Consider the following 70784-nt stretch of genomic DNA (forward strand, 5'->3'; position numbering starts at 1 on the left):
TGTGTGTATGAGAGTGTGTGTGTGAGCTTGTGTGTATGTGCATGAGTGTGTGTGTGGGTGTGAATGTGTGTGAGCATGTGTGTATGTGAGTGTGTGTATAGCTTGTGTGTGTGTATGTGAGTGTGAGTGTGTGAGCGTGTGTGTATGAGAGTGTGTATGTGAGCTTGTGTATATGAGTGTGTGTGTGAGTGTGTGTGTGTGTGAGCATGTGTGTGTATGTGAGTGTGAGCATGTGTGAGTGTGTGTATGTATGTGAGTGTGAATGTGTGTGTGAGCATGTGTGTGTGTGTCTTTGTGCTTTATTTTTTTTATTGGGTTTTACAGAGAGGAAGGGAGAGGGATAGAGAGTTAGAAACATCGATGAGAGAGAAACATCAATCAGCTGCCTCCTGCACACCTCCTGCTGGGGATGTGCCCGCAACCAAGGTACATGCCCTTGACCGGAATCGAACCTGGGACCCTTCAGTCCACGGGACGACGCTCTATCCACTGAGCCACACCGGCTAGGGCATCTTTGTGCTTTTTGTGTGTGGAATTTTTCATCAAATTTCATAGCTTCTGCCCTTTGACCTTGTGAAAGGTGCCATCATTCACATCCCTGTGTCGTAAGTTGACGGAGGCTTAGAGGAGAAGGGGACTTGGCCGAGAGCCCCCGACGGCTAGAGTGGAAGAGCAGGATTTGAATCCAGGTCTGCCCCTCCCAGGCCCGAGAAACAGATGCTCTGCAGCCTGGATTGGAACAAGTCCCCGTTGCCATGGCAATGGAGGGCTTTGAGGACTTTGGAGAAGCCAGGCATCCACTGGGCCCAACTGGGTGTGTCCCTGTCACTAGAGCTCGGCCGGGTCTCCCTGAGCCAGCACCAGCTTCCTGAGGGCACCCCGCTCCCCGGCCCGTGCCCCCTTGCCCAGGCAGGAGCTGCTGGGTGGACCATCCCTCTGGAGTCAAGGTTACACGGAAACAAGCCTCTGCCGGGCCTGCCCACCAGCCGATGGCTGAGCCTGTCCTCCTTCAGGCTGCCCGGCAGGTCTCCTGGGCTCCCGGCCCCCAGCGCGCTGTGCCCGCCCAGAGCCGCCCGGGGAGGCCAAGGCACTTCCCCCTTCGGTTTCCCTGACGGCCCGTTTGCAGGAAAGACAGAGGCAGATGCTGGGCGCTGTTCAGTTCCTCCCTCTGAGGTGGGAAGAGGACTTTCTCAGAGGACAGTACCTCCCTGGGGCGTTGCGAAGAAGAGGTCAGAGGTCAAGCAGAGGGCGGCACTGAATGGCCCGCAGTCTGAGCAATGCATCGATCTCCCCCTCCCCGCCAGGCGTGCGGCCTGTTGGTGCCTCGACGGCGCTGATTCGCTGGGCCGCGGGCTTCCGCCAGGCCTGCTGCTGATGACCGTGACAAGTGCGCTCGCCTACCCTTCCTAGAATGGGGGTGCCCGGCCACTCCTGGACGCAGGCACACCTCCTCCACGCCCCCTCGCGGGAGGTCAACACGGAGGGGGTGTGCGGTCACTGCCTGGCGAAGGGAGGCCAGGTCATTCGCGCATTCCATAGCCCCTCCGAAGCCCCCAGACCGTGCTCTGCACCCCACTCGCTGTGTCTGGTTTGGTGGCCGATAAATAAGTGAACTAAACATTGAGGAACCCTAGAGTCGAAGTCAAAGTCGAAGATGCGGGTTCAGGCACAGCCAGCTTGCTTCCGGGGGTCGGCTTCCCCCTACGAGGAGGGGGACCCTGGAGGGCTGCCTCCTCCCTGCCGCCAGCTTGTGAGGAGTCCATACCTTTAGGCGGGGACGACCCTTCATGGGAACAGATGTGTGGCTGCTGAGCACGGATGTTAGAGAGCGCACGCTGTCTCGGGGACGAGAACTGTCTGTCTGTGCTGTTCCCAGACGGAAGAACAGATGCAATGAGCATGGACGGGGCCAATGGCGGGCAAGTGAGGGGCCGAGGCCACGGCAGGGCAGCCAGGAGGGGGCTCTGCCCTGGACTTGGGGGCCCTGAGGTCCTGGTCAGCAGCTTCCTGGCTGTGGGCTCTCTTGGGGGCCGTCAGCCTCGCCACAGCCCAGGGTTAACACCGGCGTCCTGGGCAGGGTCAGATCGGTTGTAACTCGCCCAGGCAGGGGACCTCAGACACATCCCTCATCGTCAGTTTCCTCATTTAGCAACAAAAACTTGTTTTAAAATTATAATACACTAGAGGCCCGGTGCATGAAAATTCATGCACTGGAGAAGGGGTCCCTCAGCCCGGCCTGCCCCCTCTCACAGTCCGGGAGCCCTCAGGGATGGGAGGCGACCCAGGTGATCAGGGGAAGGCAATGCCCCCATCACACCTCTGCTACTGCCACTGCTGGCAGCGCAAGCCTCAGCCGGCCCTGGTTACCTGAGCCTCGGGCAGCCCTGGGCGGCTGGGCAGCTGCCATCCGAGGTGTGCCTGCGCCTCAGCCAGCCCTGGTTACCTGAGCCTCAGGCAGCCCTGGGCGGCTGGGGGGCTGAGGGGACTGGGGGATTCCGGAGGCAGGCACGCGGAGCGGCTGGACCCACCTGGGGGCGGGCCTGGCCATGCCGCACGCCTGCCGCCTTGGCGGGGCTGAGGGGACTGGGTGCCGCCATCTTTGTGAGGGCGTGGTGGTCAATTAGCATATTCCCTCCTTATTAGATAGGATGCTGAGTAAGTGGTAGTTACTAACATGCAGCTGCCTGGCTCACAGTCAGTGTGAACTGTAGCTTCTGAGAGTTCGCCTGAATAACTACCCTTCTCCCTCCATTAGCGGGATTCACCCTCCGTCCCCTTCCCTGCACGTCATACCCACGCCCATCACAGGTTCCGCAGAACTACAAGCCCCTGCACCCTAGCACTCACTCTGGGTCCGTGTGTGCATGTGTGTGTGTGTGTGTGTGCATGTGTGTACGTGTGGGGGGGTAGGGGGGGCCAGCGTGCCTGCCTGGAACCCGGGTGCCTGATGTCAGCCCCCTCCCATGACTCTCATCCCTGATGGGGAGGGGCCCTGTCCCCGTGTATTCATGCCACATGGGCTGCACAGCTTGGCATTGCCCTGGGCACAGCGGGCAGCTGCTCTGGGCACCGGAAGGCCACGTGCCGGCGGGAGCCCCTCTGTGGCAGGGCCCTGCGGGGTGGGGAGCTGGCTCCTGGAGCTGCAGCCACACCAACCAGGAGAGAGAGGGGACGGGAGGAGCGGGGCCCCTTCTCCCCGGTGAGGCTGGAATGTGTGTGTCCCAGTCACCGTGGCGCCTGAGCACCGAGCCCGGGCAATCCAGGAAGCCGATCTGCTTCCCGCCCACCCCTCCAGGCTGCACAGGGGTAAGATGCGGCACCACGTGTGGAAGCATGTCAGGAACCACACGGCCTCGTGCGAGCAGCCCAGAGCCTCATGTTCAGACTGTGCGGCTTGGTAGGGCTGCCCATGTCCCCGCGGGGCAGGCGTGTGGCCTTCGCCCGGCCCGTTGAAGTCCTGGTGGTTGGATCAGCTCAGGCACCTGGCCCAAGCCGGGCCAGCAAGCACCATCCTGGGATTGTTTTTTCTGGAACTTTTGGGAAAAGAGTTTTCTTTTCCTGAAAGCATTGCCTACAATCAAGTCATGCCTGAAGGGGGTGCTGCCTGCGAAGGCCAGTCCCCGCTGGGCCGCTGATACATGAAACTGCATGATTCCTGCCCAACACCAGATGCGGGAGTCCTTCATATCCCACACGGCCTGGGGCTCACCAGGGGGGCTTCCGGGAGGAAGGGCATTGAGTGGACCCCAAAGAATGAGTGGGGAGTTCTCAGACAGGCCTCCAGGCCACGGGAACAATGCACACGAGATTGCCTTGGGATCAGGCAGGTGGGTGCTGCCAGAGCAGGTGGAATGGGGAGACTCAGAAAGGAGAGCTGAGTCCCTCCCGAAGGGCTTTGAATGCCGAGCCAAAGAGCTCACCTGCGCTCTGCAGGTGGAGAGTTCTCGTTCGGGAACTTTCAACAGGGGGCGCTGGCTCTCCAATCCGCGAGCTGCTCCGAAGCCCTCCTGGGGCCCGCCCCTGGTGTCCTCCCTGGGAGTCCTGACACCTCCTGTGCGCGGGTGCATCAGCTGCCCGCAGCCCCACGCAGCCTCACTGAGTGGCGTTGGTGTAATTAAGTCGTGCCTGGCGAACTTCCAGAAGAGTCTCAGCCGAGGCCAGGAAACCGCTGATTCTATTAGAGTCTCGGGTTCCTTTCAGCTGCGGGGACCCTCCTGCTTCTCGATTCCACGGCAGAGACAGAACTGGGGCAGCCTGCAGCTGCGCTCTGGGCGCTGTGGGGACGGGTCCTCAGGGGCCTCCAAGCATCTCTCTGGCAGCACCTGCCCATGGGGCTTCCTGTGAGGTGTGACCCAAATGCCCAGAAGACGGGTACCCACCCCAGCCGCCTCCCTCTGGACGGAGGAAGGCACAGGCAGTGGGACTGACACAGGACGGGGATGAAGTTCCCAGTCGCCCTCAAAGCAAACTGCCTCCTTATCATCTTAATTGTGCAGAGGCCTGGTCTGGCCGTGGCTTTGGGGGAGATGGAGGGAGGATACCAGCTGTGGGAGGCGGCCGGACCGCTGAGGGTGTCAGGATCACCCCACAGCCCTGGAGGGTAATGTCTGCACACAGATGCCGTGTAATCCCTGGGAGAGGTGATGGCAAAGCCCGAGGCAGAGCAACAGCCCGCCCCCTTAACCCCCCTTCTCCCTGCCCCCTGCTCCCCGCCCCCCTGCTCCCCAGCCTCCCTGCACCCCGCCCCCTGCCCCCCAGCCCCCCTGCTCCCCGCCCCCTGCCCCCCAGCCCCCCTGCTCCCCGTCCCCCTGCCCCCCAGCCCCCCTGCTCCCCGCCCCCTGCCCCCCAGCCCCCCTGCTCCCCGCCCCCTGCCCCCCAGCCCCCCTGCTCCTCGCCCCCTGCCCCCCAGCCCCCCTGCTCCCCGCCCCCTGCCCCCCAGCCCCCCTGCTCCCCACCCCCTGCCCCCCAGCCCCCCTGCTCCCCGTCCCCCTGCCCCCCAGCCCCCCTGCTCCCCGCCCCCTGCCCCCCAGCCCCCCTGCTCCCCGCCCCCTGCCCCCCAGCCCCCCTGCTCCCCGCCCCCTGCCCCCCAGCCCCCCTGCTCCCCGTCCCCCTGCCCCCCAGCCCCCCTGCTCCCCGCCCCCTGCCCCCCAGCCCCCCTGCTCCCCGCCCCCTGCCCCCCAGCCCCCCTGCTCCTCGCCCCCTGCCCCCCAGCCCCCCTGCTCCCCGCCCCCTGCCCCCCAGCCCCCCTGCTCCCCGCCCCCTGCCCCCCAGCCCCCCTGCTCCCCGCCCCCTGCCCCCCAGCCCCCCTGTTCCCCGCCCCCTGCCCCCCAGCCTCCCTGCTCCCCGCCCCCTGCCCCCCAACCCCCCTGCTCCTCGCCCCCTGCTCCCCAGCCCCCCTGCTCCCCGCCCCCTGCTCCCCAGCCCCCCTGCTCCCCGTCCCTCTGCCCCCCAGCCCCCCTGCTCCCCGCCCCCTGCCCCCCAGCCTGCCTGCTCCCTGCCCCCTGCCCCCCAGCCCCCCTGCTCCCCGCCCTCGCCCACCAGCTCCCAGCATTGCTGCGCCTGTGCTGAACCTGCCTGCAGTCCGCACACCAGCTGGACCTGGGGCCAGGCAGCCTGTGTGTGGAAGGAAATGACCCACAATAGCGGAGGCCTGACAGCCCTGGGGCTGAGAGGGAGCATCCCAACTTCACCTGGCAAACCCGTGACCCACTGTTTGCCTAGCTTGCTGCTCCCTCTGCCCCAGCCTAAATCCTCCTCCCTTCCCCCTCCTCCTCCCTTCCCCTCCTCCTCTTCGGGGTTTGATACTTGAGGCTCCTGCTAAGCCTCTGTCACTGTGGGGGCTCTGCCTTAACCGTTTAGGACCCCACCGCCTTGCCCTCTCCCCTGTGGCCCCCATCCGCCCTGGAGACTGACGATCCTTGTGTGCCCGACCTACAGCTACAGTTCACCTGCCTGCGTCCCCCGGTGCGCCCCCCGAGCCTCCACATCTGCATCTGTGCAATGGGCACAGGACGCAGGCCTCCCTCTGTGAGTTGGTGCAAAGGGCTGATGAATGACCCATTGGGAAGGGCTTTGCCATCTGTGAAGAAGCATGGGCGGTGAAGGGGTGATGGGAGGTCGTAGGGATGTTGGCATCAGGCAAGCCCCTGGCAAAGGCCCTGCTGGGCACTGGGCGCTGGGCCGCTGGGTGTGGGTGCAGCTGCTGCAGGCTGCGGAGAGAATTCCCCCCGCCCCGCCCCATCTCCTAGGTATTTTGGGTTTGGATGTGACCCAGAGGAAAGGGAACAGAGGCCTGGGCCTCCCGGACAATAGCTCGGGCATCGCAGCACCTCCTTTGCCTCGGACTGACCAGAAGCAGCAAGTCCACGCACCCACCCAGTCTCCGCAGCCAGCCCTGCTCCCTGAGCAACGGGGAGTAGATCTACAGCCTTCCCGGCTACACGTCTCCGGTTCCTGCTGGTGCCCGGTTGCCGTGGCAACCAGAAGCTCTCCTGTGCCACCTTCCGGAATGTCATTAGACTGCGAGGGGGAGGCGGCAAACAAAGGAAGCCGGGTAAGGCTGTGCCAGCCGCTAACAGGGCATCGCTGAGGGGGCAGGACCCCTTCTGGTAGCCGGTTCCCCCCTTTCCTCTTAAATAAAATACATGAACCATTTCATTACATCACACTGACCATCTTCCTTTTTAAGGGGAAATCAGAACTAATAAATGTGCCTCAGCCCCCAGTCGGGGAACTGGGAAATCTATACTGAGGTTTTAACGAGAACAACGACGTGTCACAATAAGGACTTTACGGGCACCATTGTGGAACCCTCCCAACCGCCCACTTTACAGATGAGCAAACCGAGTGTAAGAGGTGAACAGCCCGTCACAGGTCAGAGAACCAAGGAGGGGCGGCTGGGAATGTGAGCCCATCTCAGAGCGACGCCCACTCAGCTCTCCGGGGAGACGGATCGGGCCGTCAGCAGCTGATTCAGGAGCAGGTGCCTTCCTGGCCCCCGCCCCCGCCCCTTCCCACAGCTGTGCCGATGCAAAGCTGGAAGCAGCCCGGGCCTCAGGTGGCTCTGGGACCCACTTGCACGCCGTCTTCCAGCAGAATGCCTCGAGCCTCCTCCTCCTCGGTCTCCCTAACGTCCAACTCTCCACCCAGCCCCCTCACTGGGCTGCGCCTCTGCCCAGACCGCACAGGATGGCGTCCAAATGCCGTAGCATCCCTCTGGCCCCCTCTGGTGTCTTCACCACTGACCCTCCAGTACCACCCCGACCCCCCACCCTGGGTGAGCGCTTCGCTCCAGCCACTGAGCTCCGCCTGGTGACCCAGATGGTCCCGCTCTTTCTTATCTCTTCCTTTACTTCCCTTCCCTCGAGCCCCATAAACCCCCGACTGAACGCCATCCAACCTCAGCCCGGCCATCTCCCCGGCGAGACCTTCCCTAATGTCTAGTCCCTTCACCTCCATGCAGGCTAAGCCCATCCCTCCTCTCAGACCATAAAATACTCAGACTCGGAGCACTTATTTCTTTTACTGAAATTGCCTATTTATATATCTACCTCCCCCTCCCCCGCCACACACACACACCAGACTGTGAACATTTGAAGACAGACACTGCGTCTGCTTCACTACCACAATCTGAGCACAGCAGATGCTCAGAATTTAAATGATTGACACACAAGCGCACACAGGTGAACAGAGCATGTTTCAAGCTAAACCAACAAGGGAGTGCTGGGATGAGCCACTTTCCTCCTTAAAAACCTCCTCGGGTTGTGGAAACTTGATTTGTGTGACAGAAACAAGTCTGATCTGATGTTGCACCAGTGCCGGCGCAGAGCGTGGGTACCCAGGCGTGCTTGGGGACGGGCACCGTCCTGTCCCATCTGATGGAGCATCCATCCTTAGCATCTCCAGCCAGCCCACGCACTCAGAGAAAAACCTACGGTCCCAATGCATCTATTAGAAAACCACAAAGGTTGGCAAGGAAAGGACTTAGCATGAATCCAAACAAGGCAGAAAGGACAAAACAAGTCACTCTCTGAACGGAAAGGAGCAATCAAATAAGATGACAGCAGAAACTAATAAAATAGAATGCACACAAAACAAATCAAGTACGTTTGATCAATGCCACCAAAGATGGTGCTTTGAAAAAACCAATAAAGTAGATAATTTTCTGGCAGCTCTTACCAAGAAAATCAGAGAGAAGACATTTAAAAATAACTTTGGAGGTGAAAGAAGGCAAGGAACTATAAATAAGATTGACACCGAAAATGTAGGAATGCTAGGTACAGCTTAATATCAATGAAGTCAGCATCGAGATGAAATTAATGACTTCGTAGGAAAATATAAATTATTAAAATTGATTTAAGAAGAGGTAGACAGCCTAAATAGAGAAATAAACATAGAAGAAATATAGGAGAACTTGAAAAGGTAAGCAAAGACCTGTCCCTTAAAAAGGACATAAACTCTAGTAGTTTATGGCAAGTGCCACCAAATTTTTTTTTTAAATTACATTGGCTATGATCTATAAACTATTCCAGAACATAGAACAAGATGGAAATCAATTCTCCTTAGTCTGTGAGCATAACCCTGACATCAAAACTAAAATTAAAATAAAATAGTGGGCCATATTCACTCATAAACATAGCTATAAACATGCTGAACAGAATGTTAGCAAATTAAATCTAATAGTATATCAAAATTTTAGTGCCAAAGATATTTTACTATTCCATGTCAGAAAAACATATTAATAAATTTCACCAGTTTAACAAATAAGAGAAGAAAATAAAATGTGATTGTTTCAATAGGGATTTCAAAAGCACCATAAAATTAAACACCTGTTTCTGCTGAAATGAAGTCATAACCTAATAGTTGATGTTTAACAAACATGAGGCCTATTGGTGAAATACAAAACCATTCCCTCGTAGGACTTGAACAGGTAAGGATGCTCTCTGTATCACCCTGCCACACAACATTTTACTCAATGTCCCTGCCAATGCAATAAGGCAAGAAAAAAAATAAAGGATTAAAATTTCAAACAAGGAAAAGTGTCATTATTTGTAGGCAATCTTACTGTATTATTTCCCTAGAAAATCAGCTAACAAAATAACAAAACTAATATGAGACATCAGTAAAGGGGAAGTGGACAGACACCTGCACAACACTTACATAATAATCCACTCTAACATATAATTAAAACTCCCATTCATAACAAGGAAACATACATGCCCCATCTAGGAACAAATCTAATAAGAACTGTGCAAGACCTACAATTATCTATACTAATAAAAGGGTAATATGCTAATTAGACCGGGAGACCAGACATCTTCCGACCATCTTCCTTCTGGACAAAGCCACGGTGGTGGGGGACAAGGCAGAGGCGGTTAGGGGCCATGAGGCTGGCAGGGGAGGGCAGTTGGGGGCCATGAGGCCGGCAGGGGAGGGCAGTTGGGGGTGATCAGATCGGCAGGGGAGGGCAGTTGGGGGCCATGAGGCCAGCAGGAGAGGGCATTTGGGGGCCATGAGGCCGGCAGGGGAGCGGTTAGGCGGCGATCAAGCCAGTAGGCGGGCAAGTGGTTAGAAGCCAGCAGTCCCAGACTGTGAGAGGGATCCTGGATTGGAGAGGGTGCAGGCTGGGCTGAGGGACACCCCTACCCCGTGCACAAATTTTGTGCACCGGGCCTCTAGTTAAACTTTGTGAAATGGATGTTAGCAACAATGAAAAATCCTGGAAAATGAAGAGTCATGCCCCAATCCTGGACGGGAAGATACACTGTAATGATATCAATCATCTCCCCATAATCTCGATATTCAGTGTAACTCTGATCCCAATTTTGAATGGCCTTCACCTTGAGTCTGATACTCCTTGGCCTTATTTCCCACGCCACCGCTGGTCCTGGTTCATCCAGCCCAGCGGGGGAATTCAGACCCTCCCACCTGAGGTGTGTGCAAAGCGTACGTCCACACACCTGTGCTCCAATATCCACTCCCCCGATGAGAATCAAGAAGCCTTGTGGCACCTCTGAGCATCCATCTTTCTCCAGCACTCCCTGGCCTTTATGCCATAATTATTTCACTCATAATTATTCTCATTCAGTTTCTCCCGAGAATGAGGGCGATCAGGGGCTTGAATTTGTTCCCAGTTTGCCCTGTCCCCACCACCTGGAAGCTGCCCCCCGCCCCCCATACATTCTATAGTCATTGCATGAGTTCGGGAAGCCAGGCAGCCTGCCTTTAAGTCCCCAAGCGGGTCAGTTCCACACGCTCCTGGTGATGTGGACCCTAGCACACCGTCCTGAGCAGCGGCGTCGCCGCAGGCCAGGGACCTCTGTGTTAAGATCCCGGTTGTGGATGGACCCCTCTGATTTGTGGCCTCCCAGGGTCCCGCACGGATCGCCCTTCTCCTTCCTGGTCCGCAAGTCTCATTTCTTCCCCCTGGGAGGGTCCACCAAGCCTTGAACCTTCTACCTTGTGGGCCTCGGCTGTTTTTCTCCTCTGGGCCTTCGTCTCCGTTTTCCGAACAACGTAATCCCCAAATCCCCACGTCAAGGACAAGTCAGGGCGGCCGTCGGCGTGGCTAGCGGCTTCTGGGACAGTGGTCCTGGAATTTGCATTTCCCCGCGAGTTTGATCTTACAAATTCCCCTGCACACCTGGGCCGAGGATCCAGCACACTAAAGATTTCCTATATCTCCTTCCCACACCCACACGCAAGGAGAATTTCTAATGTCCTGTCAGCCGGTGCTCAGCAGGTTCTTTCCCAGGGTTTCGAAACTTCACCAAAAATACCGATTTCTTGAGGGAAGAGCACCGTCGATGCAGCTTCCCAAAGGCGTCCCCGAGAAGAGTGTCTGCCCGCCTGAGCCACCTGCTCTGTGTCCTGCGGGGATTTAGGACTTTATCACAGGACACGGCCACGCCAGCCCCCCGGCAGGACTCGGGGGTAGCTGGTTAAGGGGCTCACCTGGCACTGGGGCCGGACCTCTGGGCGAGGCGGCCTGCGGCGTGGGAAGCAGAAGAGCAGAAAAGCAGGCCCCGTGCAACCTGCGAGACCGTGGGAACGGGAGCTGATGCCCCCGGGCCTCGGTCTCCTCATCTGTGAGATGGCCGTAAGGGCGCTCCTGTCTCCGGCAGTTCTGGGCTGTTACCTGAGACCGGTGCCCGCCAACTGCTCCCTCTCCCTGTATAGCCTGTATCTCACCCCTCCGCCAGGAGAACAAGCCCGGCTCGCGGTGTTTTTGGAAACCCTGTGACAGTGTCTGCACAGGGGCTCGTTTTGAGCAAAGCTTTGCGCCGAGTCCTGGGTGGAAGCAGCCTGGAGACCACGCAGAAGCTGCGTTGGGAGTGTCGGTCATTTGCGTGAGGCCTTCAAAGGAAGGTCTGCCCTCGATGGATGCCCAGCCAAGGCAGCATCTCCTCCAGGCCCTGGGGACGGAGTCTAGTGCTGGCCGCTGCCAGCTGTGGCCCAAGGACCACGGCTTAGCCTCGTGGAACTCGCTTCTATAGCAGGAGAATTTGCTTTTTAACAGCCACCGTCTGCGGTGGTTGTGGGATTTTTTTTCAAAGCATAAATAAAATGTTGTGGGTAAAACATTTAATGCCATGCCAGGCATACTTTCTGAATTTCACGCCAATCAGGGAATGAGAAGCAGCCGGCAGACGGTGGAAGGAATGGAACACGCTCTGATTCTCAGCAGCGTTTACTCCCACCTCCATCCCTTCCCAGAGGGAGGCAGGGTGCCCGGGCGGGCAGCTGGGTGTGTACTGGGAGCGGGACCCATTAGGATTCCAAGTCCAGTTTCATGAGCTGCCTGCCCCGTGACCAAAGCTGGGCGGTTGGCCTCCTAGGGCAGTGGTCGGCAAACTGCGCCTCGCGAGCCACATGCGGCTCTTTGGCTCCTTGAGTGTAGCTCTTCCACAAAATACCATGGCCTGGGCGAGTCTATTTTGAAGAAGTGGCGTTAGAAGAAGTTTAAGTTTAAAAAATTTGGCTCTCAAAAGAAATTTCAATCGTTGTACTGTTGGTATTTGGCTCTGTTGACTAATGAGTTTGCCGACCACTGTCCTAGGGCGTGTGAGGATGAAATAATGGAGGGCGTACGGGGCTGGGTCAGGGCGAGGGGCAGCAGAGGCTCCGGTCCTGCCACTCTTTAGGGCTGAGGTCTTTGGGGGTTGGTGAGGGATAGGCTAGAGAGTTGGGGGCAGGAGGAAGGAGAGGGATGGAGGACATGCCACATCCAAGGTCTGGGAGGGCTGTTGCTGTCACACCAGGATGAGGGAGAAGAGAAATGAGGTCCCATGAGCCCCAGACACGCCTCAGTCCCAGGTAAGCTGAGGTTGGTCACCCTAAAGGCTGGATTGAAACAGCAGCACAGGGAATAGCTGGGCCCAATAAAGAGGCTGGGGCTGGAGAAACAAGGGGGCCGGAGGCTCCTGGCAAGGAGAGTTCAGCACCACGGACAGCGCCATGCAGGGTCAATAGTAGGCGATTGTTCATGTGGACATCTTGTCGACCACATCCCCGATGGCTGGGAGGCACAGACCTTGTTTTTCATCGGTGAGTGCCCTGCCGCAGGACTGTCGCCGAGAGAGAAGATGCGGACAGAGCCATTGGCCCTCTGGCCCAGGAGAAAATAGATGCTCAGAAGCCGGTCAGGCATGGACTCGAGGACAGAACAAGGAAACGGAGGCATGTGCCCAGCCCCTGGGCAAGGAGGTGCCGATGGTGAAATCCTCAGAGACACCTGTAATAATGGTCCTGTGTTTACCTTCACGGTTTAAAGAACGTGACTATGATTTCATAAACCAGGACAAGCAACGATAATTGTGACGATAGCTAACATTTCTAAGCACCTACTGTGTGCCAGGAACCCCCGGGCTTATATTTTTCACCCTCACGGCCATTCTATTTGTTGTGCAAGGCGGGAGCTCCGTGCCCATTGCACAGGTTGGGAACCTGAGGCTTTCAGACCTCGGATCACTTGCCCAGATCAGCCGGAGGCACAGAAGAGCTCAAAAGGTGGGCCAGCTAGGTCCCAGCTTCCACGCTTCACACTCTGGGTGGAGCTCTGTGCCCCAGAGAAGAGGAGGAAATGCATGCCGGGGAGGCAACACCCAAGCCCGCAGCCCAGTGCTGAGCAGGGCGAGCTACCTGCAAACGCTCACCTTGAGCACCAGCCGCAGTCAGTGCAATCCCACCTGAAATTCAGCCTGCCTGAGCCTTTTGGTGTGTCAGTTATAGAGTCAGTTAAAGCAAAAAGCCCTTTAGGTGCAAAGCCACTGGCCATACACTTCACGTGCTCCAGCCCCCAAAGACATGGCTTTGCATTTAGTGTTTTTCATTTCTGACAACTGATAATGAACTCTCCTCAATGTGAGAACTTTTTTTTTTTAACCTCTATGAAAACAGGGTGTGCAATTGACAGCTCTTTCAAAAGAATCGGGCTGCGCTGGCTGTGTGTGGTGTTGGTCTAAGCACTGAAAACTCTGCTTGCACAATATTATAATCATCGTAATCCATCATCCTTCCCGAGAAGCACGAAGTGGGGACCTCTTTTTCTGGAAGGAAAACAAAGCAAACCTTTTCTCAATGACAAGTAAGTAACACGAGGAGAAGCAGTTTGCTTAGTGGTCTGAGCCGCCCTGATGGGATTCCAATCCCAGTCCTGCCCTGACCTGCTCTGTGACCTGGGACAAGCCCCTTCACCACTCAGAGTCTCAGTTTCCTCATCTGTAGAATGGGGATGAAATGTGAGGTCAGCAAAATCGTGCCTGTCAAAGCAAGTCCCAGAGTGCCTGGGACAAAACCAATACTCACTAGCATTCCTACTTGGCACCTTGATACCATGTCATAGAATTACGATGACGGACTGTGCGTGCTCTTAGTGAATTGCCAGCCTCTTGCTCAGTGTCCAGATGACGAGTTCACCGCTTACACCTGAGGAAGTTACCCCTTCTCCCCTTCTCCTCTGGAAGAAGGCCAGACGGTGACACCCCAGGAGACATAAAAAGACCCTCGGGCTACATTCCCAGGCCTCAGTTTCCCATCCGGTCATGTCCACCTCGGTGGCTGGTTGAGGACATAGATGAAAGTGTAGGGAACATCCTCCTCAGGGACCAGCTCATGGTTGCTGCTCCATAAACAACCTTTCTTCCTTCTGGTGCCCACTCGGTCCTTCTTTGCTCTCTGCAGTCCTAAGAGGGAAGCAAGACAAGGGTCCGTGTTCTCGCTGGAGCAGAGAGGTAACCGATCCCTTGGAGCCTCTCGCGTGAAGAGCTGGATTGTAAGTTCCATCCTTGGCTTCCACTCCTGCTTTCTTGTTGAAGCTCCACGTCGAGCCATCTCACTTATTCAACAAAACCTACTGAGTGCTTCCCAGGTCCAGGCCGTGGGCCGGGCTACTGCGCCAGTCCAAGCTCGGTTTAACAAGGGCCTGACCACCAGCAGAGGCAGCTCAGCGGGGTGAGGGGGCAGCTCCGTGTCTCCTCTCTCTGTGCCTCCTCCTGGCTCTGCCCTGCATAGTCTCCCTCTCATTTCCTCTCTCCAGAGCTTCACCACCCACACAGCCAGCCACATGCTGATGAAGTTAATAACTAGGGTGACAGCTTTAAATACCAGTTAGCTCAAGGGAGAGAATCTACTTGTCAAAAAAAAAATCTAGCTAGAGGAAAATTCCAGTGGAGCTAACCCATTACCACAGCCCCTGGTGCTCAGCCTGTAGGATGCTGTAATATTGCATCCATCCATTCATCCATCCATTCATCCATCCATCCATCCATCCATCCATCCATCCATTCCTTCATTCATTCTCCAAAGAAGTATTTATTTATTTATGAGCATCTATCAGTTAGACATTATTCTAGGCCAGGGGTCAGCAAACTTTTCCTACAAAAGAGAGCGGCTATTTAAGTCCTCGTGGGTCATGTGGGTTCTGTCCCTAGTCCTCAGCACCGTGGCTGGAGCACAGTCAGCACAGAAACAAAGGAGGTGCCTGCTCCGGACAAGTTTACTGACAGAAACGGGCCGGCTGGCGCTTGCCCACCCTGCGCTGGGCACCCCCTCGTGGAGGTCAGAGCCTGGCGTGAGGACAGCCGTGGGGACGCACTGTGGTGAGAGACAGGACGAGGGCACAGTGACAGTGAGAGTCAGTAGTTAATTACACACGGAGTGCTGCCATATGCCAGACACCTCACCTAAGTTATTTCATTTGTTTTCCAACAACCCTGTTGGAGGTATTTTTTTTTGTTTTTGTTTTTGTTTTTGTCATTTACAGAAAATGAGGCTCAGATGGATGAGATGACTTGTCTGGGCCACATGGTGGTGATAGGTGTAGCCAAGACTGTGTGTCTGTCTACCTGTCTATTATCTATCTATCTATCTATCTACCTATCTATCTATCATCTATCTATCCATCTATCTATCTATTATCTATCTATCTCTCTATCTATCTATCAATCATCTATCCATCTATCAGTCTATCTTAAAATTAGAATTCAGAAGTGCTATATTTGTCTCAAGATCAAATTTATGTGAACTGAGTAATAAAGTCAGATATTTTCTAACAGTTTGATTTGGCTGATGGTTTAAATAAATGGCCTCGCCATGTAGGCGAGGGGCAGATATTTTTAAAAGTGAATGACCTTCAGTACTTAAGCAAATACTTAACGTGGCCCTTTAACTTGTGATTTAAGAGGCTCTCCGTACCCACCTGACACAAGCAAGGGACACCAAAGCTTTCTACCTCCCGCTGTGTCAGGGGACTTAGAGCAGAATTGTTGCAGGCCCTGCCATTGGCTGTCGCCCTTTATCCAAACTCAGCTTCTGGCGGCATTTCTTCCAAACGAGTTCACAGCCCTTCTCAGCAGGAAGCCTAGCCAACGGCAGTCTCTCCCTCTCGTTGCATTAAGGTCCAAAAATAATCAAGCTGGCCCTTTGCCTCTGAGGAAGGGAATCTTTTTGCCCAGGATTCGTCCGGCCACCGTGAAGCTGCCTGAGGGGCCTGGATGAGAGAAGAGTCGGAGAGGACTAGATCCCCGATGCCTTTTCGGCCATAGTTCCCAGGCCTAGGCGGTGTGGGGGGCCCGGGCGGGCTTTGGGGCTGGGCCCAGCCCGGCTCCACCAGGCTTCCTCTGTGTTACTGAGCGAAGGGCTACAGAACAACGCGTGAAAGCCCCACTTCTCGTGCTGGAGAAGCCGGTACTGACTTGGGAAGATTCACCTGTTTTCTTTCCAAATGCAATTAGATGCCAACGCCCTTTGCGGACCATAAGCCAAAATGTCTGAAGCCCCTTTCTCTAACTCGTGAGGCCCGAGGCACCGGCGAGCCAGCAGCGAAGCTGTCGGGAGAGTTTGTTTCCCAGCTCACGTGGCCCAAACAAGGCTTCTCTCCTATTTTTTTCTGCCAGCCAGCTCATGGGGAGGGCCGGGGGGGGGGGGGGCGTGCTATGATGGTCCCCGTGGACTGTCCTCCCTGCTGCCACACTGTGAGCCCCTGGCCCCAGAGGCTGTTGGGCACTTCCCCCCAACTGTCCCCCCGAGCTGTGTGTAACCCTACGTCTGTCTCCCGGGTCAATCTTAGTCCCTGGGTGAGACCAGGTCCTCCGGCCTGTGCGTCCCCAGCAGCCGAACCAGGCGGCGTGGGTTTTGGTGGGATCTGCCTTAAGCACAGCTTGGCCCTTCCCACACACCCAGGCCCAGCAGAGGCGGCCACAAACTGATCACTTTGTAGCTACAAACAGGTAGCCCAGGGCCAGTCCCAGGCAGCAACTGACATCACCTGCACCGAAGTCCCTCCCAAGAGGCCCCAGAGCCACCACACTCAGGGCCCAGCCTCAACAACATCAGAGCAGCACCCATTAGCTCCGCAGGAGCGCATCCAGGCGGGCAGCAGCCCTGCTGGGCGAATCCTGCTCCGTGGGGGCAGTACCTGCCCAGCCTGCACCCTGGGGCTGGGTGGACCTCACAGGCAGCAGCCTGAGGGACTATACATGCATGGGCCAACGGCAATCTAGACTCAACTACAGCAGCAGGGCCACATACCCCCCACGGGGGACATTCCTGGAGCACCTGCTCAGGTGGTCAAGGAGACGGCGCCACGGGGTCCCACAGGACACCCATCACATAATGCCACCTACCACGCCTGGGAGACAGACCTGAGGATAATGGGGCGGGCGTGGCTGATGCCGTGAGCATCCTAAGTCCAGGGAGAGGTATGGGCACATCACAGCCACTGCCTCATTTTAAGCCATAGCAACCCTATGAGGGGGCAGTGTGATCCTATCTAATAAAAAAGTAATATGCAAATTGACCGTACCTCCACTACACCCACAAGCCACACCTGCCAGCCAATCAGGAGCGAGTATGCAAATTAACCCAACCAAGATGGCTGCGGCCACGGAGAGAGCAGGAGGCTTGGGTTTCCCCGGCAATGGAGGAAGCCAAGCTTTCTGCCTGCCCTGGCCTGCCTTGGCCTCTGCTTAAGGCTACAAAGTTTCAATTATAGAAGATAAATAAATCCCAACAAAAATGGCGGCAGCCACGGAGCTGGAGAGAGCAGGAGGCTAGGGTTGCCCCTGGCAATGGAGGAAGCCAAGCTTCCCACACACCCTGGCCTGTCTTGGCCTCCACTTAAGGCTACAAAGTTTCAATTATAAAAGATAAATAAATCCCAGATACCAGGGCCTCCCAGGGCCTCTGCTTGGGTTGCCGGGGGGCATGGCCGGCCTGCAAACCACCACAGGCCCCTCGCCCAGACTGCCCCACGCCCCCAGGGAACCCCCACCCTGATCCAGAACACCCTTCAGGGCAAACCAGCCGGCCCCCACCCGTGCACCAGGCCTCTATCCTATCTAATCAAAGGATAATATGCAAATTGACCGTCACTCCAACACACAAGATGGCTGCCCCCATGTGGTCAAAGATGACTGCCCCCATGTGGACACAAGATGGCCACCACAAGATGGCCAGCAGGGGAGGGCAGTTGGGAGGGACCAAGCCTGCAAGGGAGGACAGCTGTGGGTGATCAGGCCAGCAGGGGAGGGCAGTTAGGGGTGACCAGGCTGGCAGAGGAGGAAAGTTGGGGGTGACCGGGCCTGCAGGGAAGGGCAGTTGCGGGGGACCCAGGCCTGCAGGGGAGAGCAGTTGGGGGGGACCAGGCCTGCAGGGGAGGGCAGTTAGGGGTGACCAGGCCTGCAGGGGAGAGTAGTTAGGGGCAAACAGGCTGGCAGGGGAGCAGTTAGGCATCAATCAGGCTGTCAGGAGAGTGGTTAGGGGGTGATCAGGCTGGCAGGCAGAAGCGGTTAGGGGCAATCAGGAAGGCAGGCAGGTGAGCAGTTGGGAGCCAGCAGTCCTGGATTGTGAGAGGGATGTCTGACTGCCCATTTAGGCCCAATCCCTAAACAGGCAGTCGGACATCCCTTGAGGGGTCCCAGATTGGAGAGGGTGCAGGCTGGGCTGAGGGACACCTCCCCCCAATGCATGAATTTCGTGCACTGGGCCTCTAGTTTATAAATAATTCCAATTTACAAATAAAAACACCGAGGCTGAGTAAGATGCTTATTCAAGATACAGTAGCTACAGTTTGTTGAGTACCTGCTACAGGTAAATCTTTAAAAATGTGTCATTGAATTCTTGCAAAAAGAGTAGTCGGTACAATGATCATCCCCATTTTAAAGATGGAGACACAAGCTCAGGGAGGGGCCGGAGTTGGTGGAGGCTGAAGATCCAGGAGGCACTGAGACTGGAGGCCGGGCTCCTCCCAGGGGCTCTGGGCTCCCCTCTGCCACAGGCCCCACCCCGCACCCAGCAAGGTGCTCGCCAGGGACCCCGGAGAGGCAGACACAGACAAGGACCAATCAGGAGAGGCGAGATGGAGAGGCAGAGAGGAGACAGGGCTCAGAGCAGGGAGGCCATCTGTGGGGGCAGCTTCAGGGGTGACTTTGAGTCTAGGTTCTCAGACACAGATCATTCCTGAGAGGAGGGCAGGCAGATCAACACCCGCTGTGCCAGACTGCGCCGGGTCCACGGAACGGCACGGTGTTGCTATGGAAACCAGCCCTTTTCTAGCAACGGCTCAGGAGGCTGTTTTTTCTATTCTCTGAGATGGTGTCGTGTGCATCTTGGAAAAATTATTGGTATTTCCTTCTCCTCCTTTTCCCACATAACTCCCCAATTAGATGAGACCACATCACAGGCGGGGAGGGGGGTGAACTCATCGGCAGCAGCTCCCACAGGTGGTCTTTCCATTTGCCAGGAAAATGTCTGTCTCCCTAACGATCTCCTGACCTGGTCACTGACGGGCTCACCAGGCGCCATCCCGGCCCCTCCAGCCCCAACTGTGAGCCAGGGCGTCCACAGCCTCCTGGCCTGCCGGATCTCAGTGCCCAGCCCGGCCCAGGGGACACCCAGGATCAGCCCTTCCCACCCCACGGGCTGTCCCGGGCAGGGAGGAGGCTCTGCAGTCTCCTCTCCACCCCCCAGAACTCCTCCCCCAGCCCTGAGGCCTGTTCCCCCACGGGCCCCTGGTGATGCCACAGTGACACCACAGGGACACCTGCCCTGAGATCGGCCGCACCAGGTCCCCCGCACGGTGAGCTTCCCCTGGGTGCACGGCCCGTGTTGGCGAGAAGATTTAAAGTGTGCAAAAGCACACACACAGCTTGTATGTGAACAAAGGTGCTGTTTGCTGGTTTAATCATTTCCTGGACCCCCGCCCCGCTCTCTGCCAGGCAGCTGTGCCCCGCGGAACCCCATCCTCCAAAGCCAGAAACCGCACCCTCCAGAACCCCAGCGGCTTCTCCCTGACCAGCCCCTTTGTTACCCTCTCCTAGAACTGACTCCCGACCTCGGGGTTCCTGGGGGCAGACAGGGGCCCTCCTTCCTTCCGATGAGAAATCCTGACCCCGCCAGGAGTAGCATGTGGGCCGGGGTCCCTCCTTGAGGGCCCGCTCTGGCCCTCACTCCCGTTGCCATCACATACCTGCAGCCTCGGTTTGTTTTTTCGGGCAACGGAGCAGCACGTCATTTGTGACAGAGCGTTTGAACCTGTGTCCGTTAGTCGCTAGCTGACTGTGTAATTGGAAATCCAGTGCGTGTTTACACGTGGCCACACGGACCCACCTGCGCTGCCGGGGGAGGGCGGCCCAGGCCCCGGCCTGGCGTGGCCAGCTCCCATGCCCCCAGGGGCTGGAGGCCCGGGCTGTGTGCGGGAGGGGCGGGGGGGCTGCCTCACGCCCCAGCCCCCAGCTCGGCAGCCACAAAGGGCAGGAGCCACGCTTGCCCCCTTCCTCCCACCAGCCACGCCTGCTCGGTCACAGCCTGGCGCAGCCGTGAGCTTGGAGTCAGCCTCGTGCTCCGCCCAGTCAGGTCCCCCCGCCCCCCAGGTGCCTGCCATCGGTGGGAGAGGAGGGGTGAGCACAGCTCCCGGCTCCCACAGCTCCCAGGCCCCCGGCAGAGAGGAGCGGTCGGTGCTGACGGGCACCGAGGTGACCATGACGGTACCTGAACCTGCAGGTGGGAACCACAGCTCAGCTGCCTCCTGACCGCTGGGGGGGAGCCGGGGCTGCCCTGCCCGGGCCCCTTCCTCCATCGCCCAACGGGGTGCTGAGGACACGACAGCAATGAGGACGCGGGTCCCCACCTCACGGAAGGTGTTTGAACTGGGACACAGCACGTAACCGAGGCACATGGTGCAGGCACTGGGCGTCGCTGTCCTCACGCAGCCCTGGACACCGAGGCTGGGGACGAGCCGGTGAGCCTCGGGGACTCCGCGACTGGATGTCTGAGGATGAGCCGCATCCTCGACGGACGGACGGACAGACGGACGGACGGACAGACGGACGGATGACTCAGGGTTTCACAGAAGCAGCGGGGGATGAGTGGCAAAGGAGCACCTACCTGAGTCTGCATCCCAGCTCAGCTGCCACAGCCCTCGGCACCTCTTCCTCCCTCTGGGCCTCAGTTTCTTCATCTGTCAAATGGGGTCCGTAACCGCTACCTCCCCAGGTGATGAGGAGATTTAAATGAGCTAACCACGCGTGGGCCCACTCATCGCCCGCCCTCCTCCTCAGGCTGGGGCTCGCGGCCAGTCGCATTCGGTGGGGGCACCGGCTCTCCTCGCCCTTCCTTGCTGCTTCCGTGCTGGCTCCGCCCCCAGGCCGCAGGCAGGGAAAGGCTGGGTGCCTGGCCCCGCACAGCCTGCCCCGCAGGTGCTCACAGGGCAGGGCCTGGGCTGCGGGCAGGTGGCCAGGTGCCTCTCTTGGTTCTTGCTTCTGACCTCAGCATCGTTTCAGGTCCCCGAGGCCTAAGGATGGAGGCCCCCCCACCGCCCAATTCCAGGCCCAGCCTCGAGGACCCTGCCCCCAGCATCCCCCTGGCCCTGGGCACCCTGCCCCAGCCTCTCCCCGCCGGGCCCTGGGCAGAAGAGAAAGGCCACGACTCTCAGACACATCTATCTTTATTTGTTTCCCGTCAGAAAAGTTCAAGAATTACACCAAAAATACTTCAGCCTCTGCTACCTACTGACAAAAATACACCACAAAATAGGAAGCGCTCAGCGGCTTGGCTAGGGACAGCTTGTTATGGGCTTTGGATGACGGATGGATGTGGGTGACGCGGGCGGAGGCGGGGAGGAGGGTGGGACGGTGGCCTGGCGGGGCGCCGGGAGTCGCTGCTGTCGGACCAGCTGCTGTCACGATGCCGGCGACACCGCAGCCACACGCGCCCTGGATGGCCTCAGAGCCGTGGGGAAACCTCATCTCAATTACACCTCCCAGCCTGGAGCCCACGCCCGCAGAGGGGGCCTCCCCAGAATGCTTGTGGGGCACACTGTGGTGTGCCGAGGGGTTCAGGGTTGGGGGCGGGGGTGGCGGGCTGAGGCCAGTGCCGCCTCCTTGTCAGGAGCGTCTAAACCAGCTCAGGGGGTTGGACGGATGTCCCTGCCGACACCCCGGCGTGGGCAGGGGACCCGCGTTTGTGCTTCCTTAGAACGAGCTCGCCTGGCTGCGGCCCCACCTCGGGTCTCCCGCCCCCCCAGCTTCCTGGTTGCGACCTTCATTGTTCTTCTCATTGTTATTAGCACTTTGGGAAACGAACAACCGAACAAAAGTTTAAAATCGGGTGCCTGTGCTGACAGCATGGCCAAGGTCACAGGCCGTCCCACCCTGCGCTCTTTCTGCACCCCTCCCTCCCGCCCCCCCCCTCCCGCCCCCCGCCGCCTCCCGGCCCAACCTGCCAGGAACGTGGGCAGCGCCCAGGGGAGGGTCTAGAAACACCAGGAAAAGACGCAGGGAGTCGCCCACTCCTGTTTGCGGACCCACCCGCCCAGGGGGCTCGGGAACCCGGAAACCCTCACACATCCGCGCCGACCTGCAGGGCACCCCTGCTGGGAGCTGTGACCGTGAGCTGTGGCTCCCTCAGAGCCCCGCCTGTGTCGCCCCGGGTCCCGCACCCCCAGATCCCGCACGGAAGCTGCGGCCCCTCATCTGAGCAGCCGAGGGTCCTCGCTGCCCTCCACGCCTCCACACGCAGCCCCTTCACCCTTTCCTGTTGGTGTTCTGTCTCCTTTCCTGTTTTTCATGTTTCCTAACAAACACTAAGCAGTGGCCTTGAACATGTCTTACATGGGGACGGTCAACACGCAACATGCCTTTGTACACGAGCCTGACTCGGGGAGAAGCGACAATACCAGGGACGAAAAGAAAGCGATTTGGACAACGCCAGCGCATGGAAGTTCAGGGGAGCCCCCCGCCCCCCACCCCAGGAGGACAGCCTTGTCTGGTAACTGGAGCTTGGCTTAGCCAGCGGGGGCCCCCCTCCCGCCCCGGGCTGCGGTGGCCCCTAGTGGCCCTGGGTCTTGGGCGGTTTGGGCTCGTGGATGACGGCGGCGGCCGAGAGCCAGGGCCCGATGGCGCGCGCGGTGCTCTGCTTGGCCACGCTGTAGTGGCTGATGACCGTGTAGAAGCGGCTCCGGGAGCCGGGGTCCTGCGACGAGTAGTAGGCGTCCAGGGAGGCCGGGATACAGCGCTTGTGCTGGGGACGAGAGAGCCGGTCAGCACCGCGCACACCCTGCTCCCACCGCCCTGCGATCCCCCCCCCCCCCGCCATCCCCGCCTGGGGCCCAGCCACAGAGCAGGGGACAGCACCCGCGGGCCTCCCCAGCGACGGACGTCACCATCGCCATCAAAGCTGACACTTCCCTGGGGCGGGAGAAGGAAGCCTGCGGTGCCAGCTCAGCTGCCACCTATGTTACTGGCTGGGTCACCACCGTGGTGCCACCAGGTCACCTGCGGTTCCGACACCCCACCCCCGGGCACTGCCCGCAGCCCGTGGCCCTCCATCTCCTTGAGTTTGCTCTTGTGTCTCCTCTCCATCAAGGCCTTGGTTCCCACCCTAGCCGGTTTGGCTCATCGGCCTGTGGACTGAAGGGTCCCAGGTTCGATTCCAGTCAAGGGCACGTGCCTGGGTTGTGGGTTCAATCCCCAGTAGGGGGCATGCAGGAGGCAGCTGATCAATGATTTTCTTATCATTGATGTTTCTATCTCTCTCCCTCTCCCTTCCTCTCTGAGGTCAATAAAAGTACATATTTTTAAAAAGCCTTGGTTCCTGACCACATTGATGTAATTACATATTTGCATTGTCCTGCCATACATTACACAGCAAATGGCCACAAAACAACGCCAGTATATGGCCACGGACTTCAATGCTTTCTCTGCAGCTCTGTGTCCTTAGAATGTACATCCCACCGGGGGAACAGAGTGTCATTTGAAATATTTAAAGTCTTAGTGAGTTCATGTCCCCAACTTGATATAGTTAAGTTCTTTGTTTAGCTTGTTTTAATGTTCAGGAATTTCTTCTTATTTCTTTATTTGTTAAATACGACAAGGGCAGATATTCAGCAAGACGTGCTGGGGAGCCTGGCTCCGGGTCCCTGTGTCCTGGGCCCTAACCATCCCCCCAGGACCCATTTTTCTTCATTTTCCAGTGTATTCTTAGGGAGCTCTTTCTGCCAATAGAAACACACTTGCCCCGCCCCTTCCCTCACACACGGCAGCACCTCTTCCTCCGTCTTATCCTGGAGGGGATTCCATGTCCAGGTCTGGACACCCCCTGCCTATTGTCACCACAGCACCGCGTCCCCTGTGTGGCTACGTCTCAGCGTGTGCACCTGTCCCCGATCACAGGTGTCCCCATCACCCAGAGCCTGGCCTCCTGCTCAGAACGTGTCTTCGGGAGTCACGTGGCGCTTGTTTCCTGGGGAACCTGTTCTGAAGGGGACGTTCCACACGCGACTCCCTCGCTTTGCAACGTTGGGTGACGTCTCAGAAACCGCTGCTCCCCAAACGCCCTTCACTCCCTTCCCTTGGATGGACATGGGGCGACCCCCCTGTATCTCTCAATGGGGTGCAGCTCCATGGAGGGATCGTGTGTGAAACGTCCCACGTGGGCGCCCAGGAAAGGGTGGTTTATGGAGGCGAACGCCCTGCTCTAGATCCAGATCAGACCGTCTCTACTCTGACGAACGTTTGTGGAGAGCGGTTGTCTAGATCAGCGGTCGCCAACCGATGGTCCCTGGGCCGCTGGTGGTCCGTGCGGTGCGGACGGTTGGCGACCGCTGATCTAGAAGGCCCTTCGCTGCCTGCCTTCACTGAGTTCTCTCCTTCAGGCCTCGCAAAAGACCGTGGGCGGATGATCCACGCCCATTGGGCAGGTAAGAAAGCTGAGGTTCAGAGGGGCGAGGGGACGCTCACCTGCAGAGGCCCTTACCTTGTAGACAAACCCCTCCGGACAGCTGTGGTCGTAGGTGAAGGCTTTGTACACCACCAGGAACACGATGCAGGCGAGGAACGCGAGGGCCAGGCTGACCAGGATGGTGACCTGGGGGGACAGAACGGGGTCACCAGCCAGCTTCCTGCCTCAGGCCTGCAGCTTTGGAAGCCTGGAGGCGCGGGGGGGGGGGGGGCAAGGAGGGAAGGGTGGGGAGGGATGGGCTGTCGCTCACTTGCAGTGTGACCCTGAGCAAACCACCTGTGCTCTTTGGCCCTCGGTCACCTCCACCCTGGCCCACGCCATCGTCGCTTCTCACCTGCGGCGACCCCACGCGGATTCACACAACCGCCACCACACAGGCCCGTTCAGAATCGAAGTCCAGGCCCGGCCCTGCTCTGCTCTGCTGGTCCCCACCCCACTCTGCCAGAGCCAAAGCCCAGCCCCTAACACGAAGGACAAGCAGGCTCTCAACACAGCACCGCACCGAACAAACCGGGGCGGTGAGGATCGATGGGAGAGGGGTGCCTGGCGGACCCGGGACCGGGGCTGGCCCGGCCCGGCCCGGCCCCTGTGCACAGCTGGCGGGGCCCAGCCCGGGACCTCACGCGTTGGGTGTTACAGAACCAGCTGTGTGTGTGTCTCATGCTCTTTTTCTTTCTTTTATTTTTGCATTTCTTTTCTTTTTTTGTTGTTTATATATTTTTTTCTCAGGTTCTTTTCCAAAGCTGGTGGCCCACTGAGTCAGTTGGCCTAGAAACATGGAATTCTCCTCTCATGGAGAGGAGGGTGTTTTGATTCAGAAGAAAAAGATAATAATATCGACGTTGGGGGTCCCCATGCCCTCTCCTTGCCACCCAGGCAGGGGGCGTGCAGACAGGAGGAAGCGGCGGGCGCTGCTCCACACAAATGGGGCTGTTTCCGGGCAGCTGGGCGCCCTGGACGGGGGGACTTGGCAAAGGAAACGGTGGACATGGCGCCTCCTGAACCCTACGGTCAGACCATGTCCGTGTGCACGCGGCTGGAGGGCGGTGTGCTGCTGCGGGGTCGTAAGAAATGTATGTGTTTGGCCTCGTTCCCAAGCGTGGGCCTTCAGCCCGCCCTCCGGCCTCAGGGAGGAGGGAGAAGGAGCTCAGCCGCAGTGGCCAGTGTTCGCTGGGTCCGGCCCTGTAAGGAGCCTCCTGGAAACCCGAGCTGGAAGGGAGCTTCCCAGCACCTGGGCCCACAGCCCCACAAGCCGCCCTCCCTGTGAGCGGGGCACACCCGGGGCCCGGGAGCAGCCGGCCCGTCGCATCAGGAGCTGGCGCTCTGTGGGAGGTGGAACAGCTGCCCGCAGACATCTGTCTTTGGTACGTGACAGCTGGAACACAGAGACAGACTCAGCCACCCTGCACCTTGGAAGCAGCTGCAGAGGTCCCGCCCCGGGGACACCGGGTCCCCGGCCGCCTCCCCGCGGCCGCAGAAGGAGCAGCGCCTTCAGGGTCAGGCTCCCGTGGCAAAGCCCAGCTCCGCCCTCGCTGTGACCCTGGGAGTGACGTGACCCTGGGAGTGACGTGACCCTGGGAGTGACTCGGCCCTGGGAGTCCTCCGTTTACTTCTCTCTGGACGGGGCGACACGGATGACTTTCTCATGTTGTGAGGCAAAACGGGGCAGGGCACGGAGCCGCGGGGCTGGCCTGCCCGAGGTCACACCCTCAGCTAGCACGCACTGAGTGCAGACGTGCGCCAGCCACCCCCCCCCCCCCCCGTGTCCTCGCGGCCTGTGCGGTGGGTACCGTCACTGTGCCCATTCCACAGACTGTCTTGCAGAGGCTGAGGGAGTGGACGGCTTTACGTGCGTGGGGGCAGTGAGGCTAGGCACTCGGGTGGAAGTCCCGATCCACCACATGTCCTACTGCCAGTATATCTCTAACTACAGTAGCGTTATTTTTATTAAGAATTCATTGCCCCGTGATTAAAAAGACAAAGTTGGAAGTCCAAGAGGAAAACAGCCTTCATGACCGGCCATCATCGCAGGCATGGTCCTGCGCGCTTGCCGCCGGCCACATGCACACGCGTCCCCCAGGACCCGTGTTCTCCCGCAGCTGCGCTTTCTGCCCCCTGAGGCCCAGGACCTCCTGCACGCCTGCCGGGACCAGCAGGACCGAGGAGGCCTCGTTTCTCCCATCTGGAAAACGGCTCACCACCGCACCAGTGTACACACACGGCCACGAGGGACAACTGTGGCGATACCGTGCGAAGGTGAAAATGACTGGCGAACGCTTCCCGCTGCCGCCGCTGTCATCCCTGCAAGTGGCATCACAGGGCTGAGTCTGGGTCGGGGGTTTCCTCGGCACAAGGACCCTCAGGAGTTACACCGTGCTGCCATCAGCCGTGACCTGTGCCCCCCAACTACCTACAGCCCCCATGGGCTCCCAGGGGCCCGTGGGTCCTGCTAAAGGGTCTGCTGGTGGTTTGTGCTGACGTGGCTGAAGCACCTGAGGTGGGCGTGTCCTCCCTGGTCCCTCCCATCTCCCCTCCCATCCATGGTCCCTGCCGCACGGAAGGGATCTCCCGAAAGTACTCCTCTGAACAGTTGGTGATGGGGTTGAAAGTGCACAACATCCCCCGGGGGCTGACTTCCTGGCCTGACACCATGGGCCTGCGACTCCCTGAGCCTCAGAGCCATGGAAGGAGGGAGATCAGATACAAAGTCCTGGGCCCTGCACCCCGAGATCCCGGACCCCTGTCAGTACAGAGCCCAGGAGCCAGCATTTCCACGCGAGCCCAGGAGGCCATCCGTGCACCCGGCCCCGTCAGAGGCACAGCTGTCTCAGTGCATCTCAGCCCACGTCTGCATGCAGCCTGCATCCCGTCGCCATGGAGACACCAGCCCTGCAGCACACAGCGCATTCCATTAAGCTACTTCCATTCCTCAATCCCCTTTCTTGGCACAGGAGTTGATAAAGAAAAGAAAATCAGGTCAGCAAAATTGGTTTGGAAAACGAGAAATGGTCTTCTTCCAGCTCCAGTGTGTGGCTCTGCTACGCGTGCCAGGGGGGCTCTGGGCCAGCGAAGCTGCTCCACACCCATGGCTCCCGCACAGGTGAAACCACGCCAGCCGCACGGCGACAGCAAGCGCAGGGTCCCGCACAGCCTGCACGCTGGGGGCGCAGCATGTCGGCCCCGCTCTCCGTGTGCGTCTTCCCAGGAAGAGGAAGGGTCTCTCCCCAGTCTCTCCTCTCACCCCTCCTGCCCTGTACACAGAAAAACACACACTGACATACCAACACACACACACACACACACACACCCTAGCATACAGACACACACACACACACACACTGACATACCAACACACACACACACACACCCTAGCATACCAGCACACAGACACAGACACACAGGCATACAGACACACACACACAGACACACTGACACACTGACACACAAAGACACACACACACACAAAGACACACACACTGACATACCAACACACACACACCAGCACACAGGCATACACACACACACACAAAGACACACACACATACATACTGACATACCAACACACACCAGCACACAGGCATACAGACACACACACACACATCAGCACACAGGCATACAGACACACACACACACATCAGCACACAGGCATACAGACACACACACACTGACACACTGACACACACAGACACACACACACACTGACATACCAACACACACACACTGACACACTGACACACAAAGACACACACACACACACACAAAGACACACACACTGACATACCAACACACACACACCAGCACACAGGCATACAGACACACACACACACCAGCACACAGGCATACAGACACACACACACACCAGCACACAGGCATACAGACACACACACACACCAGCACACAGGCATACAGACACACACACACACATCAGCACACAGGCATACAGACACACACACACACACACACCAGCACACAGGCATACAGACACACACACACTGACACACTGACACACACAGACACACACACACACCGACATACCAACACACACACACCAGCACACAGGCATACAGACACACACACACACACCAGCACACAGGCATACAGACACACACACACACACCAGCACACAGGCATACAGACACACACACACACCAGCACACAGGCATACAGACACACACACACACACCAGCACACAGGCATACAGACACACACACACACACCAGCACACAGGCATACAGACACACACACACACCAGCACACAGGCATACAGACACACACAGACACACCAGCACACAGGCATACAGACACACACACACACACCAGCACACAGGCATACAGACACACACACACACCAGCACACAGGCATACAGACACACACACACACACCAGCACACAGGCATACAGACACACACACACACACCAGCACACAGGCATACAGACACACACACACACACCAGCACACAGGCATACAGACACACACACACACACCAGCACACAGGCATACAGACACACACACACACCAGCACACAGGCATACAGACACACACACACACACACCAGCACACAGGCATACAGACACACACACACACCAGCACACAGGCATACAGACACACACACACACACACACCAGCACACAGGCATACAGACACACACACACACACACACCAGCACACAGGCATACAGACACACACACTGACCCCCCTGGGGGGGGGAGGAGTCCTGGAGGAGCTGACAGAGAAGGGGTAAGAGCGCGGGCCTGAGCTGCCCGCCCTGGAAAGGTCTGCTTACAAGGCTGGCCCTCTGGCGCCTGGGGTCTGGGCTCGGAGGAGGGCTCCCCTCTCCCAGAGCTGGTGCCCCCCTCTCCCACACGGTGCCACCAACACCACAGGGTGCCTCCGTCAGCCGATGGATCAGAGCGATTCTGCCGCGATGCCAGCCTTGGGGGGACATGCCGGGCCTAGCACGGAGGACCGGCGGGGAGTGGGCGTCTGCTCTGTTGACCCCCCGCTGGGCTCAGCCTCTGGACAGGGAGGCGGCTCGTCGTACGGGCCAGGCCCCCGCACCCAAGATGACTTCATTGGAGAAGACTAAGATGCCATTGGGAATTACCAACCTCAGTGCGGCTGTTTGAGCTTTATCCCTTACCATAATGTTCAGAGCAGCCCTGCCAAGTAGGTCTTCTCATCTTCCCATTTTACAGACGGAGAGCATGAGACCCGAAGCCAGGTGCCCAGGAAACGCAGCCACGGCGCCGGGAGCAGCAGGGTTTGGGCCCCGCTGGCCCCGAGGCTGTCCCTGCGCACTCCCCAGGGTGGCTGCCTCCAGAGCTGTGGGGAGTGAACATTGCCCACCCACCCCAGAGGGCTTGCACCATCACACGGCGGGTCAGCTCCCCGGGGAAGCCCCCACCCATTAAGGCGCCCATGCTCGGGGGCCCGATGAGTCAGTCCCCTGGGTGAGCGGCCCTTTGAAAGGAAAGGAAGCCAGCCCCCGGAGTGCATGCCTGGCGCATGGAGCCCGGGCAGGGACTGTCCCACTGCGGCCTCAGACTCCATGAGCAATAACTTGTCTCTTTCAGAGCCCTCGGGGCACCTGAAGGAAGGAGGTGGGGAGGCGAGACGGCGGGGCCAGCAGCGCACTAATACTTGTGGAACCCTTGAAAGAAAAAGGCTCGGTTCGCACTGGAACATGCCGGAGCTGTGACTCCGTTCCCAGTCTCACTCGCTCTGGAATGAGCATTAAAAGGAAGGAATGCGGGGCCGGGCCTGGCTGGTGAAAGAGCTCAGTCTCAGGTCCCCGGGTTTCTCATTTGAGAGCTCACACCACCCGTCACCCTGAAGCGGAGGACGGAAGCCGTGGCTGCGCGTCTCCTGCAGGACAGGCAGCGGCCGTGCCTCAGGAGGTGGTGGCTCTATGAGCCGTAAACCGAGGACCAGGACAAAGGACACCTGAACACGTCACCCGGACCCAAACCGCCTGTCCGGCGGAAGGAGCCACACTGTGCTGGTCACCAACTGCGTGCTCAGAGCGGACAGGCGGCCTGAGCCAGAGAGGAAGTCCGGTGTGAGGAAGGGGCGTGGAGGCGCTGGAGGGGACTGGAGGGGACGCGCCCCATCTCCCCTGGCGACGGTTGGCAAGGACGGGAGGAGGCCCAGATAACGGCTGACTGGGCTTTTCAAGAAGAGACAGAGACCCTACTGTACGTTCAACTTCTCAGTTCTTAAACTGGGGGCAGTGCATGCAAATCTGTGCTTTCATTTTTAAACCTATTTTACAGGAAACAAGGTTTCAAAAGTGTGGCTTCAGGATCAGGTAGCAGTAAAGGCTGACACCAGACTGCCCGCCCCCCCCCCCCCGCCCCGTCTGTTCTAGAAGCGGGTCGATGGGCCCGAGGTGAGTCAGGGACAGTGGTCGGCAAACTCATTAGTCAACAGAGCCAAATAGCAACAGTACAACGATTGAAATTTCTTTGGAGAGCCACATTTTTTAAACTTAAACTTCTTCTAACGCCACTTCTTCAAAATAGACTCACCCAGGCCGTGGTATTTTGTGGAAGAGCCATACTCAAGGGGCCAAAGAGCCGCATGTGGCTCGCGAGCCGCAGTTTGCCGACCACGGGTCAGGGAGAAGCACCAGCAGCACCTGCGACCTGCTACGGTGCCGGTGGGTGGGTTAAAGGGCCAGGAAATCGCTCCAGCGCCCGCTCCTGCAGAGGCGGAGTGGGTGCGGAGAACAAGGACCTGACATTGACGGAGCATCTACTGCCACCCAGGCCCCGGCGTGCAGCCTGGCGCAGGGAGCCGGAGCAGGAACTGTCTTACCGCGGGACTCCTGGGGTGACAGCCAGGCCAGGCTGCGCCCCTTCTTCCTACATTTCCCCACACGCCTGGGCCTCCTCCTGCCCGGGCTGCTGGGCCAGGGGAGGCGCTGGAGCGTCCGCTGCGACCTTGTCCATCGCCTGCGTTTTGTCAACAGTGGTCCAGAGACAAGAAGGCCCTCATCCACCTTAGCAGGGCTGTTGTGACGAAGGGAGACTCGGCAGGCTGAGAGGCCACCCGGCCTTGCTGTCGCCACGGGAGCGACTATGGCTACAGGTCCGTCCCCACGTGCAGGCTGACGGCTTCGAGCAGACGGGTCCGCAGCTCCTTCCCTGCTCCCTTGGTTATACGTGAGTTTATTAAGAACACCAAAGGCTTCCCAGGGTTCGGGCACGCGCAGTGTGCAGTTCACCGCAGGCTGCTCAGAGCCTGGGGCGCAGGGTTTAGGAGGGAGTCGGTGGGAGGTGGCAGGAGCAGGCTCTAGGAACAGACTGGCTGTGTGACTTAAGCAAGTGGCACCCCGCTCTGGGCCGCAGACGCGGGATTCATCGGAGAGCCCGCGGCCCCAGGCACACGGGCCAGGCACACAGGCGACTCGCACAGACCCGACGTGAGGCTCCCGCGGGGCTGGGCATCGGTGGCGCTGGCACCCCTGTTGACATGCCTGCCTGTGGAGCCCCTCGCGGACTTCCTGTCCCTGAAACAGCAGGCTGCCCAGCGGCACCTCCTAATTGCATCAGAATAGCCTGCTGAGGCACAGCCTTAATTAACTTTGCCCTGGTTTTACTGGGGAAGGAACCAGGCCCCGCCTCTCGCCCACTCTCCCCTGCTCCTCATGACGGAGTGCCTGTCCCCTGTAAACTGCCTGACTCTACCAAGTCGGGCTCCCGGCCAGCAGACCCGCGCGGCTGCGCACAGCCCGCCCACAGGCGGAGACCTCTACGCTCAGCACTAGGGCAGGGGCTGGCCCTGGTGGCCTGCCCTCCCCTCAGCCGGTGCCGTGGCTGTGCCCCGGGCCCAGGTCTGGGTCGGGCTTTGTGCTTATTCACCTGTGACCTCGGCCCTTCCCTCCCAGCGGCCCAGCAGGCGGGATGCAAGGGGTGTCACGACCCAGAGCGGAGGGTCAGCATCCCTCCCTGCAAGGGGAGCTGCTCTTTGCAGGTTTTGGAAAACCACGGGTGGGGGGGGAGGTTCGGGTCAGGGCCTCCTCCTGCTTCGGAAAATAAAGCAGAGAGTGTGGGAGGTTCGAACTCCGGGCTCGGAGGGAAGCACGCAGCGGCTGAGGAAGGGGTTTGACACCTGCCTGGGCGAGACCTGAGTTTGAACCCAGCTGTTTGCTTCTTGAGGGCCCCACCGGAGGATCCCAGGGCTTGTCTGATCAATCAATGAATCAATCAATCAATCAATCGGTGGGAAGTCAGTCAGTGCCACCTGACCAGCTTCATTCATCCTGTTTGTACTCCACCCTCTCTGGTTGCAGAAATGACTGCAGGCACTGTGAGGCCCCAGGATTGATAGCCCCGACCCCCCAGGGAGATGGTCGTGTGCCAGTGCTGCCGCCGGCATGCTAGCGTCTCTCCGCGTGTCTGCACACAATCCGAGAGGCAGGTGTTGTTATTATGTCCCCACTCACAGATGAGGAAACTAGCAGCCAATGAAGGGAAGGATGAGGATGATGCTCAGCTGGAGGCAGGTCTCAGAACAGCGCCCGTACCGGCAGCAGGGCAATAAGGTGGCGCTGGGTTTTCTAGAATCTGACTGAAGCCAGGACCTGGGTCATGAAAACAGCCACAGACTCCAGCGATGATACAAGCGACTGCGCAGAAGATGCACAAACGGCCCCTGACTCGTGTGGCTCAGGCAGGTCGCTGCGTCCCGGGCGCTGACTTTCCTCTGCACAGAGAGAGGGGTGACAGTGGTGTCCCCCGGGGCCGCTCTGGAGGTCCGAGGAGAATGCAGGGCACGGGGCTGGGCCTGGGAGACACCGTCAACACCCACCCTCCTGTCCATGTCTGGCCTTTCCCCTGCACTGCGGAGGGAGGCATCGAGGCCCCGGGGGTTGCACTGTGAACCGTGGGCAAGGCTGCGCAGCCAGCTCACTGTCACTTAAAAGGAAGAAAGAGGCCGTGTGAGGCGCGGGGGTTTCGCAACCGTGTGCCCCTGAATTCCACAGGCGGCTGAACGGGTTGGGGACTCCCAGCCTGGGCCCCGCTTGAAATCCACATTAGAATGAAAGGTGCCTCCCCCCACCCCCCTACATTGCGGTGCCCTGGGAGGCTCGGGAAAGTCACGCCTGCCTTCATCTCCTGCAGCGAGGAGCGCAATTGATTTTCCTGGCTTCATTTTCGTGTTTTAAAGAACCGTTTCCCGAGGGCTCCTTTGAGAACTGAAATGGAGAAAATCTCATTCATATTTTACCATGTAACCCACAGACTAATTGTGTCCCTGACAACAAATGCTGGCGGACACCTCGTCCACGGGCCCTGGGCCGGGCACACGGGAGGCGGACAGGCCATACACAGCCTCTGCCCCAGGAGACCCCTTAGAGGGCCAGGTGAGAAGCACTGACATAAAGCCAGCACCGGGGGCGGGGGGAGGGGAGGAGGGATGGGGGAGAGGTGGGGGAGGGGAGGAGGGGCGGGGGGGAGGGGGAGGGGTGGGGGGTAGGGGGGCAGGGGGGCAGGGGGGATGGGGGAAGGGGTGGGGGTATGGAGGGGTGGAGGGGTGAAGAGTGGAGGGGGAGGGGGGAGGGATAGGGGTGGGGGTGATGGGCAGAGACAACAGTCTGTGCAAAGGAAGGCCTGGCACTGAGGGCGGTGCCTGATGGTGAAGGGGAAGCTTGGAGGGGAAACGGAGGCAAGCTCGGGAGCGTGGAGATCAGAGGGGAACGTGGCGGGAGGACCAGGGGGCTAACAGGTGTTTACTGATGCTGCTCACGGACGGGGCACACTTGAGATTTAGGAATTACCTTGGCGGTCTGGTTGGCAGTTGACTGGGGGGGTGAAGTGGGGAGATAGGGAGACCAGTCAAGGCTTGGGCCCAAAAAATAGTCCATGACGGTCCTCATCCTAGTCCGGAGCTGGGCGAGGTATCGGGGAGATACCAAAGCGGGGAGGCGGACTCAGGTTGACCAGGTGCCCGCTGCGCCCTGCTGCTTTCCATCGGATAGCTCATCTCGTCTACAAAACAGCCGTAGTGCCCTCATCTCGTAGGTTAAAACCTGACGCTCAGGAGGTAAAGAGAAGCGAGTCACACGGGGAGCTGGTGAGGGAGGCAGGTCAACCGGCTCCCCTCCCGGAGACGAAGGCGGCCCAGCATTGAGCGCCGGGGCTCCTGCCCAGGAAGGCGAGGACCCGCTGCCTTGGCTCTGCTGCTGCGGGGAAGGGCTGTGCTGAGGTCCAGTGGTGACGAACGCAGAGAGCGCAGAAACTGTGAGCACAGAGCCCTGAGCTCTGTCCATATTCCATGGTCCGGAGGCAGCTTACAAATCAAATTCACGAGAATGCGGCTTCAGCAGCAGCCAGCCCTCCGGGACAGCACATGTGGGCCGTGTCCGGGACCCCACGAATCGCCCACACCACCTGCCCCACGCTGGTGGCTACTCCGTAAGAGCTTAGTGACTGAATGGGGCCACGTGGAGCCACATCTCTGACGGGAGTTACAATTAGGAGGTGACAAGGGTTCATTTCAAAATGTCACAGTTCAAGAGGGGCACCGAGGTACAAAACGGAATTTGTCTATTAACTCTTCACATGTTTACTGAAAACCACCGCACCCTTCCCAATTTCACTGAGCCAGACGATTTAATGGGTTGATTCTTTTGTGGTTTAAAAAACAAACTTGAAGAAACAGATTCTTTTTCTATTCTTTCAAATTTTCCAGAGCTTGGTGAAAGAAAAAGGTATGGTCTCTTCACAAAGGCAGCATAACACTAAACCATACCTGACTAAGACAGCACACACACACACACACACACACACACACACAGCACAACCTCACAATATTAATAAAGAAAAAAATTAAATAATATATTAGCAAACAGAATTCAGTGCTGCCCCACGACCGAAGGAGACATGTAAGAATGGCTTAATATTTAAAACTCTATCAGCACAATTCACCATAATTCGAGGTCAAAGAAGCCAAACCATATGACCCTCTCCTTAAACAGAAAAGAATCCCTCAGAATGTACATGGTCAAACACGAGAAACACTGGACAGAGAGTACTGACCAATGCGATTGGATAAGAAAGTGACATCAGAGTGTAAAAATGGAAAAGAAGAAATAACATAAGAAGACTAAATACCAGCAAAGGAAGCAATAGTAGCATTGTGGACAGATGATACAATTATATATGTAGAAAATCCAAAGGATCACATTTTTAAACAAATTATTAGAAACAATAAGAAAAGTTGGTTACTTGTACACTAATACCAATCTTATACCTACCAAAATGTACAAGATTCAGAAGCATTTTTATTAAGTATAAATAACAACCAGTTTAAATATATAATAGAAAAAGGTACCCTTTATAATATAAAAAAATGAAGTGAAATGCTTTGAAATAAGACTGTAAAGATGATTTCAAAGCTCATGAGAACCCTGAACAAAGACTTCAACGGATGTGAAGTTTAATCTTGTTTCTAGATAGACTCAAGTTTTTAAAGATGTAACTTCTCCTCAAATTAATCTATAAATGTATGGAACCCAAATTAAAAAGTAGCATGATTCTTGGAACCTAAATAATCCTAATAAAGAGGGAATATGCTAAGTGACCCTCAAGCCATCACAAAGATGGTGGCGCCCACAGCCACAAGATGGCGACGCCCAGTCCCCTCAGCCCCGCCGGGGCAGCAGGCGCATGACAAGGCCGGGCCTGCCCCCAGGCGGGCCTGGCCACTCTGCATGCCTGCCTCTGGAGTCCCCCAGTCCCCTCAGCCCCAGAGCCGCCCAGGGCCGCCCGAGGCTCAGGTAACCAGGACCAGCCGAGGCTTGCTCTGCCGGCAGTGGCAGCAGCAGAGGTGTGATGGGGTGTTGCCTTCCCCTGATCGCTGGGTCACCTCCTGCCCCTGAGGGTTCCCGGACTGTGAGAGGGGGCAGGCCGGGCTGAGGGACCTCCCCCCCACCTCCAATGCATGAGTTTTCATGCACCGGGCCTCTAGTATATTAATATTTACACGGAGAAGCAAGCATGTAAGAATGGGTAAGGAGTTTCTGAAACGTAAAAGGAATGGGGGAAGAACAGTTCACATAGATTTTAAGATGTATTATAAAACGATGTAACTGAGGAAAGTTGGTATTGTCTCGATTTTCAATACCAAATAATTGTCAGACCCATGGAAGAAAAGAGAGCACAGAAGTAAACTCAAATACATATTGGAATCCGTGTCTAAAAAGGTGGCATGTCAAGTCCGAGAGAGGATTAGCTGATGACCACAGACAACTGGCCACTGGCCGTTCACAAAGAAATAACATTGGATTCCCAGCTTACTCTTTACAAATTCCAGATGAATCCAAATTTTAACATAAGAAATAAAATAAAAGAAGCACCAGAAGAAAACAAGAGTTTAGGGTGGGTGAAGGCCTTGATTTTTATAGAGTATCAATATTTTCCTTTATGCCTTCTGGAGTTTGTGATTAAAGCAAAAGCAAGAAATCCCACAGGCTTGGGAAATAAGTTACACCATGAACAAAACCGAAAGGCAGAGGACCACTGAGAAAGGAACAAACAAGTGAGAATGACCAAGTCCCTGGCTGTGGGAAGAGGCCATGCACGTCAGTAGGAAGAATTAACAAGTGCTCCAACCAAATAGAATGTTTTCCAGGCAAGAAGCCAAGGTCAAGAGTCAATGAGTACACGGACAGAGGCTCAATCTCACCGATAATGAAAGAAAGACACGTTTAGACAAAGCTGAGGTGCCATTTTCAATCCATCAGATTGGTAAAACTAACACGGTGGGAAGAACACATTTGTAGGTATGGTGGAGGAAGGATTGGTGGGACAATTTTGCAAGATAATGTGGCAAAATCCATTAAAATTGGAGATTAACATAGTCTCTGGCAAGACTTTTAAGATGAAGATTCTCATACCCTCCAAATATACTTGCAAAATCTATGGAAGGTGTGTGTGTGTGTGTGTGTGTGTGTGTGTGTGTGTGACACACAGTAGGAAGCTGGGAAGTTCACTGCAGAGGACTGAACAATAGGGAACTGATTGAGGAAATTGGGACCATCCTCGGAGTATAGTCACTAACAAGAACAGAAAGGACCTCCATGTGCTGATGCGGAAGGATCACTGAGATTCATCATTAAGAGGATAAAGCAAGGTGCAGAAGAATGTGTATAAAACGGTCCCACTGAGAAAATGAAAAGGATATCAGATGTACACATGCATGCTGATGTGTAGAAAATGCCTTGCGTGAGAACATCAGAAGCTATTTCTGAACTGTCCGATAGAGCGTTCTGCAGTGATGGAAATGGCCATAGACATGAGCTGTCCACCTGGGAGCCACTAGGCTCACATGGCCACTAAGCACTTGAAATGGAACTTGTGCGACTGAGGAATTAAAGATTGAGTTTTGGTTCATTTTCACGGATTTAAGCGCACGTAGCCACATGTAGACAGCACAGGCATAGACAATGGATATCTGGGGTGAGGGTTATTAAGAGAGATAAAGGAGACTCACTTCCAGTTTATGCCTTTCCATACTGTTGGGGTTTTGCATGTGTAATTGTGTTCCTTTTGTTTTAAAAGGAAAATGACTGGCCTCCCAGGGTCGGTAGTCATAGGGGATGCAGAACTGTCCTCAGAGCCATGTCCGTAGGCCATGGAAAATGCAGGTGAGGAAGGAACTGCACGAAGGAGGTCAAGTTGACAAACTCCCCAGTGATAAGGTCCCAGAGGAGGGAACGGTCAGCTATTAGGACAGGTGCATGCAGGAGGTGATGTTTGGGGCAGGGGGGGGTGCCTATGAGATGAACAGGGGTGCACTAGACAATGAAGGGGTGAGGTGGGGGGAGAAGCATTCAGGGTGGTGGGAACAGCTAAGCTGAGGAGTGGGAGTGACCTAGGGTGGTGTGTCCAGGATTCCAAGAGCAATTTCGGTTGGCAGGAAGGACGCAAAGGTGGGAAGGAGAGGAGGTGGAAGAGGATCAAGAGACAGGTTCAGAGGACCCGGTCCAATGGACCAAGAAGCCCAGATTCCACCCGGAAGCCAGGGGAGGCCCCAGGATGGTTTCAAGCAGGAGAAAGAAGTGGTCACTTTGAGAAGAGACACACATTGGCTGCGACTTGGAATATGAAACTCAAAGACTGAAACTGGAAATGAGGGTGCAGTTGAATCGACACAAGACTCATCTTTATCCTCCATAGAAAAATCACAGCAAAGCTATTGATGGACCTAAAATTGCACTCTGTATGTTTTATTTTGTTTGCCCATGAAAACAATCACGCTTGGTCTTTGAGAGTTATGCGGCATCGAGAGAAAAGAAAAGTCAAAGGAATGTGTCATCCCACCTCCCATAGCCATCTCGTTTTTATGAAGCCCCCAGGCCCTTGGGAAGTCTTTCGTCTTTATCTTCACCGGTTTTCCCAGGACCTCAATTATCCGGCAGATGGCTGGAACGTAACCTGAATACCCGCCAAACCTGATGTGCCTTGGTGGGTTGACAGCGGTGTGATTTCTGTTTTTAGACCAATAACCATGGCGGCAAATCCTGGCCCGGGTTTCTCAGCCTTGACACTATTGGCATGTGGGGGCAGGATAATTCTTTGGTATGGGGACCCTCCTGTCCCTGAGGAGGCTTAACAGCATTGCTGGCCTCTACCCATTAAATGCCACCCACACGCACCAGTCCTGACAACCATAATGTCTCCGGCACTGCCAAATGTCCCCAGGGAGCCAAGTCCTCCCTGGCTGAGAACCACTGTTGTCAAACATCAAAGACAGAAGAGCCCTTGGGACCAGACCAGCCGACTCCTCATTTTACAAATGGGAAAATGAGGCCGAGACTGGGACAAGAAGCATCTCTGTTTAGAGATGCTTTCAGAGATTAGAGATTCTTTTCTTCGCCTCAGAGGAACGCGATAACAGAAAAGTACTGGAAGGATGGGAGTCAGTTTCATCTCGCCGAATATTCTCTCTCTCCCTCTCCCTCCCTGCCTCTCTCCCTCTTCCTAATATGCGTGATTCATGCTAGAATTTCTATTTACTAACTTGGTTACCTAGCTACAAATACTATCAAGATTAATACTCATTATAATAAAGATTATGGAAACAGCCCCCTAATTCAGCAATTTTTCTTTTTCTTTGTTCACAGTGAAGAGGTTAATGGAAGGTGTCTGATACATACACATTGAAGATGGTTGTGCTCAGGCCATCTGCAAGGCACATACAAACACAGTCAACACAACTACCCTCCGAAGGGGGCATGGGCACCCCATGTTACAAAAGAGGGAGCAGGCTCGTGGAGGTGAGGCGACTGGCCCAAGGTCACATAGTCAGTGCGCTCTAGAGCCAGCGTATGCACCAGCCTACCAGCTTGCACGGTGCCACAAGGTTCAGAATGTAGAGAGTTAGAATGAGCTCATGATTATCTCCTGAGAGAGCTGAACCCCCTCAGGGAACCCAATTCTCTCCGAGCGGCTTGGATTCCAGCGCTGGGAGCTTGTCAGCATCTCCAGAAGGAGGCTCGGTCTGTGTGGCAGTTGCTATGACAACTAGTTTTCCTATAATTATAGAACATGGTGGTGACACCACAAACTGCACATACAGTCACTCTGTTAGGACCTGTCTCCCCCTGACAGTTCCAGGAGCTTAAACACCACAATTTTAAAAAAATCACATTTAAAGTAATTACGCATTACAGCCATGGAGGCCCAGAGGAGGAGAAAGGCGGGAGGTTGACCCTCCCACCGCGTGATGGGACTGCGAGGCAGGCCACATGGCGAGTCATGGGGACAACGGCACTTCTCCCTTGGGAAGTCTTTGCTTTTGTATTTTCTTTGGGCTCAATGCATTTCAGGGTTCGGCCAAACGTGTATTTAAAGGGAAGAGAGAAGCAGAAAAAGCCAAATGAAAATTAGCCTAATGCTTTTCAAATAGCAGGGAGAGGCAGCCAAACGTTAGCATTCTAGCAACCCCTTTCCAGTTTAGTTTGGTTTATATTCTCTCTCTCTCAGTCCTCACAGCAGGCCTTTGGCGTAGGCATCATTATCCATCTTACAGACAGGGGAACACAGAGGCAATGTGGCTTGCTTTAGTCACACGGACCCACAGTGTCCACCCCAATCCACGTTTCCCTGCTCCCACACTGCCTCTCTCACGGTAGAGTGTGGGGAACAGCTCTTGAGGGTGGGGGGAGTGGAGGGAGCATGGTCTGTAGGGTTTGCCTGTTTCCGTGGTGTAAACACTCCTACCAGAGTTGGTCAACAACTGGCTTGCAAACTTATAATAATTGGCCCTGGGGAGCCCTTCCCTGCAGGAGCGCCTGGGGCAAGGGTACTCACTACACTAAATGTGTTCGCAAGTGGCGCTCTCTGTCACGGCACCAATTCAGCCAGGTCTGAACCCAGGAGAAGGAGACACTGGCACTGGAAGCAGCCTCCCTGGCCCCGCGTGGTCACCCATCACCCAATCCCTCCTGCAAACCCCAGCATGTTCCTCCTGACGCAGCGCCATACATGGTTTGTTAAGGAGAAAATAAATCAGGCCACACTTGCTTTTCAATGATCAATGACAATATAGATTTTTGAAGGTCACTCTAACAGCACAATTGCATCGGCCGGAGAAAGCACCAGCCACAAACAAGACCAGCATCTTCCTCCTGACGTTTAACAAAACCCTAGCCAGAAGGGCTCCCCCCGCCACATGCAAATGCTTCCCCCCCAGGTAACGACTCTGCTCCTCACCCAGCAGGCATTGTTTTCAATAACTTACCTAAATGCTCCTCAAAATAAATTTTAAAAAAATAGGAGAGCAATAAAAACCAAGACAGCAGATAATAAAGTAAAATAGCTTATCTCCATTTGCTGCTGTCAGCAAATATTAGAACACTAAGCCGCGGAAGGCAGCCCCTGGCGCTTGGATGAAAAATTAGGAGAAGTGAACAGTAAAGCTAAAAATGGGGTCTCACCTCCCTAGGAGCGGCATGAGGCGGAGACGTTGATGAAAATGCCTCTTGGGCAGGAAGCAAAGCTAGGCCCCGATCCTATCTAATAAAAGAGTAATATGCAAATTGACTGTACCTCCGCTATACCCACAAACCATGCCCAACAGCCAATCAGGAACAAGTATGCAAATTAACCCGACCAAGATGGCTGTGGCCACGGAGAGAGCAGGAGGCTTGGGTTGCCCCCGGCAGTGGAGGAAGCCAAGCTTTCTGCCTGCCCTGCCGGGCCCAAGCCTCCACTCAAGGCTACAAAGTTTCAATTATAGAAGATAAATAAATCCCAGATACCAGGGCCTCTGCTTGGGTCACTTGGGGGCGTGGCCAGGCTGCAAACTACCACAGGCCCCTCACCCATGCCACCCCATGCCCCAAGGGAATGCCCACCCTGATCCGGGACACCCTTCAGGGCAAACCAGCTGGCCCCCACCTGTGCACCAGGCCTTTATCCTATCTAATCAAAGGATAATATGCAAATTGACCATCACTTTAACACACAAGATGGCTGCCCTCATGTGGTCAAAGATGACTGCCCCCATATGGACACAAGATGGCCACCACAAGATGGCCAGCAGGGGAGGGCAGTTGGGAGGGACCAGGCCTGCAAGGGAGGGCAATTGTGGGCAATCAGGCCAGCAGGGGAGGGCAGTTGGGAGGGACCAGGCCTGCAAGGGAGGGCAGTTGGGGGCGATCAAGCCTGCAGGGGAGGGCAGTTAGGGGTGACCAGGCCTGAAGAGGAGGGCAGTTAGGGGTGACCAGACCTGCAGGGGAGGGAAGTTAGGGGCAATCAGGCTGGCAAGGGAGTGGTTAGGGGGTGATCAGGCTGGCAGGCAGAAGCAGTTAGGGGCAATCAGGAAGGCAGGCAGGTGAGCAGTTGGGAGCCAGCAGTCCTGGATTGTGAGAGGGATGTCCGACTGCCCGTTTAGGCCCAATCCTACCTGGATCGGGCCTAAACAGGCAGTTGGACATCCCTCGAGGGGTCCCAGATTGGAGAGGGTGCAGGCTGGGCTGAGAGACAACCCCCCCGTGCTCGAATTTCATGCACCTGGCCTCTAGTTTTAAATAAGATCCTGAGTCCAGGTGGCCCTCTCTGTGCCTGTCAGGGTTCAGGGACTTTCTGTTTGCTCGTCCCCTGTGTGCCCAGTTATTAAACACGGCTTTCGGTGCTGGGCGGCCAAGGACTGGCGAGTCTCTCGGGGTGCAAAGATGAAGAAGACGCCGTCCCAGCCTCAAGTCAGTGGGACACATGGCAGGTCACCCCATGGGGCTACCACTGTAACTGGTGCTAGAATGGAGGTCATAGAGCAGGTGCCGGGACCCCCAGGAGGAAGGACAGACTGCACATGGGCAGCGGGCAAGACTGCACAAGCCGGAGCCCCTGACTTGGGTGCTGAGGGATGAGTAGGGGTTTGCCTGGCGGTGAAGGCGACAAAGGCATTCCTGTAACATCAGCCTCTCCCGCAGCACCAGTCCCTCCCATGGCACCGGCCCCTCCCACAGCACAGGCCCCTCCCACAGCAAGGCCCTCCCACAACATAGGCCCCTCCCACAGCAAGGCCCCTCCCACAGCAAGGCCCCTCCCATGGCACCGCCCTCTCCCACGGCACAGGCCCTCCCACAGCACAGGCCCTCCCACAGTACTGGCCCCTCCCACAGCAAGGCCCCTCCCACAGCAAGGCCCCTCCCATGGCACCGCCCTCTCCCACGGCACAGGCCCTCCCACAGCACAGGCCCCTCCCACAGCACAGGCCCCTCCCATTGCAAAATCAGCTTTAGAAGCACCCAGCTCCCAAGAGTAAGAAAGAAGGAGGGGTTCTTCTGCGGGCCCCCATCTCCTCAAACAAGCCTTCGCAATGACTACAAGAGCCTTCTAGGTTTTAGAAAAGACAACAATTCCAGGCGACTCTTTCAGCCAGTCTTCCTCAGCCCGTGTCTCCCTGCCTTGCTCTCTCCTCTCATTCTCTCCCGGCATAATTGCTGGAGCTGCTCTCTCAGGGCAATTTTGAAGTGCAGTCATAGGTGTTCCACCTGTGCGCAGGTACTGAGATGAGGGACAGATGCGTCTTTGCCGCCCCCATGGTTACCTCTGCCTGAGCAATATGCTGGAGGGTGGCCCACCGGTGTACCAGTGTCCTGTTCACTGAGACAAGGACTGCCTGACTTCCAGCCCAGGGTCTCCAGCCCAGTCTGCATCTGAGCTCCAGACCAGTTACATGCAAGGGCGGTTCGACTACCACCCCCTTTTCTATCCCCCCAGGCACCTCACACTCAGTGTGTCTCCCCCAGCCTCCCACTTCAGTGGCCGGCATCCCCCAGTCAGGCAAGCCAAACACCGAGGAGGCCCCGTCTCTCCGCCTCCCACCAGGACAAACCTGTCAGGTCCACCTCCATCACAGCCCACCAGGCCCCGAGGCCCGCTGCAGCCGACAGCTCAGACCTCACCCTCTGGTCGTCGCCACCCAGCGTCCTCCTTAATCCCCCGCACCTACCCTCCCAGCAGAGGCCCCTCCGCAGCCCCAGGGCACCCTCCTTGGGAAAGCAAACTGCTTCATGAGGGCTCACAGCTTCCCGTAAGCAAGGGGCACTTTGTTCCAAGTGGCAGGGCCCTCCGCCCACACGACAGGGCTGTCCCCAAACCCCCGCTCTTCCTTCCTGCCCCCCACGACTGACTGAGTCAGGCTACGTGGATGGCTTCGGTGGCCCCGACAAACCCAGCCACTCCTTTTCTCTCCGTTGATAAAATGGCCACATCATCAAAAGCGGCCAAAAGAGAAAACCAAACCAGGGTCTCTCCCCGCACCCCCACTACTACACAGCCGCAGGGGCAACCTGACTCCTTTCTCTCTGTCCTCTCCTCCACCCGCTGCTGTTTTTCAGAGCTCCCTCCAGGGAATACACACTGTGACCTCTGCTTTCTCCACACGATCTTCTCTGTGAAGTATTCGTGTGAATTGTTACGTCTTCATAACCACCATTTCAAATGACTGCTAAATGAGAAATCGTTTTAGGTAATAGAGTGGTGAGGGCCTGGGGGGGGACGGGGAGGGGGAGTGGACGTTAATGGGGGGGAATGGAGGATCTGTGTGATACTTTCAACAATAAAGATTTTTTTAAAAAGAGCTTGTAACGCTACTTGGTAAAAAGAGCAAATTTTAAAAAGCACTCTAATTTTTATTATTATTGAAATAGCATGTGCTCATATGAAATGTGGAAAGCACAGGGAAATAATAAGATAAGGAAAATGCCTCATAAGCCTATAATTCATCGTAAACTACTCTAAAAAAGTGATTCTTAGGAAATGGTTAAAATAGTCCATTCTGTGAGTGTGGTCCTATATACAGAATCAAGAGAGAGCTCTTGGTGATCTGGCTGTTCCAGCACAGTCTTCCATGTGACTCGGGGCATGTCTCTGAAGCCCTCTGCCGCCAGGGGACAGGTCGGCTTTCCTTCCAGGCCTGGTGCCTGTGTAGGACACGCCAGTGCCCCCTCCCCACACAGCTGCCTGCTGGTTCTAGCCCGCACCTGCAGGTGGATCAGGCCAAGTCCGCATCTCCTGGGCCCACGCTGTGTGCCAGGCACTGAAGCTACAGCCGAAAATAACAGCCACCCCTGCTCTCCAGAGGGGTCAGCATCGGGCAGTGCCCCTTTGGGGAGATGCCACACGCCCTCCGGCTCGCACACCTGCTGCAAGAGCACGGATTTGGTCCACGGACAGACCACTGTGTTATCCATGTGCACCCACAGGTCCCAGACACCTGCCCAGCGCTGTTGGCCTTCTATTATTGTTTGCCTTATTATTATTGAAATAGTATGTGCTCATATGAAATGTGGAAAGCACAGGGAAATAATAAGATAAGGAAAATGCCTCATAAGCCTATAATTCATTGTAAACTACTCTAAAAAAAGTGATTCTTAGGAAATGGTTAAAATAGTCCATTTAGTGTCCCAGTCCCCGTGGACACTAAACAGTTACTATTAGCTGTGCGCTTGCCACGCACGGAGCCAAGTGCTTTGCGTGTATTCTGCGTCATCCTCACGGCAGTCCTATTACTCCGTTTGGTAACTGAGGCTATGCCCTGCTTGTGGCCACGTGGCTCAAACCCAGCCAGACTGCTCCACCGTCCGCCCGCAGGCCCCCCGTCCTGCTGCTTCCGTGGCTGACTTTGCCTCCTCGTTATCGTTAGGTCTTCCCACGTCTCTCTGTCCACTTACCATCCTTGTCTGAGCCACTGTTGATTTTTACTTGGACCGCTGCAGTCGCCTAATAGTCTCCCCATGGTCCTTTGTGCCCACTACAGCCCATCGGCCACGTAAAAGTCAGTGCTTTGGTCAAAACCCAAATGCAATCATTCTCCCCTTTTTAAAGACTTTCAGAGGCTTCTAGCATAAAACCCAGACTCTCCATACGTGAACGAGACCTGGGATTGTCGGCCCTCTGCCCACCTCCCCTGCCTCATCTCTACCTGCTCCCGATGCCCCTCCTAGGCCTCACTGCCCTTTCTGACTCCGTGTTGGGGCCAGACTCCCTCCAGCCTCAGGGCCTTTGCACAAGCTGAGCTGCGCTCTCCTCGGCCACTGAAGTCCAGAAGGCTTCCCGGGGGCTCCTCCCACGCTCACAGAGCAGGCTTCTCGGCTCCTCCACGCAACTCGTCCCCGTGACACAGGTGGGTCACTTTTCCTCGTGACCCCTCCCCCAGGAAACAGAAAGGCACCCAGTTGCTTTCCCACCGAGAAGTCGGCTTTTCTTTCCCTTTGATCTTACTGGATTTTGTTGCAACCGTCTACTGAGTAAAATCTGAGTTTCCTCATACATTTCCTGGAGATTGCGACGGGCAGGCAGGGAGATGGGGGCAGGAGGGAAAAGAAGAAAGGAGATACAGTTATCAATTATCACATTAGCCAAACATTCCGGAGCAGAAGAGAGCGTGAGTCATCCTCAAGAGGCAGCGCTTCTGTCATTTGATTAGACTCAGTGACCCAGACAGTGTGGCCCCAAGAAATGGTCCAGAAATAGCCCGTGTCGTTTCCTCTCTCCTGTAGGACCTGCTGCACTCGCGCGGGCTCCGAGCCGGCTGGAGCCGGCCTTACCTTTCTCTTTCTCTTACACCTTCAAGACACTGACCGTAAACTCGGCGATCTTCGGCACCCGGAACTTCCCTTGGTTCTTCTGTTCGGGCTGATACTCCGTTCTTGTCTTCACGATCACCTGGAATGTGCAAGCAGAGTTAGGACGCGTGGAGACTGCCAACACACCACACCTCTCCCTTTCTCTCTTCACCAGGATTAGGGCACCGTGCGTACGAGCAGCAGAGAGCCTCCCTTTCGCGCACACACAAGGAAACCGGAAATTCAAACTACCCATCACACTTCGCCGTCCCAACAGAGACCGCCATGGCCAACAATTTGGGCCACACCTTTCCAGATGTTTTATATGCACGTAGATGCAGGGTCATGCGTACTTGCTATTTATGCAAATACACAGGTCCTTTTTATGACGGCCTGTACTCTATGAATTACAACCTGCTGTTATCACACAACACTAGGCTAACGTTTTCCCACGGAGACAAATATGTATTTTGCCTTTTGATGTCGCATAATAGTCAGTGTATGCACAGAATCTATCGGGGAACGTTTAGATTGCACCCCCAGTGTGGGTTATACAAACAAGCTGTGATGAACATCCTGGAGCTAAACCCTGGCACATACATTAATTCTGAATTGATTTAGGGCAGTGGTCGGCAAACTGAGGCTCGCGAGCCACATGCAGCTCTTTGGTCCCTTGAGTTTTTAGCAAAGGCCAGCTTAGGAGTACCCTAATTAAGTTAATAACAATGTACCTACCTATATAGTTTAAGTTTAAAAAATGTGGCTCTCAAAAGGAATTTCAATCGTTGTACTGTTGATATTTGGCTCTGTTGACTAAGGAGTTTGCCGACCACTGATTTAGGGACTTCCACAAACAAAAACATAAAGGTCTATTAGATCTACTAGTATGTTATTTTTTTAAAGTCTGAATATGTTGCAGAGGTGGTTAATATCTTATCAAGATATGCTGCCAACCTGCCTAGACATGTACGGAAGGAACGCTGTCCCACCGTGCAGGCAGAGTGGAGGGAGAAAGAAGCCTGACAGATAACCCGTGACTGTGGCCGGGTGCCACAGCGCTACAGGGAGCGCAAAAGCTGCTGGGCCTCAGGGCCTCACCTCTGAAATACGGACAATAACCATACTATAACCCTATTTAACCAGTCAGGGTGCCCTGTGGGCCAGAGCCTTGGCAGTTCATGGCAGGCAGCATTCTAAGATGGCCCTCCAGGTTCCCACCCCCACCCCCTGCCCCCACCCAGTGTGCATGTACCGTGTAATATCTTCCCTCGAAAGTGTGGGTGGGCCTGTGTAGGTGACAGTCACTCCTCAATGATGTTATGACATATACAACTCTGCCACAGAGACTGGCCTGGAAGGAGGAAGCTGGCATGTTGGGTGGGACAGGCAGCTAGTACCGAGGGCAGCCGCTAGACCAGGGGTGGGCAAACTTTTTGACTCGAGGGCCACAATGGGTTCTTAAACTGGACTGGAGAGCCAGAACAAAAGCATGGATGGAGTGTTTGTGTGAACTAATATAAATTCAAAGTAAAGGAGCGGACGGGAGAGCAAGAGAACCCTCCGCTCTTTCGGCTCCGCGGGCCGGATAGAACAGCCGAACGGGCCGGATCCGGCCCGCGGGCCGTAGTTTGCCCACGGCTGCTCTAGAAGTTGAAGGTGAGCTCAGCCAACAAGGGGTCACTCAAGATCATGGGAACTTCAGTCCTACAACCACAAGTATCTGAATTCTGCCAACAACCTGAACAGGCTTGGAGAGGCCTCGGGTGCCAGGCGAGAATGCAGCCCAGCGGACACCTTGGCTTTAGACCGGCGAGACCCTGAGCAGAGAACCCAGCGTCGGTGCCTGGACTTCTGACCTACAAAAACTGTGAGATGATACATTTGTGTTGTTCCAGGCCACGTAATTTTGGTGTTTTGTTACACAGCAATAGAAAACGAACACAGCTTCCCACATCGGCAAGTCCATCTCAGTGATCGCTGGCTGGATCCCTTCCTTCCTAGATCCTTAGCCAGCAGACTGGCCACGTGCCTGCACATCACACAGCAGATGTTACTAAGCATCTGTTTCCTAGACCTTCCCTCCTCCTCTCTACCTTTATAAACATCTATCCCAAAGCTTCTCCTCAAGCTCAAAACCGTTTTCATTGTTCCATCTACACTTTAAAGACCCTATGCTTAGCCGGCATGTTGAAACAGGAGACAGAACTAAAAACATACTACTATTGGAATGAGACAATGAATAATCACTACAGGCAACATCATTCTAATTGTCATAATAAACATGTTGTGGTTGCTTCTCCAGCACCCATTTCTATCTTCAATCAAAAGCTCCTCCCAGCCCAGCTGGTGTGGCTCAGTGGTTGAGTGTTGACCTATGAACCAAGAAGTCACTGATTCAATTCCCAGTCAGGGCACATTCCCCGGGTTGCAGGCTCAATCCCCAGTCGGGGGCGTGCAGGAGGCAGCCGATCGATGTCTCTCCCTCTCTCCCCTTAGTGCTCACACTCCCATCCCTTCCAGTCCGCCTGCACCCTCATAGCTCTCACTGCACAGCGCCACAGGGACCTCACCCAGCACTCAGATGACCCACCGGACATCTGCCCTTGGATCGGCTCAATGCACCACGTCCCTGGCAAAGCCCTTGGGTTCCCTGTCCCACCTGCCCCTCGACATTTTCTCACCCATGTCATCCCCAGCTCAGGAAGTAGCAGCATTATCCACACCATCATGCATGTCAAATCATATCCAGGAATCTCCCATGACCCTTCCCTTCCCTTCATCCCAAATCCATTCCATCGCCAGCTCCTGCTTCCTCGGGGATGTCTCCCGCGTTGACCCATTTATGCAGTTACACCTCTGCCACCTTGTCCAGAGCATCATCATCCCTCCAGGAACGTTGGCTCTGCCAGCTTCCTTGTTTCCTTCCTGCCCCCCGCCCCCAAACCCAGGGAAATGAGCTCTCAACGCCGAGTGGGCAGCACACACTCAGAGACCGGAGGCTGGCGCCTGGAAAACTACAAGCAGGTGGTTCTGAGTGGCCAGAGCACCGGGCAGGCCATGTGAGGGCAGCAGAGCTCTGGATGGCGGGCCAAGCACCCTGGAGGGCAGTGAGGAGCTGAGGGGTACAGAGCAGGGAAGGGCGTTAGAGGTGCATCGCAGGGAGAGGAGTGAACGCTGGAGAGATGGGGAAAGCAGGAAAGTCCAGCACAATAGTTCCTGGGACCCACCGGCTCTGAGGCGTGGCCCGGAGCTCGCTGCTCTGTTCTCAGGGAGCGGAGCCAGAAAGCCCCTTCTGTTGAAGAGACACAGTAACACCTCCTTTTTTTAGTGCCAAGGGAAAGCACTGAAATGCTAGCCAATCGTTATTAATTGGACCTTGGAGAAATCAGCTTGCATAAGCAGAGAAAGAGGAGAGGAAATGAAATGTGCAAAGAAAGGCTCTCTTCTCAGCAGTTGGGAGAAAAAGGAGCAAAAGAGCCCCAAGCTCCTGAACAATAACAGAAATGGGGCAGAAGTGAAGGGCGCAGAAAAAATTCTCTCCCCTCGCCTTATGACCCCAAGGGGTGGCTTTAGAGATACTGGGGGGAAATGAACCTCCAGATTTTTCAAATATCATTGTGGATTTGGGCAAAGAAATAAATGTGTTTTCTTCTCAGATTCTGTATCCGTCCCATTGTCCCGTGGGCGGCGGGTACAGAGAACATCATTTACCATCATTGTGAAGGGACGGCATTGCGAAAATGGGATAAATTATTCATCCCGAAAGGACCCCTCATCTGGATAGACCCCCTCCGCTGGCCTGGCCAGATAATACATGGCGGTTCAGATGGCGCAAAGTACAGATCATAAAAATTTAAAATACTACTTCCCGGGATTATCAATAATGAAGAGGCTCCCGCATGGCGAGGCCCCGGGATTGGCAGGAACAATAAATAAAAGTGCAGAAGTGCTGACAAGGAGCAAGACTGTATTTTTATGAGCTGGACTTGCACAGCCAGAAATAGACGCGAGTGGCACCTTCGGCCCACCGCCGTAGCAGGGAGGGATTTTAGAGCAGGGCAGACAACGGCCGGCGGCTGGGCACCTACTGTGTGCCAGGCACTGTGCGGGGGGGGGGGGGGGGGGCGGCTTATTCTCCTCACTCACCCTGCAACATTTTCTCTGACCCTCGCGTCTCTCCTTTAAAATCATTATTATTGCCCTAGCCGGTGTGGCTCAGTGGATAGAGCATCGGCCTGCGGACCAAAGAGTCCCGGGTTCGATTCCGGTCAAGGGCACGTACCTCGGTTGCAGGCTCCTTCCCGGCCTGGGCTCTGGTCAGGGCTCATGCAGGAGGCAACCAATCAATGTGTTTCTCTCACATCGATGTTTCTCTCTGCCTTTCCCTCTCTTCCACTCTCCCTAAAAATCAATGGGCAAATATCCTGGGGTGAGGATTAAATAAATAAATAAATAAGTAATATGGTTATTATTCCCATTTTTCACGAGGAATTCAACCTCAGAGCGTCCAGTCGCCCGCCTCTGATGGAAGGTCTGCTCTTCGGGTCAGGAGCTTATGCTGCCCTTTCCTGCAGGTTTTTAAAAGGGGCCGCCCCCTCTGTGCCTGTCACGGCGCCAGATGCTCTACTCCTCTATGACTTTTGAAACTTATAAATGATAAGAATAAAACACACACTGTAATTCCATGCAGGGGCCCTCCATACCATACTCCACGAAGTCGTTTTAACCGAGCTTTAGCCCAAGCAAACCTGCCTCATTTCCGAGCTGATTTAACCCGTTCCCTCTTTGGAACGTTCCAGTTGTTCCCAATGTTTACAATACCTATAGGCCTTTGCAAACTGGCAACACGACGCCCATAGGGTCACTGCCTGCCAGTGGGAAGCGTATCGTGTTCTAAACAATGTCAAACAGCCCCCGAAAGCAGGGCACCGGTTATGTAACCAACAAGAGCGTCTGGGACCTGCTTCCGCCAGCGGTCGTTTTTGCCATCTGATAGGTAGAAAGTTACGTTTTGTTTAAAATTATGTTTTTAAATTATAAGCGTTTTTAAAGATGCTTAGTGGCCACTTTATATCTGTGTGATGGAATTGTCCAGTCAGAGCCTTTCCCCCATTCATGGTGGTTCACAGTCCATCTCTTCAGGGTCTTGGAAGAGCAGCAGGGGGGCCCTGTGAGCTGGAAGCGGCAGAGATGGGCATTTCTGCTGCCCCCCGGCGGGGGGGGGGGGGGGCGGGGGGGGAGGGGGCTGATGGTTCTCTGATCCTGTGTCTCAGGCAGAGAAAAGCACCCTCTGGGGAAGCCACAGGAGACCCAGGAAAGGACGCAGGACTCAGCAACAAGAGTGGTCTCTCCTTTGCACCCCCTTCCGGGTCCACATGTCCCGCCCCTGAACCCTGACCCTTGAAACCCCACCCCTCTCGGCCGGTGTCACTCTTACAGCTGGCTGCCAAGCTGTCCACTGGGAGCCACGCTCTCGGCCCAGGGAGGGGGAACGGCACCCATGAGCACCACCGAGGACACTCCCCAGGCCTTTCCACGCCTCTCCTCGCAGCAACCCCGCTGCGGAGGTGTTTGCTCACTTTCCAGCTGGGAAAACCCAAGCCCAGAGATGCTAAGCCACTTGCCTAAAGCCACACAGCAAGAGGGTGGCTTAGCTGGGGTTTGGACCCAGGTCCTAGGACCGCAGAGCGCACGTGGTCTGCCATGCACAAGGCCGAGTGTGCCAGGCGTCAGTAATTGATCTCGAAACGTCTGCACTGCTTTCCCCCGCGAGCAGGTGAGCCAGGATGTGCACAGACTTGGAAGTCGGTGGGAAGGAGAGCGCTTGCCCAGAGCCTGGCGGCCAGCTTGCCAAGAGCACGGCTCATCTGGGCCTTTGCCAGGGCGGCTGGGCCTGCCTGGCCTGCTTCCCGCCGCCCTGCGCCTCCCGCTCCCAGCACACCTGTGTGCAGACTGGCCGCCCTGGCTCCCTGTGGTGCGTCACCGCTGAGTCTGTTTCTGCATCTGTGAAATGAGGGAAATGGTAGTGACCTCAAAGAGGGTTTGTGGGGACATCTGGGTTACTGTGGTCCTTTAGACAAACCAAAGGCAGGTCCTGAAATGGATGTTCCAGCTCTCGGGTGCCCAGGGCCTGGAGAAAGCCACCCGACCGCTCAGATTCCCGCCTAGTCCCTCGCCCGCCCACCGGAGCAATCATGCTCAGCGTTAAGCCCAAAGCACAGGGGCCTCATTCAGCCAGGCCTTCCCACTGCCGCTGCGGGCCAGGACTGGGGCTACAGAGGTCAGGGACAGCCAGGCCCTCGGGCTCAGTGGCCAAGTCTCTGTGCCAACCCAGGACCAAGTCTGCATAAACCCACCCACCTCCCCATTCCACTGCCACCGCCAGTGCCCACCACCACCTTCCCCGCATGCACAGGGCAGCAGTCTCCGGCTGACCTCTGCCTTCCCTCCTTCCTCCCTCCCGCCCCCCCCCCCCCCGGCCCCGGCCTACCCTCCCCCCTCCCTCCCCCACCCCCGGTCCTGGTCCTGCAGGACACCCAGCGCCTTCTTTCTGGGCAGCGGGTCTGGTGCCTCCAGGAGGGCGGGTGGGAGGAGAGAGGGAGACAGACCAGAAGACCAAGCTGAGTCCCGGCCCCTGTGGCCCGCAGCAGCCAGGACAAGCTTCCTAAGTCAGAAGTCCGAGCCTGCTCCTCTCCCGCCTTAACCCCTTCAGAAGTTCCTCCCGGCCCCGCAGGAACCAGTGCCCACCTCACCTCCAAAAAGAAAACTGCTGGAACACGGGGTCCACTAGACTTCTTCCGGACCCCGTTCTAGCTTCACACACGCCTCCCCGCCTAGAACCTCGCCACAGAGCTGACACTGTCAGGACTCCTCTGCCTTCCCTGAGCCCTGGGAGGGCGGGTCCCAATGTCACCCCCACTTTACACACGGGGAGGCCGGGCACTTTAGGAAACCTGCTCATCTCAGCCCAGGCCGGCTAGTAAAAGGGGGAGCAGCCTGTGCTGACCAGGAAGCATTTGGGGGACCCTTCTGGCTTCCGGAGTGCCATTCGCTTTTAAGACAGGTGCCCTGATGTCAGGGAAAGAGCTTGCTTGTTCCTCTAAAGACGATGAGCTCTGAATCCGAGCCCAGAAAACGGTGAAGTCCATTCCCAGGCAGGGGAGAGCAGCAGAGGCCTGCGAGGGGAGAAGCACTCTCACCGGCCACACTGTGGGTCGGCTGCTGAGCTCACGCTCCAGCCCACGTCTGCGGGCGCCCAGGCCAGCCGGCTCCTGGTTCCCGCCAAGGTGGAAGCTTTTAGAACAACATTGCCTGGGTTCTAGGTTCTCCAGACATTGCCAGGATGCTTACCAACTGTGTGCGTTAGGAAGTTACTTTACCGCTCGGTGCCTGAGCTCCTTCATCTTTAAAACCAGGTTAAAGTAGCAACTTCCTTGTGGGGTCCTATTAACTATGAAAAAGGTGAAAGAAAATTGTGTGTGTGTGTACGTTTGGCTCAGACAGCATCCAGCATTTAGGAAGCACTTGACAATGGTCATTACGATTCTCTTATGGTTTTATACCCAGCACTTTACATATGAGGCCACTTCTAATTGTGTTCTGACCATTGAGAGGTAGGTGTGATCGTCCCCGTTTCACGGAGGAGGAGACTGAGGCCGCCTCAGGAAGACTTCGTCATGGACGCCAGGAGTCTGTGATGTGCCCATGGGGAGGTGTTCCTTTAGGGACCTGATCTCTCGGGATGCACTGGCTTCCCTTCCCGTGCAGGCCCACAATGCAGTTCTCCAGGCTTTGGGCAGAGTTTTGGTCCATCGGACTGGGTGTTTAGTGTTGAGTGGGCCTGTCTCCTCCCTCAAGGAGAGAAGCAAGCCCTTGGAGGCAGGAGGAGGGGGTGGGGTGAGGTAGAAAAGGGGGACAGAGGCCACATCACTCTGTGGATGACTTGCTGTGTGTAGGGGTGGGGGCAGGGGGTGACCACACCACAGTCCCTTCTCCTTGCATACCTCTCGGGACGTGCAGATCTCTGAGGCTGTAGCTGTGGGCTGCAGGGTAAAGGTTTTTCCTGAAGCCTCACAAAACCTCAAGAGAATATCTCCCCTTCTCCCCAACTGTAATTATGCCTGGGCTCAAAGTCCAGCATCGCCACATACTGCTTCTCTGAGCCCGATCACTAACCCGACTTCCCTGATCTTCACCTTCCACCTGTAAAGGTGAGTGCGTAACCCTGGCTCCCTGGGTGGTGTGCCTCCAGCACAGTGGGTCTCCACTTTGGCTGCACACAGAAGTCGCCTGGGAAGATTTAGTGAACTCTGATGCCCGGGTCTAACCTCCAGAGCTTCTCGGTCAGTTGTTCTGGGGCGTGGCCTGGGTTCCAGGATGTGCAAACGCTCCCAGGGGACCCTAACGTGCAGTCAAACACTGGGAGCCTGCTCTCCCGTGCCAGACCCGTCAACACTGTCCCCGCACCACGTCGGTGTGAACTGCGTTTGTAAAGACCTTGTCCACTTCTCCGTTTGGCTCAAGGCCTCTTTATCTCCGCACCCCCACGCACACTGCCAGGCTGACAACCTCCGCACTTTCCGAACGGATGACTCACGCCCCCGCCGCGCGCCAGGCCTGTATCTAGCTCTGCCCCTCTTCTGTTCACGGGAGAGAGCCCATTGGTTAAGACACACAATGCCCTCCCGGAGACGCCAGTGAGACAATCAAACAGGCGGAATGATCCATTGTTCGCTCTTCAGCCAGGGAACTCCACAATTTGCCTCCAAATCCATCTCGTCCAGGGTGCAAACGCTCTCCTGATCAAACCCAGGTGCTCTTGGATGGCTCTTAACAGTAATGCTTCTCCCACCTGTGCCCATGGTATAACCCCACCCCCGCCACACACACACACACACACACACACACTCACTCACACACACACACACACACACACACACTCTCACACACACACACACTCACACACACACACACACACTCACCTGTGTATAAATGCCCACCTCCATCCCTCATGGACTACACCCATGTCGGGGGATGTGCCCTCACAGGCACTCATTTCCAGCCACGCCTCCCCCAAAGACTCTACACCAGGCATGCTATTTCCCAGAGCCCTCCATGCTCTGCACATGCGTGCCCCTAGCCTTAAATGCCTTTCCCTCCCACGGTCTACCTGGAAGGTTTGTACTCACCTTTAACAGCCAAATTCAAATGTCCTCTACAGCTTACCCCACCTGTCACCCCCCCACACACACCCACACACACACACCCCAGGACTGCGTTGTCTCCACCTGAGCTCTCGCAGTCTGCAATGCTTGGCAAGAGCCTTTACCACGATGCACGCATTGTTATCCTGGGTAGGGATTTTGTAAGCTGTCTTTTTATAACCAGCTTCCAGCACAGGGACAGGGCCTTCACAGGTGCTAACTAAATGCTGGTTTGGACAGCATCCGATTCTCTGTCCTCAAATCTACAGCAGTCAGTTTCTGAAACATCTCCCCAAAATAATCTCTGTCACCATTTAGAAGCTGATTATTAGTGTTCATCTGCCAGCACAAACCCTTAAAAAGGAAGACATGTAACCAAACACATGAAGGCACACTTACCACAGATCTGAAGTCACACAGGTGACGTCATGCCTTTGGGAGGAATGACTATATTTGACAAGAAAGGGACCGTGTTTGGCTGACGCAGAAGGAAAGGGCCTGGGATGGGATGTTTTGTTGCTTTATTTCCTGAGGCGGGAGGAGGGGTTGGCGGAGAAGGGAAGGCCCTACCTTTTCCGGAGCCGGCAGCTGCAGGTGATTCACCTCCAGGGGGGTGATGAGAGGGACGGTCTGGAAGCCGTCCTCCACCGAGGGCGGCTTGGCACCCTTCTCGCCCGGGGTACCGTTCAGCTTCACCATCCTGGTGCCTTTCTTCCCAGACCTGGGTGAGCAGTGGGATTGTGGTTACGGTGAGCGCCGAGGCGGGGAGAGCAAAGAGCGCTGTCCTCAGCAGCCCACCCGGGCGGCTTCCAATGGAGAGAGCAGGCATTGATCTCCCACTAGATTTCCTTACACGATTCCCATTACCCAGTACAACTTCTTTAATCATCAAAATACGCCATCTGCCCACAGGGCTCGACAGCCCTCAAATTTGCGACCATCCCAGGTGCACACACACAAAATATAGACAAGCTTAAAAGTATATCCAAGACACCGGCGCTAAGGTAGGCGCAGGATCTAGGGAGAAGCTTATTCTTAGCGCACAATTAAATCCTATTATTCGGGGTCGCCCTGCAGCGTGAAATGTTTCTCCTTAGCACCCTGGCTGCTATTTTATTCTATTGGCTTTTCTTCAGCAATCTCCCTATGGCACCACAAATATCTTCACTGTCTCTATGGGGAGTGTACCCTTTTATGTAATATGTGTCTTGTACAGAAGATACAGTTTCCTAAAACAAAACAAAAAAGGAACCGGTTTGAACCTGACCCTGTTATTCAGCCACGGGTGCCTCCATTTCCTCAATAGCAAAGGGCCAATTTTTATTTCATTTTTTGCTTCCATGGAAAGTTAGCCAGCCCGGTATTGCAAGGTTGCCAACTAGATAAACACATCGCATGTATCCCTCTCCAGCTCTTCTGGAAGACGAATGGAGCTCCCCCCCCACCCCCAGAAGCCCCGTGCAACCGAATGTATGTCAATCCCGCGGATGGAACATTCTGAGACAAAATAGGGTTGTTGCGGGGGTGAAAGGGATGGTGGAGGGTGTTGGGGAGTGGTTAGAGCAAAAACAAATGCCTACTCACTGTGCTGCACTCCTGGGGGTCAGAGCAGATTCAAGCCAATTTGGAGAGCAGGAGGACGGCCAAGAGTCCTCCCTCCTCGGCCGGGCTCGTGGTGCTGAAAGGACAGCGCCTTGCGCGTGTCTGGATCCGGCAGCTTCTGAGAGCAGGCGCCGCCAGCGAGCGAGCGGGGATGAGCTCCTGGCAGCCGCCTGCCTGCGCGCTCGCTCGCCCCCTCCCACCGGGGACCGGGCTCCCACACCATCTGTCATCTGGCACCACCTGCTGTTTCTCATGCATGGCCACAACCAGCGCGGGACAAAATGGTTTCGAGCAAGTGGAAGGGATTCTGGTCACACACGCACATAAAATGTAACACATCCTATAACAAGCCATCCCCACGCCTTAGGAAAACTGGAAAAGCACATTTATTGGGGAAAGGCGCCGCCTCTCAAGATCTCCCAGAACAATGCTGTGAAGCACAGAGGGGCTCGGCCCGGCCCGGCTCGCTCTGCCGGTGGGAAGAGAGAAGGGGGTAGTATTTATTACCTCCCGTGCTGAGCGCGGGCAGCGGTCCAGGCTCTTTCGGACCCCTTCCCTCATTTGCACAATGTAGTCCTGTAGGAGGGGGTTGGCGGGAGGTGTGAAGGCGAGAACGTGGGAAAAGCATTTAGCTCGGAGCAAGCAGTGCACAAACAAACTGCTGCCCTCACGATGCACACGGGCCACATAAGGTCACGAAACACCAGGAACTGGGATTTGAGCCCTGATCCGATGCCACACGTTGAAGTGGACACAGGCATTTCTTGGAAGAAAGGAAGGGAGCATTTCTCAAAGTGGAAAGGAGTGCTGAGCAGTCCCAACAACAGATACCTGTACACCACAACGCTGTGCCCGAAGCACAAAGTTCACGGCTTTACTCTTGACCTAATAATATGCCCTTAAGGCAGTGTATGGGCCAGACTGGATGAAAGAAACAAAGACATGCTTGTTCTTCTGAGCCCCATCTGATAATTCTAGGAGGCTTTCACCACCAATTACTTAAAAGAATATTTTTAAATCTGTGTTTTTAGCATAAAACCAGATGCATTGTTTTCACTTAAAATTTTTAATTGCTATTTATTGTTTCTATGAATTTGTAGCCACTTCCCTGAATAATTTTGAGTGTAGTGTGGGACTCAAAGGTACAGTCTTTGGAGCCAGACCGTCTGGGATTCCCACTTCTGCCCCTTGCTAGATTTGTGACCTTGGGTAGTTATTTAACCTCTCTGTGACCCCATTTCCACATTGTAAATTGAGGATACTATTGGGTTGTTACAAAGATTAGATGAGCTAAGATAGACAAAGTGCTTAGAATAACATCTCTAAGTGTAAAACAAATATCTACTCTTAATTATTAGATAAGCATTTTAAGAATCATCAATCATTTTTTAGTTTTCTAGTTTACCAATTTATACTTTAAAAAATTGTTTTCTTCTCCCTCATTTCCTGAAGTTTATCTCATTTTTCTCTTTTGAACCTTCCTGGGACAAATATCTAGTTTATTGATTTGCCTTGTCCCTGACTGATAAAGAAATAAATGCTCTTATTTTAATTAACTTCTGAAATATTTGCTTGTTCATTACAGTTCCTCAATTATTTTATAACTAAAGATTTGCCTCTCTGACTCGAGTCATTCAGTAAAATGAGTTTGTTTTTCATTTTGATTTCTGAATGCTATTTTTCTTGTTGCTAATTTATATCTTTTAAGACTAGTTTCTAGTTTTATTGCATGTGGTCCAAGAGTGTTTTCTGTATATTCTCTGCTTTGGGGAGTGTATTACATTTCTTTGAGGCCTAAGATATGAATTATTTCTGTTAAAATATAAGGAAAGAAATATTCTATATAAATATAGATTTTTATACATAATTATTCAATCAAATTTGTTATTTAAATCTTCTGTACACTCATTGATTTTTTTTTTTACTTGCTTGACCTCTCAAGAAATTAGAGAGGGGTGTTATGTGCCATCATGTTGTGACATTTCTCCTTGCATTAAAGCTATGTTATTTGTATATTAGCCTCACAAGTTTGCATCTTCTTGTGAACTTTGCTTTAATGAACGTAAAAGAATCTATTTGTCCATTTAGTGTTTTGTGACTTGAGTTCCTCTCTATCTAAAATACAGTTGCAAACCCTTCCTTCTACAGATTCTACTTGTTCTTCCCAGCCTTTTAAAATTGCACTTTATTTCTTGACTAGGTCATTTTAAGTAACCTTTTTAACATGGGAATTTAGATCCTTATAATTAAGTCTGACAATAAGAAAATTGTCTTATATTTTTTATTATTTTTATTATTTCTTGTGGTTTTCTACATAAACTTTCCCCCCTAGCTACTTGGGACACATATGTGGGGTGTTGTTGTTCTTTTTTCCCCCTTTGGTGATTTTTTAAAAAATATATGTTTATTGATTTCAGAGAGGGAGAGGGGGAGAGAGATAGAAACATCAATGAGGAGAATCATTGATCGGCTGCCTCCTGCACGTCCCCGACCGGGGACCGAGCCCACAACCCAAGCACGTGTCCCTGACCGGAATCAAACCCGTGACCCTTCAGTCTGTAGGCCGACGCTCCATCCACTGAGCCACGCCGGCCAGGCTGGTGATTTTTTAATTTGCCAAAAAACGTCCCTGAATTGACAGCCATCTCTCAGCTGAAGAATAAAACAAAATCTTTTGATAATTATCACACATCCGTGTCCTCTCCCCGCCTCTCCCCGTTCCCATGCTCATCGGATGCTAAACCTGTCTCTACTTTCACTGATGCCTATTTTCACATTTTACTCCCATTTCCCGAGACACTCTTGTCAGAACTGGAAGTGGGAGAAAAGTGAGCAAATGTGAGTCTTTTTCCAAGGGGCCGCAATGAGGAGGCTTTATGTGAAGTAATTATCCTACATGCACACATGTCAGTGAATCTGGGTGCTTCTGCGATCAATGTCATCACGTCTCAGCACAAAGGGTTTCGCTCTGTCTCCATGTACAGATATATCTCCAATGAAGGAGATGATGAAAGCACGTTGAATGTCTCACTATAAATCACATTGTCAGTTTAAGAACGTTATCCCAAATTCAATGGAGTGGTAGAAATATGCGCCTTTTAGAAATCTGTTCTAAGAATCTCCCAGAGGCAAGCGTAACGGGAAGCTATGCTCAGACTCTTGCTAGGAGCTCTGTATTTCAATTTCAAATAACAGCAATCAGAGAGCTCTGAAAAGCATGAGCTTCTCTTAGCGCTTAAACAGGAAGTGGGTCACTGCCGACTTCGGACTTCAAGGGGGAGAAGGACAATGGAGGGGCCGAGAGGCAGTGCCGGAAAGGCTAGTCCCAGCTTCTCCTGATGGGCGAGGAAGGGTTGAAAAAGGGGATGCCAAGTGAAGGAGGCAGGCCCTGTGGGTGCACATGGACATCAGCTTCATACAAGCAGGATGACTTACAAAGAACTCTTCCAACGAAAGCCTGCCGATGCCCTTGGGAAGAAATAATTTGATGAGAATAACGGGCTTTTTGAGAGAGTTTTTGTATTTTGCCTAGAACTTGGTCTTTAAGAGGCATTCCGAGGCTCTCTTCCTGTTAAATGATCCTTTCAGCTGTCTCTTCAACAGAAGCTGTCCAGTGTGTATTGTAAAATAAGTCACAATTGAGTGGAAAGTTTGGGTTGCAGAACAGGTTCCCCAAAAGCCACCACTGAGAGCTTTGAACGCAGGCATTTACTAGGGAGAGCTCTCAGGATGAAGAGGGAAGGAGAGGAAGCAGACGTGGTCAGACAGAGAACTTGAATGGCAATCTGGTCCCAGCAAAGCCCTCAGCCATCTCAGGGTCCTCTGCAGCTAGGCTGGCCCTTTAGTCGTCCTCCCTGAGATTGGGGGCCCTGCCCCAGCACGTGGAGACTTGGGCAAGGTGGCTGTCTTTGGCCAAGGGCAAGTCCCGGACAGGGTGCACAGCTCAGGGGCCAGCTAACAGCAGAGGGACGACGTTTAGTCCTGAAGGCGATCTACCTGGGCAGCGCAGCTTCCATCGCGGGCGCTGCTCTAGGCTGTCTCCATCCCATACTTGACAATCACAACGTGTGACTTCAAATACCCTTCAGATGCCAATAACTCTCAAATTTGATCTCCAGCTGAGAGATTTCTTCTGGACTTGATAGGGGCAGAAATAGAATGCTGGGGACCAGCTATCATTGTAAGAATATTAATCATGCTGTTAACTGAGATTGTTTTGTTCGGATTAAAGAAGGCACCTGGGACCTGGGAGCTAAATGCAGCCCATCCTGCCTATTATCTTGGACAGATCAGCAACCTTGTTGCAGAAACCAGAGCCCCCCGCCCTTTGAAGAACCCCAGCCTTTGCATACCCACAGGCTGTTGCAAATCTCCAGCCGCCATTACCAGTAAACTGCCCATTTGGCATAGCATTTTGCCTACTTCTCCATGTAATCTTTGTCCTTCTACTCAATATAAGCAGCTGGCTATGGGGGAGGGGACTAGAGCAGATTTTTGTGGGTGACCTGCTGCTCTCCCATGCTGCCAGCAGTATTGGAATAAACACTCATATATTATTCAACTCTGTCTCTGCTTAGTTGAATCAAGTAGTAACAGGCAGCGTGGACCCCTTGATTGTCCGGTTATAGACCCAGATCCCAAAATACAACTGTTCCCTTGACATCGTCATTGGATGGTTTGGAGGCACTGAGTTGAACCTCAACATGTCCCCAAACTGCATTCCCTGGACCTGCCCCTCCTCCTGTGTGGCCCCATCATGCATCCACCAGGAAACAGGAGTTCTCGACATCTTCCTCACTCCTTCATTCAGTCACCAGCTCGACATTTCTCCCACATCTCCAGATCAGCCCACGTCTGTCTCCACGACGCCTCCTCCCCCTCCCCCCCCCCCGAGTTGACAGGCCTCCTGACACCTGCATCGCTCTCCTTGCCCGCCTGTTTCCATGCCATAGTCCACGCAGTGTCTGTACAACGAAACCCTGGCGATGTCGCCTCCTTGCCTAGAGCTCCACAGGGGCTTTTTCTTTTTTAAGATAAAGACTAAAATCTTAAATGACCTTATGATTTGCCCCCTGCCTACCCCACAAGCATCGCCTCCTGCCACTCTCACCTTTCCCCTGACCCCAAACACACACTCCTCCCCAACCCAGACTTTCCTCTTCAAGGAATGCTCTTTCCACTCCTTCCATGTCTGAGGGTCCTTCAGAGCCATTTAGACATGACTTCCTCAGAGAAGTCTCCCCGAGACCCCAGACTGTATTTGGCTCCCCGTGCACATGCTCCCTTCACACTCTGTTCTTCTGTTGAAATACCTATCATTCTTTAAAACTGCACGGTTATTTGTGGTTGGATCAGAATCGGGACTGAGTTCTTGCAACCTACCTATTAACCAGGGGGTGGATGAGTACATTTTGGTTCATTCATTTTGATGAAATACTATTCAGTCATTAAAAATTATGTCATGGAATGTTGCAATATGGGAAATGTTTCTAATGTTGAGTAAAAAGAATAAAATTGTATAAACATCTCAACTATGTGAAAATATAAATATTTAAAGACACTAAAATGTTTATAGGGATTCTTTCCTGGATGTTTTTATGGATGATTTTCATCTTTTCTAAGTACTTTTTTTTCATCTCCCCAAAACATGTTAATTATTTTTAAATTAACGGAAAAAAATGAATAATTTTCTGCTAGAGAAAAAAATGTTTTAGTTCTAAAACACAAACTTTTAAAAAATATATAATTTTATTGATTTCAGAGGGAGAGAGAGAGATAGAAACATCAATGATGAGAGAGAATCATTGATTGGCTGCCTCCTGCACGCCCCAAACTGGGGATGGAACCCACAAACTCGGGCATGTAGCCTGACCAGGAATCGAATCGTGACCTCCTAGTTCACAGGTTGATGTTCAACCGCTGAGCCACGCCGGCGGGGCAAAAACTAACTTTAAAAAGCAGTGGGCTTCTAAGAGGCTAGTAAGCCATGTGGTGAAGTCGGAGCTGAAGGTAAGGTCGCTGGGCATCATGGGAGACCTTGTGGACGATTCCCATGATGGCCCTGAGACCCTCTCATCCACCAGAGAGGATGAGCATACTATAAACATCTATTACTACTTTTCCTCCCAGTTTTATTGAAGTATAATTAACTAATAGGCATTGTGCATACTTAAGATGTAAAATGCACTGTCTTGATATATGTATACATTGTGAAGTGATCCCACAATTAATCTAATTTACATATTCATCACTTCAGTTACCGTGTGTGTGTGTGTGTGTGTGTGTGTGTGTGTGACATTTTAGATCTAGCATATCAAGCACAAATACCTTCCCAGACCAGTGGATGCCCGAACCCATGGCTAGTACTAAAGCCTACATATACTGCTTGTTCCTATACATCCATGCCCTTCCACTTAAAGGAAGCTCTTTACGGCTTGTCTTTGACGTGTTTGAGCTGCTAGGATCACCACGCTAGCACTTCGAGGCCATCAGTAAGTAAAGTAAGGGTGACTGGAACACGCGCACTGGTACACTGCGACAGTTGGTCTGATGACCAAGGCGGATGATTCATCGCACACACTCAGAACGGCATGCAATTGAAAGCTTGTGAACTGTGTATTTCTGCAATTTTCCATTTAACGTTTTCAGACCACAGTTGACTCTGGGTAACTGAAACCACAGGAAGCATAGGGAGACTACAATAGACCACACAGCAGTATTGACTAGTCACCGTGTGCAGTGGGGCTCCAGAACCACTCGTCCTGCGTGACTGTACCCTCGACCTACTGTACCCTCGGCCTACTGTACCCTCGACCTACTGTACCCTCGACCAACGGCTCCCGTTGCCCCACCGCCCAGCCCCTGGCAGCCACCACTACGCTATGAGCTCGACTTTTTGGGTCCCACCTATAGGTGAAACCATGCAGTATGTCTTTCTGTGCCTGGCTTGTTTCATTTAGCATGATGTCCTCCAGGTTCATTCATGTTGGCACAGATGAAGAATTTCCTTCTTTTTAAAAGGTTAATATTCCATTGTGTGTGTGTATGTGTGCATGTATGTATGTATCACATCTTCTTTATCCATTCACCCTTTTTTTAAACTTCCAGGTTTTTAAAAATATATATAATTTTTATTTCAGAGAGGAAGGGAGAGGGAGAGATAGAAACATCAATGACGAGAATCATTGATCGGCTGCCTCCTGCAAGTCCCACTCTGGGGATGGAGCCCGCAACCTGGGCATGTGCCCTGACCCGGGAATTGAATCATGACCTTCTGGTTCATAGGTCAACGTTCAACCACGGAGCCTCACCAGCCGGGATCCATTCACCCACTGACGAACACTAAGGTTGACTCCATATCTTGACTATTGTGACTGATGCTGCAGGGAACTTGGGAGCTCAGTTATTCTTCAAGACACTGTTTTAATTTCCTTTGCACCCCACCTAGAACTGGAATAGCTGGATTGTATGGCAGTTCTACTTTCAAGTTTTTGGGGAACCCCTGTATTGTTTCCCACAGGGGCTGTACCAACTTACATTCCTATCAACAGTGCACGTGGTTCCATTTCCCCACATACTCACCAACACTTATCTTTTTTATCTTTTGATATCAGTCATTCTAACAGGTGTGAGTTGAGAAGTCACTGTGGTTTTGTGCATTTTCCTGGTTATTAGAGATTTTTAGTATTGTTTCATATATCTGTAGTTCTTAAAGTGCAACAAGGATGTGAATGTCCCCTTCCAAGAGATGGACTATGTCTTTGCCAAGGAAAGAGAGCTTTAGAATTTGCAAATTTCCATGAAAAGTCCCTCTGCAGAGAAGTCCCACCTGCTTGATTTTTAATGCTTATACTAGAGGCCCGATGCACGAAATTCATGCAAGGGGCTCAGCCCTCGCAGCTGTGGCTTTGTCTGGAAGGTCGTCTGGAAGACATCCGGTCTAATTAGCATATTATGCTTTTATAATTATAGATGAGAAGACAGGGAGGAAGACCATCCCTCACTGACTCTCAAGGTAAGACCAGTCCTTTCTCAAAACAGCTGCCAGAGTAGTTGTGTTAAAGGTCGGCGGCTCATGTCAATACTCTGCTCAAAACGCTCCGACCGTTCATCTGACTCGGAGGAAAAGGAGCGTCCTCAAAACAGTGCCACACAGTCTGGCGTCTGTTACCCTCTCCTCTCCTCTCCTCTCTCTCTCTCTTTCCCCCACTCCATGGACCTCTTCTTCCCTCTCTCCAGCCTCGGGGTCCTGCCTCTGCACGCCTGGCTTCCCTCCTTCCAGCTTTATCTCCACGCCACCTTCTGCGTGGAACCTTCCCTCCACTGCACCCCTCAGCACCCCCTCGTCCCCTTTCTTTTTCTCCATGGTACTTGCTCTTGAAACACACTGAATGCTTTAGGCCAGTGGTCGGCAAACTCATTAGTCAACAGAGCCAAATAGCAACAGTACAACGATTGAAATTTCTTTGGAGAGCCACATTTTTTAAACTTAAACTTCTTCTAACGCCACTTCTTCAAAATAGACTCGCCCAGGCCGTGGTATTTTGTGGAAGAGCCACACTCAAGGGGCCAAAGAGCCGCATGTGGCTCGCGAGCCGCGGTTTGCCGACCACGGCTTTAGGTGTTTATTATGTCTTCCCCGGAAGCCAGACATTTACTATGTCTTGTTCCCTTCTGCTCTCCAGTGCCCAGAACAGAATCGAGGACATAATACATGCTCTGTAAATATTACACCAATAAGCGAGGGAACTAAAGAATGCCCCCTGAACCTGGCTCACAAAGGCAGGAGCCTCGTGCGGGCTAGCCCGCTTCCGCCTCTGCCCCAGATTGTGTGTAACCGAAGGCTCCCACCTGCAAGAAGGAGTGGGCAGTGCATGTTTGGTGACTCCTGACCTTGGCATTGCCTTTTGCTGGGATAATTGCAGCTTTCAGTCAATCGCTGTCTCTTGATGTACAGAAGGTTCCATTTCACGGTGATTTTTAAAAAATAAAATAAAAGTTCTTGCTTCTGGCCTGTATGCAATTACTTAACACAAATACTAAAATGGCACGCCCACACACGGGGCGATGGGCTTATCCAGTCACCAGGCTATCTCCATTGTTTGAAAGATTTCTCTAAACTTCAACCCCAGGCATAGAGTCCTAGGAGGGCACAGGAGGGTCACAGGAAGCCCGGCTTGACAAGTGACCATTACATGGAGCCACTGCGATCAGAATGGGACACTTCCAGAAACATGAGAAACTCACCGCCTCGGAAGGACAGAACAGGGAAATGAGGACACTCCCTGGAGCCGCAGACAGCCCTGCACTCAGCAGCCACAGGTGAATGGATTTCCTGCTGTAACTTTTCTGGGAATATAAAATGTTTCTAGACACACACCCAGAGTTCTGAGAGCACAGGGATCATTTAGGGTTATCTTTAAATTAAACAGATTAAGCTGGGGTAAGTTTATCCTGAGGAAAAGTCAGATGATCTGGGCTCGGAGTGCATTATGCCCAGGAACCTGGCTATCCCCTCACACTTTACCTGACTTTTAGAAAGTGCAGAGTAAAACAAATGAGCCCCAATGGCAGTCAGCAATATGCACAAATGTTACAAAGTAATAGTAAAAGTCCAAAAAGAGTACATGCGACATACTGTCCTCGTAGGAAGACATATATATCATTGCAATAAAACGATGTAAAAAGTAACCATATGCACAGATTCGGTGGGATGGTTACCTTGAGTGGGAGAGGCAGGGAGGCGGGTGGAAGGGGTTGGGCAATGTGATCAGATGTAAGTACTTTCTAGATACTGTCAGCAGAGAAAAGTTGTATTATGTTTATTATGTTCTATTAAAAAAACAGAGGTTTAATACATTTTCACCAGAAAGTTTTAGATAAAAATGGAAAGATGTAGAGCACCTATCTAGAACATTCTTTCCCTAGGAGTCTTCATTACTCCAGGGCTCTGGAACAGTGAGGCAAACCGAGTCTGGACCCAGCATGACACTTAGTTTTAAATCTAATAAATATTGGCACATTCGAGCATTAAAACAGATACCTGACTATGTCAAGCAGTGTGAGTTACATAAAGTAAGCCGACCTTGAAATGAACATTCACATTCACCACAAAACTTCGTGCAGCACAAATTATAGCATAAACAAGTAAATGCCTCATTTTACAAGGATTTGAGTTTCATCAGCTAAACTTGGAAGCTTTACCCAAGAATTCCACAGCCTGAAAGTGACCCAGCCCATTCCCACAGCGCAGGCCGCTCCCCGCCGGAGCTCTGGACACTGCGTGGTGGGCAAGGCCTAGGCCATCGGCCCAGGCACCGTGTCCTGCAACGGGAAACAGGCAGATTGGCTGAACAGTCACAGAAGAACACACTGCCACAAATCCCAGTCTCGCAGTAATTAAATTATAACTAAAGGAAGGAACAAAACTAGGAATTACTTTACAGTCCTCTCTTCTCGTGCTATTTCGTGCGAACTTTGTGTGACGGCCACTTTGGGCTGCCGTTGTAAGGGAAATGAGGAAGCCACCTCTCAGTGCCCGAAGAATGGAAGCCACGTGCCCTCATGCTGGACGGGAAGAGCACCTGTCACCGCGGGAAGCCGCAGGGGGGGCACAGAGAGAAGAGAACTAAGCAGATACATGAACAAAAAGAAAAAGGATGGACCGTGGAGAGAGCAGTTTCAATAGCATTGCAGACATGGGGCCCAAATAAAGTTTATTAAATGTCAACAAATATTTAATGAGTGCCTACTATGTGCCAAACACAGGTTTCAGGAAGGAAACTGGCTGGAGTTAGCAATGGGTATACACTAAAGGTTGGAGAAAGTAGGATGTAAAGGGGAAATTTTAAAGTCTATACTTTATAGTTGTTATCAAATAGATTCTTACCAGAAGATGATGAGAAGATTCATCTTGTGTAATCGGGGTCTAGAAACAATATAAAACACAGGAAAATTCAAGTGGGCCTCTAGGAAAGGTGTTCCCATTAATAAATGCATATTAGGGAATAAGTTACAATACATCTTAAAGACGTGATTATTAGTTTTTATAATCTGGTTTAAAATGGTAATACGAAATAACGAATTATAAGGATATCTTTTGTTTGCAAGAGGCTGTTTCTGAAAAACACAGCATATTGTTTTAGGTTTAAACAACCCTTACTGGAGTGTTAGGTGGTTAACAGAAAGCCCTTGCTGAGGCACAAGAGAACCTGCAAGTTAAGGCTGCGGCCAGAGCAGGGTTAGATCTGACCTAGCACATTCATTGACGTTACTGGGTCTGGACTAACACTCAGAACGAGGTCCGTGTTTGTGCACACTGCTCTGCTCTGCTCTGTTATTCAAACATCCTTTTCCCCTCAGAAACCACTGACTACTTCTTTCTCCTAATCACCTCTCCTGCTCCATTCATTCTCCTTTTTAATTGGGTAAGAAAAGTAAAATAGAGCATCACTAATCTGAACACTGGCTTATGTGCCATAATTGCAAACAATTTCTGCCATTATTGATGCACTATTACACACACAGTAATGAGTTTCTAGTGTCACATTGTTTACAAGACGGCATTCCGTTTCTAATTATTATTGTTTGAAATATTCTTCACAAAATTAAACTCTGCAGATTTACTGTCAAAATAGATGTTGACATCAAGTGACTGTACTAAGAACCTGCAGAAGCATCCAGCATGGTAACACATGTGTTAGGACATGCATGTGAAGGAAAGAAAATAACTATGATGATTATCAATCTGTGTGGCATTATTAGTTACATACACAGAGATTTTTATCCAACTTAATTGCGTGCGAATCCAATTAGTTTAATAAATATACTAGATCACATCTAATGTTGCTCTGGCCACAGCATGGAACTCAGTATCGATGCAGCTTTAGCACCAGGTTTAACCTACAAGATGTTTTCCAGGAATGAAGTGACATCAAGGCCATAGCTCAAGGAAGGGCAGGTTTTGCGAATGCATTAAGTTAGATGGCAGCATCCATGTGACTATGTAAGCAGGGGTCCTCAAGCTTTTTAAACAGGGGGTCAGTTCCCTGTCCCTCAGACCGTTGGAGGGCCGGACTATAGTTTAAAAAAAAACTATGAACAAATTCCTATGCGCACTGCGGGCCCGGGACGAGTCGGCTGCTAAGCAGGACAGGCAGCGGCACCCGGCGGGCCGGATACATGTCCTCGGCGGGCCGCATGTGGCCCGCGGGCCGTAGTTTGAGGACGCCTGAAAAGTGACGTATAGTTTACATTGCTGTTAATGTCTTCCTTCATCACTAGGGATCAGCTTTGTCATCTGTAGTAAAAGGCTGGCATTGAAATTCAGATTTAAGAGAGAAGCGTGTGCCCTTGTTCACTGAATTCCCGTCAGCATCCACCTCTGCAGCCCTCCACCCCCGCCTCCTCCGGCGGCGCTGTTTGCTGTATTTTAATTGTGATGAACAGTGGTTAGCCTCGCTTCCCGAGTTCTGGAGCTTGCCTGACAAGTAGGAAAAGTGCTGTTCCAATGCGATCCAGGGAAACTAAACTGTTATAGAAGCCAGGCCTTTAATACAATAAATATTATAACTTACTTTCACTAGATAATCGGTGGCATTTCAGCCTGAGTCTGTATTTTTTGTTTTCTTCGAGCATTCTAGAAATGACTTTGTGTACTTTTTTCCACACTGAAACCTTCAAAAGATAAGCACAGGTGAAGAACGCTGAGCTGAGGCAAAATTAAATACTGCAGATTTACTGTCAAAATAGATGTTATCAAGCGACTGTACTAAGAACTACATTTTGATGGAGGCGCCTGGGAGTGCCCCAACTGTGCTGCATGTCAATTGCTGTTGTAATTATAAAGCAATATTAGCACTTCGAGGCCTAAAACTTAAATGTGGTCATCTTCCGTGATCACTGAATTCGGGTTCCTCTGTCCAGCTTCCTGGCCTTCCCTCTCTGTAGTTAAGTCACCTGTCCTGGATGGAGCTTCCCCTCCAAGGCCATGTCTACGAAGCTCTGCCTAAGTGGTTCCAACACATTCGATTTTGTTTGAAAAGATAATAAAAATAATGAATTTCTATTCCCACGTCTACACCAGTGGGCAATAATTTCATTTTAATGTGTTTTATTTCAGATAAGAAACATTTCTACTAAGACATACCAAAGCAAAATA

General features: G+C 54.0%; 2 protein-coding genes across 4 annotated transcripts in view; both read right to left on the minus strand.

Moving 5' to 3' along the window:
* Positions 1 to 21424: 21424 nt before the first annotated feature.
* NSG2 (neuronal vesicle trafficking associated 2) lies at positions 21425 to 57808 on the minus strand. Of its 2 annotated transcripts, none has more exons than XM_080676647.1 (5): positions 57608 to 57808; positions 56594 to 56744; positions 46837 to 46920; positions 24751 to 24861; positions 21425 to 23016 (listed from the first exon to the last, which is right to left on the minus strand). In XM_080676647.1, exons 2-5 carry the CDS (start codon positions 56720 to 56722, stop codon positions 22825 to 22827), a joined length of 516 nt encoding a protein of 171 aa, XP_080532773.1. In that variant the 5' UTR covers positions 56723 to 56744; positions 57608 to 57808; the 3' UTR covers positions 21425 to 22824. The 2 variants fall into 2 exon arrangements, with proteins under 2 accessions (XP_080532773.1, XP_080532774.1); XM_080676648.1 differs by having other exon boundaries at positions 57604 to 57736.
* Positions 57809 to 67621: 9813 nt separating this feature from the next.
* Positions 67622 to 70784, minus strand: part of LOC308251066 (uncharacterized protein C5orf47) — a 7481-nt gene continuing 4318 nt past the window's right edge. Inside the window, exons 3-5 of one of the 2 annotated variants that reach the window (XM_080674052.1) lie at positions 70201 to 70300; positions 68514 to 68552; positions 67622 to 68208 (exon numbers count right to left, since the gene is read on the minus strand). In XM_080674052.1, coding sequence (XP_080530178.1) covers positions 68533 to 68552; positions 70201 to 70300 — 120 coding nt within the window. In that variant the 3' untranslated portion in view covers positions 67622 to 68208; positions 68514 to 68532. Of the gene's footprint in view, positions 68253 to 68513; positions 68553 to 70200; positions 70301 to 70784 lie in introns of both variants that reach the window. The other variant, XM_080674051.1, reaches the window with a different exon arrangement.

Source organism: Plecotus auritus, assembly GCF_963455305.1.
Source record: "Plecotus auritus genome assembly, chromosome: 6".
Taxonomy (NCBI): Eukaryota; Metazoa; Chordata; class Mammalia; order Chiroptera; family Vespertilionidae; genus Plecotus; species Plecotus auritus.

What these genes read in the sequence shown, in the direction of transcription:
- NSG2 (XM_080676647.1), bottom strand. Translation starts at nt 56,722, where the DNA reads ATGGTGAAGCTGAACGGTACCCCGGGCGAGAAGGGTGCCAAGCCGCCC. An exon ending in CGAAGATCGCCGAGTTTACG is followed by an intron (nt 24,862 to 46,836) that starts GTCAGTGTCTTG and finishes CTGTCCCCCCAG; the next exon opens with GTCACCATCCTGGTCAGCCT. An exon ending in CGGAGGGGTTTGTCTACAAG is followed by an intron (nt 23,017 to 24,750) that starts GTAAGGGCCTCT and finishes TCTCGTCCCCAG; the next exon opens with CACAAGCGCTGTATCCCGGC.